The sequence below is a fragment of the Psittacula echo genome (assembly GCF_963264785.1).
Source record: "Psittacula echo genome assembly, chromosome: 1".
NCBI lineage: Eukaryota > Metazoa > Chordata > Aves > Psittaciformes > Psittacidae > Psittacula > Psittacula echo.
This window is the reverse complement of record NC_137735.1, coordinates 142,324,257-142,396,345: the sequence shown is the minus strand read 5'-3', so window position 1 is coordinate 142,396,345 and position 72,089 is coordinate 142,324,257. Positions and strand designations below refer to the sequence as shown.

The following is a 72,089-nucleotide window of genomic DNA, read 5'->3' as shown; positions in this document are numbered from 1 at the left end:
GCCAGCCATGCTAAGCCAGTTCCTAAATCAGTTGCATTTTTAGTGGCCACATTCTGATCTGTTTTATACTTACGTAGATCCAGATAAAATCCTTGGAACAGAAGGGAATTCCTGTAGAGTTACATCACAGTAAGGCAGAAACAAAATATACCTCTTTGTTTAAATTCCTCTTGGTCTCAAGAGTACAAATGAGTTGGGAAGACCCTTTTTTAGGCTTATGAAATCAATGGAAAAAGTAATCCAGAAAGACAAAGGTTTCTTAGAACTCTTGTGTAGCCACCAAAACCACAAATAAGGTACTAGTAGATTATAACTTTTGGAGTTATATTCTTTTGGGAGAAGAAATCAAACTCCAACAGAGCAAAAGGGAAAATAGGAATCATCTAGTTTTCACTATGCCTAATAGGATTTCTTTGTATTTATTTTCACTTGGAAACAAGTTGTGCTTTTGACTTTATAACATGTAAAATATATTGTAAACTCATCTGTGTGAGAGCCAGCATTTCCCCACATTCTGCATAATAACAAGCATGATGGACTGAGAGCTACCCACTGGAGGTGGTGCTTTGCATCATACAATTAATAAAATATCACTCTTTCTCTATATACAACACAGTACCAGCTTTCACTGTTTGTTTAATGATATTTTTAGTGAGACAGAAGACTAATTAACAGAATGCAAAGCCACCTGGCATAATGTTTTTAAGGATAGAAGAATGGGGGGAATGGAGGTCATTGCTGCTGGAATGGGACAACCTATTTCACAGTGGCAAGGTAGAAGAGGGAGAACTAGAAACCAACAGCTTCATCTTTGGCTCCCATGCTGCACACAGCAATGCTGCCTATGAATTGCCAGTGACTAGAAGTCCCCAGTGAGGTCTGATTGTGAAGAGAGAGGTGTCACCATTTTTTCAAAGGCATAAAATGAACAAGCTAAATCTAAACTAGCAGAAAGGCTCACCACAACGGGAGGAGGAAAGTATCTGCAGGGTTTCAGAGGCGTCCTTTGCCATGGTGAATGCAAGTTGTGAGAGCACAGTCATCAGAGGATTCTCCATCTCCATGGCCTGCTTAGTCCTGAAGAGGATCCAAAGTCCCTGACTATTATGCAGAGCTGTCAGATCTCAGCTTTCCTGTACAAACCAGCCAGGTTACTGTAGTTTCTAGTATGGCTAGCTATGCTAGGGAAAACAAGGTATGTAATCCATGGGACAGGAAAACTTTTGCTGTGTCTTCCCCTGTCCCACTTGTCTTGGTTGCCCAGGACTGAAGTATCTTATCATGAACAGAACCAAATGCAATCCTAAGCCATGGGACTCAACCACAAAGATTCAGTTTTCACAGCTTGGTTTCATCTCCAGTCCTCTTTCTGTTCCCAAAATACAGACATAATCAGCTCTGGAGTGGTCACGTCTGCTCAGCTTAGCTGTCTGTTCCCCCACATCAGAGTGATCCATCCTTGCTGCCTCAGAAAGATAACGGTCCCACTCTCATAATACCCCCAGAAACAAGTCCAGGTACCATCTGGGAGGGTGCTGGGTGGCTCAGCCAAACACATGCCATGGACTGGGCTAACAAACACTGTGGGCAGTCACAGGAAGGCACCCTCACGGTGACTGTGGTCATTTCGTTGGTATACACATGGCCTTTCAGAAGGCAGTGAAGGCAGGAGAGATTACAGGACCCCGCAGTAACTGCACTGACTTGGGCTCACCCTCTACTAGCTGTAATGGGCAGCTCCTCCTCTGTCTTAGCACCTCAGTGCAGACCAAACTGCACTAACAAAAGTCCTGAATAACCATGCTCTGAGGAGCCTTGGCTACCATGAGTATTGCTTTTCCCCAGATCAGTCTTGGTCACAATATTTAAGATGATGTAGGTGAAAGACAAAACATTCCTGTTCCAGAGAATCCAGCAAGGGAGTGACCTTCCAGAGGAGACAGGGCAATTTTCCGAAAGACACCCTGCACAACATCCTGTCTGAAAAACAGCGATGCAGTCACAACACAACCCCTACCCGGTCCCCACAGAACAGCCAAGTGACCCTGTCAAGTCTGCTTTTGGACACAAAAGCTGCTCAGGTTTGAAGCAGTGTACACACTTTGGATAGACTGATAAACAAAGAGTTTTGAAAAGAAACAGTTTAAATAAATTCAACTAAGGAGAAGACACACAGCATATACTTCTTGATCCCTGTTACCAATTTTCTTGTTTTATTCATTCAGGGCTCAGCAGGGATGCTAACCAATTCCCTTAATATTGCCAGCAGTCTCAGGAGTTCAGCATTGCTAGCAAATGCCAATACGCTTCCAGCGTATCTGTGATATTTGAAACAGAGCTTTGGTTACGCACATTTATTTATGGAGCACTTTCACTCCAGACTCCCAAAACACTGACCACAACCCTTGTTCTGGTACTAACAGGAATACTGGTCCCTGGATTGAAACCTCTGGCAGCAGCAGCTCTTAATACAGCAGTTCTGTACTACAGTGTGAGACAAGCAAGGAATAATAATAATGTATCCAACTAAATCACATGCAAATGTCAGTTAGGCAAAATATAGCTACCCAAATGGATTTTGGACAGAGAACTTATGTTAACACCTCAGCTCTTGGCCAAAGTGCCAAAGCACTTCTGAAGGTTAAGAGTGGCCAAGAACTTGGTTTTACAGCTCACCCAAAAGCCCATAATGTTTGCATTAACTAATGGATTATATAATAATTACCATTTTAGCGATGTGTTGCAGCTCTGCATATTACAAGATTTCTTTTTTATTGGTTATGGCGCCTGCCTTAAAATGGTCTGTCACTCACTGCTGCTGATTTTCCCTGTTCTGGGCAGGTTTAGCCCATTTCAAGTATTTCAGGCACTGACTGCGTCTCTCTCTGATAAGAAGCATTTCTGCAAGAGTCGGTCATTCTGACAATGAAATCAAGACAGACAGATCAGGCAATTTCTCAGAGCAGAGCTGTTAGACGTAAGGAAATGCGGACTCGGCACCCTGGTCTGCAGAAGTTCACTGCAATACAAGGGCAGGCTGCATGACCTGCTCGAAGCAGATTTTGGCGAGTCACTCCTTTTTCCGTTAGGCAAGTACAGGTGAAGGGAAGAAATGTGAGCTGAAGAATTTATGATATTCCCTCGAGCAGCAGGGCGGGTAATGACAAAGCCTCGGTACAAGACTGACACCATCTGGCTGCTACCGAGTTTGCAGGCTGGTTAAAAACTGCCTTCATATTCAAAACCACTGCATTTCGACCTCCAGTTCCAAGTGGGGGGATCCCCTGTGAGCAACCAGCACCGTCTGTGTGCATCCTATGGAAGCTGACAGAGCGGAGGGCTCCATAGTGGCAGGAAGACTCCTTCCATCGCTGCTCTCAGGGCCAGTGCAGCTATTTCTATTACTACAGATCTATGATGTTCCCAACTAAGAGCTGTAACCTAGCGTGAGGAGTTTACAGTAAATACTGATCTGGATTCTTTCATATCAGCAGGATGAACCTCTAGCTTTTGTATTATCTTCTCAGGAATATGCAAGTAAATAAGGTGAGGGGCAAGAATGTTCTCTGAGAAAACAACATAAATCAGCCAAGACTTAAGCCAATGTACTTGAACACTGCACTGAAGTCAAATTTCTTGCATTCTTAAACTGAAATGCCTGGATAAGCACCTCCAAACAACAGTTTGCAATAGACATTTAATTAAATGTGGCCTATTTACCCAGATTGTGTACTGAGTTTGGATTCACAACCTATGAACTTCATTTTACTTTGATCAGGAAAAAAAAATAAGGGAACCAAAATTACAGTTCTGCTGAATACTGGATGACAAGAAATAACTTCTCACTCCTCTAACTACTTTTCCCCAGATGCTTGAAGCTTACTTATTTGCATTTCCTTGGAGCAGGATTGCTCCTTCTTTGCACTTTCCCAGAAGGAGTAAAGCTGACTGCTTTCTCAAACTCAGTGAGTCAGAATGAGTCAGACCACAGGGATGAGAGAGGGGCCCCGGCACAAAACTCTCTGCAGAGGGTTTGAGGAAGAAGAGAGTTTCAAGCCTCACACTCCATTTGTGGAGCTTTTTCCAAGATGCCACAACCATATCCCTTTCCCCCAAGAAAGAAATCCCTAAGCAAAGAAATTGGATTTGGTCCTTGATGACTGATAAGGTGAATATCTGCGTTTTTGGGGAAGGAGTGGAATTATGTAATAAACAATAAAGAATATGACCCAAAGAAATCGACATTACAATTACACAGAGACACACTTGAAAGATATTACAAGCAGATGGAGAAATAGGATTTTCAAAAGCATGAGGTTTCCTTAATAAGAACTCCATCTGGGATTTAAAGTTTGCAGCTTTTTCTAGTTTCCATAGAAAACTATTTGCATATCTTAACATAATTCAGATTATTACTGTGTGTCTAAAAGATTTACTAAAGGAGTGTTCAAACGCTACCCAGAAAAGGAATTTTCATTCTTCACATTGTGTATTAGATTCAAATTTGAGTGTTCCAATCAAAAAGATATAAATTTTTTCCTTCCTTGTAATCCTGAAAACTGAGTACAAGAGTAAAGAATTATGAAATCCCAAATACACTTCCCTTCCTAGTAAATGAACTTGTTTCCCAAATACATCTTGGAAAAGAGCCATCACCAGAACTACAGACCAGAGCTATGTGAATATCTTTTTGTATGGTTTGTTGCCAAAAAATGATCAAATAATGAAATGAAAAACACTTTGACCTAAAATGAACTTTTCTCATTTCTTTGGAAAAACAGACAAATGAGTGCAAATCACTTGGGAAAAGAAATTAAATGTCTTTTTTTTTTTTTTTTTAGGCCTTATGGCTATTTTATTATATTTAACCTATTACAAATATTTGCATTTGTTAGCACGTGATATTTTTGCTGAAAATAAAATAACTAGTTCTAATCAGGTTACTAGATTAAATACAAATGCTTCTCTCTGTGTTCTTTGTTCTGTGTCCAGGCCTGAAGGAACTTAGCATCTAGAACCATGCCCCATTAGCGACATTGCAGCAGCTCTGTGGAATGAAGTCAAATGCTGCTATAGGGAGTTGTTACTCTGTACGGCTTGCTGGAGAGCACTGGACTGGGCTGGGCTGGACTCTGCTAGGGAGGCACCTCTTTTCTGTATGGTAGTTACTTGCTGTATTTATGTGCAATTTTCTAGCTTCTATCATAATGGGCTAGTGAGAATTTATTAAAAATTCACACAAGCATTTCCATGGCTTCACACTCTGTTCTTATCACAGATGGACCCAAACTGCAAAATCTGGATCCTGAATTAAATGTTCTTTTGCATTGGTACGTCAGATGCAAGGTCTTGCCTTCACTAAGGGAGGGGGGAAATAATGAAAAAAAATTAAAGAAGGTGTGCTCTTATTTTGAATTAATTAACTAAAGGTAAAATCCTAGCAAAGGCATAGAAAAAAAATAGTATTCATTTAGCTTTTCTGTGACCTTCAGCTCAAGGTTTAATTTAGTTGAAGGCTATAAACTTCAGTGGAATATTATTATGCATTAATTGCTCTGAGTTATACGTGTCTTTTTTCTTTAGTGAGGAAAATACCCAAGTGTCTGAGCAAAGCCGAGTTCCAACCTCAAAAAAAAAAAAAACCCAGAAATATGAAATATTAACCCAGAAATATTAAAGGACTGGGTACTAAAACACTTCTCATTTGGTTGTGCTGCCAGCACACTGCACATTTTCAGAGGCAATACCAAGGCAGGATCCCAGGATGACAGATATCACTCAGAACTCTTGTACTGGGGGGAGAAAGAAGGAATTCTGCAGAAGACACTAGTATTTTGCTGCTCTGCATGCAATAGTATGAGAGCAACTCATTTTGCATATGCTGGTTTGCGACCAAGGCCACTACTAACATCATTTTGTCACATTTATTTTTGGCTGGTTGGTGTGTTACCACATAAGGATGGTAAAATGAAGACCAGTCAAAATGTAGCATAAATGAGATAATAATGATGAAAACACTTTAAGTTTGACATGTACCTAAGAGTTTTTCTGTGCCAAACAATGTGTGGAATAAGATGAACATATTTTGCAATGCTGTCAGATCCCACAACATCTCCCAGGGACAGTACTAAGAAAGGATGCTCACTCCCAGGATTCCTACAATTACCTCAGCATCCTTCCATGGAAGGTTTTACATTTGGTATTCTGTTAGGAAGAAATGTATTTTAAAACAGAGTTGGAAATAAAAAGGATGATTATGACACTATTGTGCAGAAAAAGAATGACACAGAAGACTTCACTTTCTGTGTTACACTCAGCATCTTAACAGATTCCTCAATGGGACTGCTACAGCTGGCTGCTCTGTTTCGGTTTACCTTCAACTATATTAAAATATCCTTCTGTCTCATTCTGAACCATGCAAAAGGTTAAATACATATGCCATGAACAGTTAAAATTCAGTGGATCACAAAAATTGCAGCCATGGACAAAACCTTTGGATTGCAGTGTCAGCCTTACGATAGTACTTCGTGGCACAAAAGGTATCTATTTCCATTTCATAAGCATCTTTTATTTGTTCTGCTTCTTGTATGCCTTTTGAAGTCCAGAAAACCTTTCAGCACAGCGTGCTGCATCACCAGACAATTTTTCCTTTAGAATTTTCTTTGGATATTCCCTGAAGATTGTCATCATGAAATTTGTACTGTTTCATGATCTATGCTTTTTCCCTGTGCCAGACAGATACATACTAATATACTGGGACATATGCTGTCAGTATCATGTCTAAACCAAGCACAAACACACAATCTATTAAATGCCTACAAAGTTTACCATATTAGATCATTTACATGTTTAAGTGACTCCTCTCCTCCAAATTCATTTAAAGCCTAAAGAGATGGCATAAATCCAGAAGCAATCAGAAGGAAACCAAGACCAAGAGATCGATAGGAAATTTTAAATTTAGAGCCTTTGAATCCGAATTGCTGACAAAGATTTCAGGGTCAAAAAGAAAATAGTAAGCTAGTTAATGGCTTTCCTAAGTAAACATCCAAGATATTTTTTATGATGCAATGAAGCTTTTTTATGTATGTCATCTTCACCCTTTTCCAACTCCTATCTGTCAGTGGAAATATAATGTTTTCTATACCAACTGATTAAAGTTCTCAAAAGAAAGAAAAATGCAAAGGAATGCACTATAGCTATCACTTTTTAATAGCACAGTTGACTAAATATTGACCATTTGGCAGTGAGCACTGTGAGGATAAACTTCATGTCAGAACATCTTCTTTTCCTTGTTTTTATTTTTAAGCAGTGACTAACTACAGAAGCGGCACCACATTTCTGCTACCATAATTAACGTGGTGACAGCTTTTCCGTTATAAATTTCTGTTTTCAGGGATTTATAACTCATCTGTGGAAGACTGTTCCAGGCAAAAACTTTTTGAAGTGTAAAGATGAAAGATCATATTAAGCTTCATGTTTAAAAGAAAACTGTACCTTTTTTCTTCAGCACAGCAAGCCAGAAGTTCAAAACACCAGTGAAAGGATAAATGGGTCTGGCCTGCTTTAGTTTGGCTTCACACTGGAAGAAGTGATGGACTTTATACTTTTCATAGTAGACATTAATACCAGAAGAACATTAAACTGCTTTTGAGGCAGCATGGAGGCTGGCATTCACTATCTCTATTTAAATTATTTCCATTCCTTGCAAGACAAGATTGCCTCCTAAGAGTTTCAGAAATAACAATTTTCATTTAAATTTTGGGTAAACACTGATTTCAGAAGAATTTTGGTTTTGCCCTTAACAACTTTTACACATCACAATTTTGGTTTCATCAAGGGAATGTTTGGGTAATAGAGATAAATAAAGTGAAGGTTTATTTAAATGTTGAATAAAAAAATACTAAATCAAGAAGATTCAAAAATTTTAACATGGCCTAAAGTATATTACCTATATCTTGCTGTACTAAACAAACCAACCCTTCTAAAGCACACCTATATGTCTTTCTTTGCATTGAGGTCTGCTCTTTGCAAGGCTGGAGCCGAAATACTGGGTTATTTATAAAAACAAGAACAGTCATGGGTGAAACCCAGAGACACAAACTATCGAAAAGAAATCTAAATGATTTGGCACCAAAGCAACACTGGGTCTATGCCATTTAATCATCAATATTTTTGTAAGTTGTTTCTTCTTTTGTTTTTAAGTATGTGTAGTAGTTTTAATGTTACAGGATACACATAAAATAATAAGTTATAAATCATTAAACCTGATGATATTGTTCCACTTAGCATTTATGTTTTATTTGTGTGATGGAAGTTTTTGCAGTCTGTCTCTAATTATAGGAAGCATATTTTTTTCCTGTAGTTCATTTGACTTAATTCACCACTTCTCAACATATGCCATATTTAGGATGTGATATAACTCATAATGTGTATACAGCCACACAAGTGCTTCCATTTTAGGGCCAACTAAGGAATGTACCTCCTGTAAGCATGAGTTTAAATCTCCTTCCGCTAAATATCAGCCTCAACACACAGTCGCAGGCCATCCTGAGCAAGGACCTGGTGAATTTTTCATCAATGGCTTTGTGGAATGATGCTCAACACATTTTTGTCTTTTTAATTTTATATCAGAAAACTTGGCATTACACATGTTAACTTCAGATGGCTTTAATCTCCTGAAGAAAAAATGCCAGTAGAATGCAAGGTGAGACAGAGTTCATGCTCAGCCCTGTGCATGGTGGGTGAATGGTGCCCAGGATGCACAGGCACCCACATCCAGCCCTCCAGCCCAGCACTGCATCAGTGGGACCTGTGCCGTAGGGGCAGATCATGCCCAAGAGTGGCTTTGGGTGACGGGGAATGATAGCTAGTAAGCCAGGAACTTAACCTTTCTCTTCAGGGTATCCGCTCAGGCACTTCAAAGTCATGTTGCTGGACGTATTGCAGGGATGCTCTAACAGACGCATATCAAGTCAGTTCAGTTCTCGGTAGGTCTACCTGTCCTGGTCCAGGGCTCACCATGCAAGAGTTAGCCTGGTTCATGCAAGAGAGCAGGAACTGCCAGGCAGGCTGGCAATTCGTTGCCTTGTTTCCGCAGGGCTGTCCCTGACTAAGTTGTGTTCACAACAGCCTTGTCTGCTGTGCACAACACGTGAGGTATGTATCTTCTTCACCACTGAGGTGGAAGAACAAGCCCCAAGAAGACCACCCGAACAGAGGTTAAAGTGTTGCTGCTTGTAGGATATAGCTTCAGTAGGTTTCAGGAGACAGCCCTAGTGACAGAGGACAGAGTTCCTTCAAGGCATTTCCAATGGGCATCTTCTTGGGTTTGCAGAAGCAGCTTGGGAATCTCACACGTTAATCTTTAGCTTCCGTGAGTACAAACTGCTTCTGCGTCTCTTGCTCTAGACTGTCTCACTTTAGCTCTTCTTAGTTATATATTTGGCTATCGGTAGTATTCATTTTAACAACTTATCTCTTCCAAAATTAAAATATATAAAAAAAAAGAAAAAAACAAAAAACAAAAAACAAAAAACAAAAAAAAAAAAAAAAAAAAAAAAAAAAAACAAAAAAAAAAAAAAAAAACACCTAACATGAGATTTTATTTTGGCTGTTTATTTCTACCTGGCTGATTCATTTATTAACTTTATGAAAATTCTGCTTCCCAGATGTACTTCATAAGCACAAAATAGATCCACTCTCCAGATGCACATAATCCAAATCCTATCATATCACTTCCCTTTCAAAGACATAAGTATTTTTGGGGAATCAGAAGCAGTGATCAGAACAAATCTGAACCGCTCACTTGAATGATAACAGTGATGAGTATATACAAAGTTTGTAACTTCTGTTGTTCTGTAGAAAAAGATAGATTATTCAGTTTGTACTGTCACACATTACAGGATATTACATTTTATTGACTGTATTGGGTTTGTATGATGAGGTTTTGGTAGTGGGGGGGGGTACAGAGCTACCTCAGTGAGAAGCTGCTGAAAGCTTCCCCCATGTCAATGTAGCCAACGCCACTAGCTCCAAGATGGACCTGCCGCTGGCCAAGGCATAGCCTATCAGCAGTGGTGAACCTGAGATAACATAGTTAAGAAGGGAAAGAAGTCAATGCCCAGGAGCAATTTCTGCCAGAGACAGGAGTAAGAATATGTGAGAGAAACACCTCTGCAGACACCCAGGTCAGTGCAGAAGGAGGGGAGGAGGTGCTCCAGGCACCAGAGCAGAGATTCCCCTGCAGCCCATGGTGCAGCCCATGGTGAGACAGCTGTGCCCCTGCAGCCCATGGAGGCCCATGGTGGAGCAGGTTCCACCTGAAGCTGAGGGAGAACCCCACACAGGAGCAGGGAGATGCCCAAAGGAGGCTGTGACCCTGTGGGAAGCCTGTGTTGGAGCAGGCTCCTGGCAGGAGCTGTGGCTCCATGGAGAGAGGAGCCCGCACTGGAGCAGGTTTGCTGCAGGAGCTGGGACCCCGCGGGGGACCCACACTGGAGCAGTCTGTTCCTGAGGGACTGCACCCATGGAAGGGACCCACACTGGAGCAGTTCATGAAGAACTGCAGCCTGTGAGAAGGACTCACATTGGAGAAGTTCATGGAGGATTGAATCTTGTGAAAGGTACCCCACACTGGAACAGGGGAAGAGAGTGAGGAGGAAGGAGCGGCAGACAATGTGTGATGTCCGCAACCCCCATTCCCCATCGCCCTGTGCCTCTCGAAGGGAGGAGGCAGAGAAATCAGGAGTAAAGTTAAGCCCATGAATAAGGAGAGGTGAGGGAAAGTGTTTTAGGATTCCATTTTCTTTATCGTTATCCTACTCTGATTTGATTGGCAATAAATGAAACTAATTTCCCCAAGTTGAGTCTGTTTTGCCCACGACAGTAACTAGGGAATGGTCTCTCCTGTCCTTATCTTGACCCATGAGCCTTTCATTATATTTTTTCTCTCCCCAGTCTACCTGAGGACACGGGTGACAGAGCCTTTTTGGTGGGTACCTGGCCAGGATCAACCCACCACATTGACATGCTCTTCTTCAATGTTTAAATATCTAAACTTAGGACAAAAGAAGTGCTCAAAGCCTCTGGGTTAAGCTGTTTATCATATAAAGTTTTCTACTCTTTCCTTCTCCCAAACGCTGCTCCTGTAGCCAAGCAAGGAGATAATTGTTGCAGCCTGCACTCTCCTGCTCCACCTTTAAATGAGGAGGAGGGAAGTGGGAATGCACAGCTAGATGTAATACCACCTCCAAACACAGAATCTGGATCCAAATCTGAGCTCATCTTTTAAATACTTAAACCAAAATAGTCTGAAGTTCAGTTAGTGACTATATTTACAATAAGGGAAATCAAAGTCTCACCAGCATCCAAGGCTCTTGATATAATACTGAAATCATTTCTGTTGCTAACCTTGCTATTATTATCTTCATTTCCTGTGTATACAATAGTGACTTCAAAAACAAGTTCAAATATAAATAGCAGGCTCTTATCCCAGGAGCCAGGGTACTCTCACAGAACACAGCTGAAGTCAATACAAGAACTTCCACGAAGTATATTTTGTTCTTTCCATTGTCTTTGTCATCTAAAATACATGTACCTTTTTTAGTGTGGGGCATGTGAGTCATTTTCAGGAGAAAGTGGTCATAAAAGGCCACTGATTAGCTGTGGAAAATCCTCCACTGGTATGTACCTTCCCACAACTGAAATAATCCTACCTTTGCTGCCTGTCTTCCCTCAGCTGCCTGGCCTTTGGGTGTTAGGATCTGAAACATGTCAAAAGGGATGTAACATACCAGGATAATCTCTGTTTTTTTCTTTAACAGGTACTGATTAAAGAATTCTGCTGTGTCTTACACTGGGATTGGGTATCCCGAAATCAGAGACCTGTCAACACTCTCCAGCACAACAGTGTAATGCCATGAGGTGCTGTCCTGGATTCAGCACCAGCATGAGGTGCTGGTTCTGGGTTGCTGGCTGGGCTTAAACCATGACAGATGCCCACGTTAGTTAACTCAGCTATACTGCTACAGTACACATGCTAACATAGGTAATCACTGTCTAATACTGAGTTTCCATGCATGAATTTGGGACCTGGATACTTTTGGGTTTTCTTATGGCTAGGTGTTAACACCATCTTCTCTTTGCCTTGTCTTCAGAATGTTCTTGAAGAAAGAGATGTATGAAAAGTCAGTAGGAAGGCTCTCACTTCTGGTGACTGAAGGCTGGGTGCTGTGGGAGCAAGAGGCCAGTGAAGCTTTATGTTATGTTTGCCTTATTTCAGAAATGTGTTTGCATTTATGCAAACAAAGATTTGCTCCCACTTGATTAGTGCTGTACTATTTTTGTTGTGTCACCTCACAGTGTAACCACTAACTCTTACTGGCTTGGTAGAAAGATAAAAGATGAACCAAAGTTCTCATTAAAGTCATCTAGATCAACTCTGTGACCAAGGGCAATGAAGACATTACACTAATTTAACTAAAACCCTTTGAACTGATTTAGAATCATAGAATAATAGAATGGTTAGGGTTGGAAAAGAACTTAAGATCATCTAGTTCCAACCCCCCCCTGCCATGGGCAGGGACACCCCACACTAAACCATGTCACCCAAGGATCTGTCCAGACTGGCCTTGAACACTGCCAGGGATGGAGCATTTGCAACTTCTTTGGGCAACCCATTCCAGTGCCTCACCACCCTCTCAGTAAAGAATTTCTTCCTTATATCCAATCTAAACTTCCCCTGTTTAAGTTTGAACCCATTACCCCTTGTCCTATCACTACAGTCCCTAATGAAGTCCCTCCCCAGCATCCCTATAGCCCCCCTTCAGATACTGGAAGGCTGCTATGAGGTCTCCACGCAGCCTTCTTTTCTTCAGGCTGAACAGCCCCAACTTTCTCAGCCTATTTAGTTAAAATCTATGTAATTCTCATGTGCTGCTTGAAGAAATTTATTTGATGTATATTAATTTTAGTCACTGGGATAGATTGATAAGTTTTTACAAAAAAAACAAGTCCCAGATTATATAAATCAATTTATAAGTAAATAGACTGAAAAACTTTCTCTTTTCACACTGGGACTGAGACTGACAAATGATGTATTTTTCTCTTATAGCTGTATTGACTCAAAAGATTATAGTCATGCAACCCTGATCAGTGTAAAGCAAACAAACAGCTTATATACTTACAGTGCCAAAGAACAGAAGTATGGTGAGGTCATTACTAAAATATTTGTTATAAATTACTGCCCAACGTTCTCAGAAATCCAGAAATCTCTTATCAAACCAGAAGATTTTTTTTGCGTTATGCCAGGGATTAACTCAAACACTTCAAAGCAAAAACTGAGAGAGTAGGAAAATGTCTGGAAAAGTAAATCTGTTTGACTCCTGCTGAGTTTCTGGAGTGTCAACTATTATTACAGCTATGCTTTGTAATGTGTGTCTTGTAGGGGCCACTGTGTTACACTTTTAAAGGAAGACGTGGCTCCTGACCCAGCAAGTTTCCATCTGGTTTTAGGGTTTGGAGCATTTTTGATATTTAAATCTCAATCATCCAGGAGATTTTTCCTTAAGCATAAAGCCATGGGATTCTCTTACTCGCTTCTGTGGTATTGTGTGTTTACAGACTTCTCTGAGGACAGACCAGAAGAAATTTCTTACATACACAGATGACTATTTCATCCATCAGATTAGAGGATTAATCCCTGATTTTTCCTAACCTATACCTCCCTCTTTAACAGATCTTGCATCACTTTCCACACATAAAATTAAATGAAGACTGAGAGAAAGAAATCAGTTCATCAGTGCTGAATTGTTGCAGCTACTTTGATGAAATTTAGTAAGTGTTTAATATCTTGGGAACACAAATTCAGTTTCAAATAGAAGGAAAGGTATGTCATGGGACTTTGAAAGGGAAAAAGGGGTATGTGTCATGAGCCTCTTAAAGCATCTTCTGAGACACACATCTGCCCACACTCTTTTGATTTTGTTATGCTGGACCTACAAGCTTCAGGCTTCAGCTGTTTTCTCTAGCTCTGCACAAACTTGCAATCCTCTGCCTTCGTGTTGTCCCTCAAGATATGAGTCCCACCAGACAGTATGGAAACCGTGACTGCTTGTTCCCCGTCGTGAATGCCTACTCTCCCACAGTCCCTGGCATTCTGACACACCTTTTCAGGAGCTTACCAGGCTGAAAATGTTTTGACAAACATTTATCACATCAACCGCCACAGGTCAGCAGAAGCACAAACATCTCCTGGGTGGCCCCAGGCAGTACACGCACTCTTCTGTACTTTCTCCACCTGTAAAATGTGGATAATACCTTTATTCCTAATTTTGTATCTTCCTTTCCTAAGGTTTCTTAGTAGAACATGTAAATATAAGGAAACACCCACACAGAAATAAAAAGTCCTATTAGCTTTAAAATACTCTGGGTTTGCCTGCCCTTTAGAAGAGCTCTGCCCAAAGCTAAGACTCACCCTCGGTACCAAAGGTCTGCGTATGGTTTTTTTTGTATGTATAATACTTAGCATAGTGCATCCCCACTCTTGGCTCAGGATCTTTCAAAGGTGCCCTAATACCACTATTAGATGGTGTTTAACACTTCATTTGCTTTCAGAACGTATATTAACAGAGACCTGTACAAAGTTGCACCCCTTGAAACAACGAGCGCTGCTCATGCACTCAGCCAGTGAGGCTCTCTCATGGAGATCCATGTCTGAAGAGCACAGCATTAGCAAAGGCAGTGTAAAACAAACAAGAAGTTAAGCCTTCCCCCAGTGCAGAGGTAAGATACAGGGGTTTGATTTCTTTTTTATTTTTGTCTCAGGTTATTGTAGATATTAAATGCTGACGTGGGATCAAAAATCAGTTTGAGAAATTTAGGAAAGAAAAATCTATTAAGTGCTCATAAAGACAAAGACACGATGGCTACCCTGGGGAAACCTGGGTGGATGGAAGACTATTCTGAATGTTATCACTGAAAAATTTTCCTGTTCCTATACGTTTTCTTTCTATGACAATAACAAGATGAAGGGATTCTGTTTGAGATGAGATGAAGACATTCAAGTGCCCTTACAGAAGGGTCAGTATGAGTAGAGACCAGCTGAATGATCCATGGAATCTTACAGCAGTCTACAGCAAAGAAGGCTAGTACAGTCTTTGGGTCATCAGTGGAAGAGTGATTCAGGTGCCTAAGCTATGCTGTGAGGGACAGAAAGGAGGGGCTCTGCAGTTCTCTTCACTGCCATGAAGCTGACCTTGACCTCACTGGAAGGTAACTGGGCACAGAGTACAACCAAAGGGGGCTCCTGGGGCAGGAGACAAGGCAGAAGGAAGCAGACAACGGCTATGTCTTGTGCTTTCTCACTTCTCTGCCACCTCAGCTGTCAAGGTGGTTTCCCATGCTGTTTATTCTCCTGTTAAGGTGTTGTCCTCACAAACAGAATTACAGAGGCATGAGAATGAGCACGCCTGCATGTGTGCACACAGGCGCACACCTGCAAGTGTTTAGGGATCTCACATCTGTACACCATCAGGAGTCAGTGCATGGCTTTGGTACCATTCCAGAAACCCACAGAACCAGGGCGGTGGACAAGCTGGGACCCCATTAGAGCATATGTGGGTATTTGTTTATCATTCTCCCACGATAGCTGCATGCTCATAGCCTGTCTGCATTTATATATTTATTTTGCTGGTGTTGCTCATGGAGGTCTTAAATCATCCTAAATGAAGCATTTGAATAAGAACGCCTGAGAACTGTCAGTGTGCAATCCCACTCCACATTCCTTTCTAAGCTTTTCATCCAGCCTTCACAGTACAGATGCTTGCAGTCTGGTGTGTTATAACTTGCTTTTATTTTCAAATAGTGCATTTGTCAACATTTCAGAGCCATCCAGCCTCCATCAGGACACAATGACAGCTGATCACAGGTTTTAAATAGCTGCCTGATATTTGGAAATACAGCTTTCTAAGTGTCCATGATTAAGTCCATGATTCATTCAAAGTTGAAAGAAGGAAGGCTGTTTCTCTCCTCTGGTGTACCATGGTTATGAAGATGATCTATTTTTAAAAATCTCTGACTAGCCAAATTGTAAGGCAAGAGAGAGCAGCTAGTGTGCTAATGAGGGTCCACTGCAGAGCCATATAGGGAGGTCAGGTACCAACATACAGCCAGTGAGTCATGGAGATATCCTTCGCCACTGTTCACCATGAGCTGTGGCTGAATTGTCTACAAAACCTTCAAAGAGCATTGGCTACAAAACAAAACAGAGCCCAGCAAATCTCTCTTTGGCCCAGAGGTAAGTGGAGCTGTGCAGACCTGATGCAGCAAGATCTGAGGCAAGCAGAGCACTCAGGGCATGCTAGCAGTGCACTAGGACACTCAGTGCAGAGCTGCTGTGTAGCTGATCCTCACAGCCAGGAGCGCACTAGGGCAGTAATGGTCATGCAGCTCTGAACCCAAGCTAGAGGCAAAGCAGTGTTCACAGCAGTATACTGTTGGCAGGACCAAGCCAATATCTCTATGTAGTGCAGCTGTAGACACAGCTTTCACTCAGGGCTAGATTAGGGCTCTCGAGCATGTACAATTGCAGAATTTAGTCTTGCCTCACTGGGGGCAGGCTAAAGCTCAAGAATCAGAAATTAAATGTTGACTTTGTTGATATCTAACTTACCGCTTCACCTATTCACTGGTCACTACCGGATCTACTATACAACTACTTGCTTTATTTCCACAGTGTTTTTCCAGCACTTAAACACAGTTTTTATAGACAGGGGGAAAAGTACATACTGCAATCCAATTTCCTAGTAAGCTTTGACAACTGAGGTAAAATTCCTGAAGTAAATTTAGTGGTTTTTTGTATTAAATTATTTGCAAACTGTGAAGTATAATTAAGTTTTATAATGGACAATTTAAGAAACAAAATACAAAGAAACAGCATAGGATGCTGCCTGAGACAATGAATACCAATCAAATGTATCCTGTAACTCAGCAATTCAAGATGATTGATCTGACATATTTTAACAGAAGTATTGTAACTGGTTCCAAGTGTGGTGGTAAGGGAAAATATTGTTTATATAAACTTTCCTACACCAACAACCCTGTTTATGTAAATGTTGGCCAATGAAAAGTGCTTCATAACACTTCAGTTTTACACTTTTTATGTAGCACCATTTTGAATAAGTGGCAGGATGACCCATTATCATGTTGTTGTAGCAGGCTTCAGTGACCACCAACCATGAAAAAAGTGTTTTAAATTTTATTTAACCAGTCACTGACAGTTTGGAGATAGGAGCTTTCTAGTCATCATACACATCTCTTAATCCCTAGATTTCAATATCCTGCACTCGTTTGGTACTGTATCTCTCACCCAACTTAAATATCTTTCTAATGTCCTCTGAAAGTGCCTAAAGTGCCTAAAGTGCCAAGAAAAACTTGTCATGCTGCTATAATCGTAGATAATAAGTGACAGGTGACTATAACTCAAGACACTGCCAAAATTCTTCATCAAAATTTCCTATTCTGGCAAGTATATTACCTGGTATAAAGAGAAACTCCAGCACACCCTGCACTGTCCCCTGAACTAAGGAAAGACCATTCATTTAGAGCATTTGACATGATGTTTTATGGATTATTTGCCCACCACAGAAGGACAGTAACTGTTTGATTGACTGACTGATTTGCTTACTTTCATGCCTCAAACATTCTGTTCTTTGCTAGTCTAGAGTTGTAAAGATTGACCTGGATTTCTGCAGCTTTGAAATCTGACTTTAAAGAACTAAGAATTAAAACTTAGACCTGAAGAATATCTCTCCTGTCCCAGTGAAGAAGAGAAACAAACCTGAAGAAAAACAAATAGGAAACTCAACGAGTTCATATTATAACCCTGACACCCCCCACTTTCTTAACAGAGCCCCATGGAATAGAAGACGACTAACACCATAAACATGGTTTGGTGTGAAAACAACCTTAAACGTCACGTGCTATAATTGCTGAGATCTCTTCAAATCTTTTCAAGATTACCATCTGGTTCGAAGGACTTTGATATATGCTAAAATGTGGGCAAGCCCAAGAAAAATCCTTCTACCTGGAAATGAAAACTTCTTTAAGTTCATGCAGCCCTACAGAGTATCCAGCTTTACACGCTAAAAATCACCCAGGTGATGCTCGCCTGCCCACCCCACTGCCCTGTGGCAGTGCCAATCACCCGCATGTCCTTGGCACACGAATGAAGCTCCTCGCATGCTTTCAGAGTGGCTGGGGGTACAAAGAGAGACAGGAACTGTGGCAACAGCCTTGGTAGTGAGATCCTGAAGGCCAGGAAACCACTAGAAAGCTATAGCAGCCTCAAAGCCAGATCCTTCCTTTTCTTGCAGAGGCATGCGGCTCTCAATTAAACGTATATCCACTGCATAAAAGAAAGATTACATGTCTCTTCAGACAACTGCAAAGATCGTTGTTGTCATTTTTCACTTACAGAAACTGGGAACGATGACACGAATTCCCCATTATGCTGTTCCTCACTTTGACACAGCCCAAACTCTGTGCAAACACACTGCACAACACAGCTCCTTCTTGGCTCTCATTTCCTATTTGTCCTGTGCCGCTGCCACCACCAGCAATAGTTCTGTCTTCCAGCACTCTCAGCACTTGCTTTTGTGCCAGGCAATTTTCTAACCTATTGACCTCATCCCATTCGTATGCCTTAAAACTTCTTCTCCCCACCCCCTGCTGCTTTCCATGGGAAAAGGGATTACTGGCAATAATTTAGCAGCAATCTCAGCACTGACTGAGAGAAACAATTTACCAGTCGAGGTGACTATTGATTAACATTGCTTCAGTCTACACTTTGCCCTGACTGCCTCATACAACATAAAACCTTTGCAATGTTGTATTGAATTTACCTCAGTAAAGGTCATTGGATCAAACACAGAGACCAACATGGAAGCAGGAAGCAGAATCAAAGTTTTCTTATTGCCAAGGATGCACCTAGAAATAGTAGTCCACAGAATTAGACTCTTTTCTGCTTTCTGTGCTCCTGTCAGTCTCTTACTTGCCTGTAGGGTAGATGACCATCGCCACAGGCTTGTCAGTAGACTGTCAAAGAGTGCAGTCTCCAGGGAAGGACAATTTGAATCTCATCAGGATAAGAGGAATATTAAACCAGATCTCCTCCTTCTTGATTAACATTTCTAGTCTTCTAGCACTGTCTTCTTTAGCTGTTTGGAAAAGACTGCTTTACTCTGCACTGAACTCAATACCCACAGTATGTGATAGATGGATCTAATTTGCTCCCAAATTGGCTTAGATTTAACATAGATGCCAGAAAGCTCCACTAGCTATGGCAGCCAGTGCCTTGACACACTAGCCACAGAGCCTTGACCACCTCTGCAAGTGCAAGGAGGGCGGTGGTGTGAAGCACAGCACTGTCACCAGAGCATGTCACCAGACATGCTCTGGACAACCTGGCTCAACTTCTGCAGTCCCTATAGTTTCTCTGGACCAACTGGCATCGTTTTACATTAGCCAGGACTGATGCCTGCATTATCAGAGCTATACTGAGGTATAGGCATAGCTATACCTATCTCTATGACTGCTGAGGATGCTATATAGATGCATTCTGTCCTGGACATTTCCTTTCCCTGTAGCAGGAAGGTTAAGCACAGCACGCTGGTCTGAGTCACAACAGTTTGTGTGCTGGAACAAGTTCAGAAACAAGTTCAGATGTTCAAGTTCAGTGCAGCGGTCTTTTTAAAGCAATGCTCTGAACTGCCTCCTGATTCTCTGCTAAAGGAAGACAGAGGCATTCTCTCCTTAGTAGGAATGTTGTAAGGGAAAACATTATATACTGTGAAGCTTGCAGATATTTGGATAATGAAGCATGCAGCTACCTCAGATGCATTGCTAGAAAGCATATAAACCACTCGTGATTTCTTAGGGAATACTGCTTTTTGATTAGTATGCCTATATATGCACACAGTTATACAGGGATGAAAATCCCCACATTTTGTAATAGGCTAAATCTTCCCTTTCTACTTTGTGTCACAAAGTGAATTATTTTTGAAGACACTTTAGTGACTTGTTCCATCCACCCCTAAGTTCTGTCAAGGTAAAAAAAAAATAAAAAATCCTCCATTTTACAAAATTAGAGCTGTAGTTTTTCCATGACAATAAATCAGGAACGCTTGAGAGGAAGAGACAGACTGCCTCCTACAAAATACACAAAGCAGAATAAAAATACATACCTTAAACTTCTTAGCTGGAAACACATTTTTTAAGTTAAAGATTTAATTTCATATAACCAATCATATCAGTTATTACAGACTAAATGGTCTAAACTAAAATGGTAACATCAAACAACTATGTGTTCTCTAAATCTAAAACTGGGTGTGAAATACTCTTTCAGTGTGTGTCTGGTTGGAGCTGCTGATAATGAGCTTTGTTAGAGCTTGGCTGCTCCCAAGTGGTAGGTCTGCTCCACTGAGGCTGGGTGGCTGCTTTTGTTTACAAATGGGGCCCATCCCAAGAAAGTAGCCACTGTACTGAAACCATAATTAGTTACCTGACATTATCCAGGACAATAAAAGGGTGAGTGATAAAGGCTGAAGACTCTTCTCATGTCAAAGACTTTGAGTTATCAGTGATCAAATAATGCAGTAGAAACAAAAGTTACAGCTTAAATGACACCATGAGGCATATTCCATGAGCAGTTCAATGTAGCATACAAAACAGACGCTGTGCTATTCAGTGGTGATACAGAGATGAGAAGTAGCACCACATTTGTTGACAAATTAAATTACATAGATAATATTTAGCTCAAGCTGGAAATTACCATAGTCATCACAAAGTAATGAGGTGAACTCCAGAAACTGTATTCATGCGCACGTTGGGGGGAAAAGAAGGTTTTGAGGTGCTTTTCTGCTTTGTATGTTCTAATGAAAACCAAGTCCATGTCTGTGTCCCATAGACCTGGATCTGGGTAGTCCTGTAGAATATTAAAGTTTTATAGCACATCATGAAAAATCTTTTAGTGGGAGCTGACCATCTGACAGTAATATGAAAAAGGATATTGGGACTGCCTGGGGTGTGTTGGCCTGTGCTACATGCCATTCACACGGTATCAAGAGATGGTACCTGACAAGGAAATATGACCATTAAGGTCAGAAGCAACACATATGTAATAACATGATCAGCAGTACAGAAAAACTACCTAAAAGCTAAAATAGGGTTGAAGTATCATTTACAGGATGGAGAAAACACTGGAGTATCCCCAGGTGTGGACGCAGTAACTAGTTTTATCTAATAACTTCACCAAGAAAATAAAGAAGCAAATATGCAGTGAAATCCCAGTTTCTAGACCATACTAAACTCCGCATGTAGTCAAGTGTCAAACTGAAGGAGAGGAGACACAGAAGAGTGCAGTGCTCTGAGCAAAACCATGAAGTTCCCCTTAAAAAAAATTGCCCTTCAGAATACACTGCATCTGCACTACTACTGTGCCTCACTATGGTGTGCCTACCACATGGCTGTGGAGGAGACGACCTCTCATGCAGGCAAGGCTTTACTCCTTCATGGAAGAGGCCATTACCCATGAGATCATATCAGCAGATGGTCCCATTCGCAAGGGGGAAATCTCAACCTTCACCTTGCTAACAATCACAAATTGCCATATTTCAGAACAAATCTGAGTCTCAAGGGGACCTCGCAGCATGGCTGGATGAAATGTTGCATTACATAAACAACACAGGTTCCAGAAAGGACCACAGGAACATCTCCAACTTCCAAATTGGATTCAGTAACTGATGACAGCTTATTAAGTGTGAGAATACTGAGTGTTGTTCCCTTCATCGTTATTCATAAAGCAATATTTTTTAGTTTCCAAATTTGCAGAGTTGTGAGGCTCTTTTGTCACTGAATCATTTAAGGAAGCAAAAATCTAACTCCTTCATATTTTCAATGAATAATAATTAGATCCTCTGTTTTTCATCTTAGTTGAAGCCTGTGACTCCTGCCCAAAGCCTTCATCATTACTAAATCAGTGTGATACTGATCATCTAGTTATTAGTACAAGCATATTGACGGACATTTGCCAAGCTGAAGTTTTGAAGTCTGTTTATTGGAATTGATGTCACTGAATTTTAGGAGTGGGATTTAGCCCTGAATTAAGACAACTAGGTTTTGGTGTCAAAACCACTTAAAGTATTCAAGGAATACCTCTAGGTGTCTTGTACTACTCTAAAGTACCTAAGTACTCTGAGTGATTCGAGGCATCCTCACGGGGTTGCGTATGACACTGAGTTTGCAAAAGATTTGAAGTTTGTTGGAACAGCAGGTGGGGTGTCTCACAAGCATTTAAAATCACACAGGATCTGCATTTAGATAACTGAATCCAGATGCATGAGTCTAATCTAGGCTGAAACAAACTTGACCTTTGATGCCATAGACTTGAATGACTTTTTGAGCAACTTCTGTAAGATGAACTTTGTTCTAACCATATTTGTCCATGTAATTAATATATTTCCTCGGCATTTTCTAATCACTTTACACTCATTACACATATATTTTTAACTACCAGTGATCTCCTGTTCCCAAATGGCCAGGCAGAGTGCAAGATTACAGCCATTAGATTCCCAGGCATTAAATATACACAGTCGGTATGTGCCTTGAATGTATAGAAGGTGCATGTCCAAGTCTCCAGATCAGGCTGTACACTTCGAAAACTTCACAGCAATGTCATCTTGGCTCCGGGCTGGGCACATGCTTACCCCAGCTGCTGCTCAGCAGCACAGCCTTCCTCCCGCTTAGTGACTGCTCTGTAAGTGTGCAAGATCAGGCTGACCAGTGGCAGCTGGCATTGTACTTACAGAGCAGAAAGGAGATTGCTGCTAGGATTTAAAATACATGTTTTACAGCATGCCAGTGCAAGGTAGGAGTCAATTTTATGAGGTATGGCTGATATGATGTGTCTATCCTTGATGCTTTAGGGAACTAGAAAATAAACAGCACCAAATATGCAAGTTCAAATCATTCTACTCCATACACACATTTTACTAGTGTGATAGTGTGCCTGACATTTATGTCCTCAACTAACCCTGTACCTTTCTCACTCCCAAGCCCTTTGTGATTATCAGGTATAAAAATTGGGCTTTGCAATGTACTGAGAAAACTGTTAGTCGGAGATTTGTTTCTATACGTCTGCACAACTCATTGCAGGTAATTTGGAGAGACATGGTAAGCAAGAGAGCCTCTGTCTTTCCACAGTGATATGACTTGGCTACAGTGTTGCTCATAAACTGACAACATCTACAGAATAAAATTTGTATTTAATTTTATCTTTCTTGAACTTTTGCACTGTAAAATGTATAAACAGGAGTATTTATATGCACTGATTTTTTTATACTTTTTAATTTCAACCTGCTAAAAAAGCTGCTATAAACAAATTCTTGGACTCCTACATTTTCACTGCTACATGACTCCAGTAATACTGTTAAGTGAAGCCTTTCATACCCTTGTCTAAACCAAAGGGTTTACTGGAGCACACTTACAAGGAATTTTTGAATAAAAAGTGTCTTTTCCAGAGAGTCTGAAATCAACTTCACACAGAGATGCTCTAGCAGCTTGGTACTTAACCATAGATGGGAGAGGGATGTTGTATGACATCTGAGGCCACAAAGCCCCTTACAGGCAGCATTGAAAAGCATGTATGATCAAATCCAAACTAATTATATGAACACAAGAATAGCAGGCACTCAACATTACTCTCCATTTACTGGTAAAGCCTGACTATGAAAGAGCTCATTGTATCTATGCGTGCGTACGTGTGCATGTGCAGATACAAACACTGACTGCTGGCCCTTCACAGCAGACCCAAGTCAAACAGCAAGTGAAAATGAGGACATTAAAAACAACCTTCTCTGCAGTCGCTTGGTGCTTTCTTCTAGGCATTTGGATTTCTTTATTATTATTTTATTTTAAATCAATGAGACCAGTTAGACCAAATGAGAGAAAAAACAACCAAAGCAGTTGTTCACAGTCCAACACAAACCTGTAACCAAGCAGCAGATAAAACACCCCCAATAAAAACTTGCAAAGATAAATAAGTGAAAAAAGGGAAATGGTGCATATTGCTTAGTGTGGCTATGAGTAGTATGGGGTCTAGTGTGCATAGCACAGGCTATAAAGTGCTTAATCACCTGCTCAAAGCCAGGGGTTGAAACTTTTCTACTATATCCTGGTTACACAGAAGTTGTTTTTTAGTGTGGTTGGTGAAAGCTTAAAGCTACCACCACACCTGATGATGCCTCTGGGGGCTGTCAGGAAACAGAAAGAGTATCTGGGACTGCCTGGAAGTGCAAGGAGTAGCAGATTTCCAGCTGGATTCAGGAGGCCAGGGTACACATGACTGTGGAGGTTTTGTTCTCTTTTTACATGTTGTGACTCACCTCAATCACCATCAGTGTTCAAAACATCAAGTCACCTCACAGAGACCCTGGGTGACCACAGAAAGCCACAAAAGCCCCATTTCTCTCTGTGGTTGAACCACAGTGTTTGTTTCCTGCCTCCTGACATTTCCTTATATAAATTGGAGCTCAGGGGATTCCCTCTCCTACTGCTTTTAAAAGAGCTGTTTCCAGGCTGTCCTCACTTTCCCCTTCCTGGACTTGCTGCTCTCCAATGACTCTGCACTTTTGACCTGCAATTGCCTGCTTTTTTTTTTAATTATTGTTATTTTTTTAAGAAAAGGGATTTCCAGCTGATTTTCTGGTTTCTGATCATCTGGTTTCTGAGAAGCTACTGAATGATCTTGCAGATTTCTCCAGTACCTTTGGTTCTCTGAATATATCTGAGAGTAGAGATGCACAAACCAGAGAGAATTAGTGTCCCTGCTTATGGGTCCCTTTGCCAAGCTGAGAGGCTCTTTCATACCAGCTTAATCAGCTCCCAGCTGGGAATCTCCAACCTGGTGCCACTGTATGCCGTATGCTCTCATAGTTATGCCAGGCCCTTTGAAAGCTTTGCAGTCATACACCTCCTGCATCCCATGGATCAAACTCAGGCTGATTTTTATAAACAAACAAGTCTCCAGGATGCTCTGGGAGCATGAAGCATGCTCTGGGAGCCTAGATCTTGGCTTTGCTTTTCAACTGAGGCTTTGAGAGTCAATCGCACCATGCTAAGGTAGTTACATAAATTAAAGCTATCAGCACACATCTTCATCTCACAAATGATTGAAAAAAATAAGACAAAGATAATAAGTTTTAGAGCAGGATGGAAGGTTTATCCAAATTAATCAGTCAGTGAAACATTCCTAATTGGCTTCACTGATCTTCAAGCCGGACTACTACTCTTCAAGGTATTTGAGAGCTCTGTAAAGCTCTAAGGGAACAAGCTATCATTAAAGTGCAGTAAAGCAAGCTGCGAGGAATAGGCAAGGTGAGAAGGCTTCTGGCATATTTGGACTATGTGCCAGGGACTTAGCACAGTATTCAGCTGTAATAGGAATTCCCACAAAAGGAGAAGGTGGTAGTATTTAGCCTGAAAAGAAATGGAAAAGGTATTAGTATTGTTGCTACCATATCTCTGAGCTTAGAGATCTTCTCTTTGCCCCAAGTGAAGCAGAGGATTTCGTCAACATGGCTATACTCTTGCACACTGTGACATGTCACTGTAATCAACTTAATGGGACATGGAAACAACAGGGGTCATGAACCAGGTGTCTCAGCTCTATCAGGATGCTTATTGTCCAGGCTTACTTTATCCACTGACTGTTTCTGAATAAGTATCATAACTGAATAAAGGATTGCTTTATTCCAAATATATCCACATAATGCATGCATATTTTAAGCTTTCTTCTTTCCATAGAAACCTAAATAGCAATCATTTAAAGAAGTATCACTGAATGTGTTTCTTGTGCAGCCAAGCGTGCATATACTTCTGTCTTGGTGTTGTGGAAATGGGGGTTGGGGATGTGTATGGATTAAACTTTTGCCTGGTCAGATTTCATTTACAGGTTTCCCTGTGCATCTGGCAGTCCCACATCAAACACATCACTTGGGCACTGTAAGTCTCTAGAATAAAACAGCCGGGGGCAGCGAGGATCTCCTTGTCCTCCTATGGTATGGACAGACATTATCCCCGGGGCAGTAGCCTCCCTCCCCACTCAGCCTCTGCCCAGCGGAGCCGCTGCCAGAAGCACGGTCCCTTGCCCTCCGTGGTCCAACTGGGTGAAAGGCAAAGCCCCAGGCACAACCTGCCTCCTGCCTTACACAGACACAGGCCAGGCCTGGCAACCGAACGCCAAACACGTGTTAGCAACAGAAAGCTGCGCTTCTTTAAAGCCCCTCGGTTCAGGCTCCTCTGCGGAGCCGCAGTCCCCTCTAGCGGCTGCTGACACCCTTCAAACCCCACCGGCGCTTCACAAAGACCAAAGGTCGGGTCCAGGTGGATCGTTGTAACACAGGGACAAGAACAGATACACACTCACATGCATGCTGTATAGAAATAGGTACAGACAGGCACACGCGAGGAATTTGCAGTTAAAGCATAAATTATTTAGGCTTGAAGGATGGGCTTTTTTAGGATCAATTGCACAGTGCTGAATACATTTATACTCATGTATATACTTACAAGTACATACTTACATGTACATATACATTTCTTAGTGACATTCTCTCTTTGTTGGTTTTTAAATCAGCACCCTACTATATGGCTTTTCCTTTTTTTGTTTAGGTACTTGTTGTTCATAGACAGACATGAGCCAGAAAGAGTTCAGCACACATAAACTTCACATTCCCGGAGCTCTTTCACTTAGTGAAGGGAAGTGCCCCAGTAACAGGATGTAGGTTTCTCCAATGGAAAACACCGGGGAACCCCCAGCACCTCTCAGAAAACTCCAGCAGCTTTCCAACCAAAGGCTAAAAATGACCTGATGAGCCAGCAGCACCGTCAGTAAGGGAAAGGGCAATGGGGTGCCTGGACGCGGCCCACACAGTGTATTTTAAGTATGTGTTTCTGCACAGCGTGAAAGCTACGCCAGGGAAACTCATAAGCCTGGATTTCTGTGACTCCCTGGGTGTAGTAGATCCCAGATCTGCAGCACTGAAACGCTTGAGGATAATACATTGCAGCAAGCTTTGTGCACAGGTCTCAGTAAGCGCTGCTCAGGTAGAAACACATAAAGAATGAGATAAGGACACTTGCTTTCCCCCTAGTTGAGAAAAGACAAGAAACAGAAAGATATTTAACTGGGAAACCAAGGTGAAGGATAAGATTTGTGCCTGTGCAGTGCCACTGTGTCAAAATAAGAAGTTTAGAAGGTGGACGGAACCCATCAGTTGATAAAACACACCACTGCTTTCTATTTCTGTTCACTGACTCGCAAATGGGTTTCGTGTCTTTCCTGTCCTGGGAGGCTGCTGTATTTCACATTATTTGTGAGCTATATACTTTTAATAGCACCTAATGAGACAGCTTCTGCAGAACCCTCCTTCAATCTAACATGTGATCCATTGTTCACATGTATAGTATTACATACCAAAAATAGCTCACAGCTACTGCCCACATTCTGAGTATATCACACAAAAGAAGCACAATAGAAGAACCAGACAGAAATAGAAATAATGGGTAATGCCTCAGTATATTAAGTAAAAATGTTTCTATCTAGAAATGGAAAAGTGTGTTTTAAAACAGTTTTATGAGAGGTGACTTGAAAAGTCAAAATGCAAAAAGGATTATTGCAATTCAGACTTCTGTAAATGCACTGGCATTGTCTTTCCTCACATGATCTCATCCTATTTTTAGCAAGATTCATGTTTTATTTAGTACTCTTATGTTGAATGGGACAGAGACAGGTGGGAAAAAATATTTTTCCAAAATGGTTTTAAGCTTTCAAAGAAAAAAAAAAATCTCTTTTTGAGCTGAAAAGAACCCTCACACTTATAATAATGCTAATGGGGAAGGGGGGGGGATTAATATAAAACCTAACCCTTTCAATTTATAGAAGAGAATGAAAGATTTTCACCAGCTCTGAAAGGACCAGCACATTTTGCCAGTTTGTACCACAAGAAGTGGTAAGTGTGAATAAATGGTGAAGGTCAGGAGTATGGTCATACGGAGAAGAGTAGGGTTTTAGTAGTCACCACTTCTCACCCAGCTCTGCGAGGTCTCCCTCTCCCTCTGGGCTGCCTTCGGTCTTTTCCACATCCCTGCCTCCAAGACTTGCTCCTGTTCTTCCCCCTGTGCCAGGCCCACTCCACCTGCCCTGGACCGCTCACACAGCCTGGCTCCCCTCTTTTACCCACCTCCCATCACTTCTCCCTACCCACAGGTCTTGATCCCAGAAGTTCACATTTCTAATTTCTCCTTCGTTGCCCTTGTTCTGGGCGCCTCAGCCCCTTGTCCTCATGTCCTTGCCTAGCCCGTCTCAAAGCTCCTCCTTTCACCAATGCCTTGCTGTCTCTGCAGTCTCTGTTCTCCCTCTCTCCAACCTTATATTGCACCATCCCAGTCCTTGTCCACAGTTTCTTTACTTCCTTCACAATCTATAAGCCCCTAAAATACCCATTATTTCTTTTCTTTACAGTGCCAGTTTTCTTATCAACAAGACCCAGGCAATGCAGTCAATGAATCCAGTCATCATTGGACTGGATTTAAACTTTATCCAAGTTTTCAAAGTCCCAAGGGAAGCCACGGGGAGAATATCAAAGAAAAAGCTCCAAAAGATCCAGTAGAGACCTTGTTTAACTGCTTTAAGATTTTTGGGATAGAGCTTTGTGTGTATTCGAGGAGCATGCCAAAGAAATCCCTGGAAACAGGAGTCACTTCTCTGCTGTCCTGGAGTAGAGCTGTGGAAGAATGAGTCATTTTCCAGATCAAAAGGTCTGGGAATTGTTCTTGTTTACAAGAGACGTGGATTCAAGATCTAAGCTGAAAACATACTGACTACACAGGAGATCAAAGTAAGAACATCAAATGCATCTGACCCAGCTGTAACATGGCCACAAGGGTCTTTATGGTTTTGTCATGTTAAGCCAAGCCATATTTCCATTTAAAAACAAACAGCACCTTATCTGAATAGGATGGGACATCACAGACAAATGCAAGTTTCACCATTTTGCTTTGTCCAAATAATATATGTAGTTTTCAAGTTTTCATTTCTTTATCCAGGTGCTTGAATACATAACATCTGTTGCTTTCATCCTAATTCCCAAATGACCCACTGCCAAGCCATTAAGGATGGAAGTTTTACAGATGCCACGTGCTCCTAGTTCAAGCACGTGTCATTTCACTATTGTTCCTGAGCTGCTCTGTCTCCCCAGGGAAACCTGAACAGAGCTGCAAAGAGACACCAAACAAACACGCTGTGCATAGCTGCACTGGCTACCAACACTGTTGAGTCATCTTCATGTTACAGGAGGACTGAAGGGAAACCAGCTCTGGGGAATCAAATCACAAATTCATTCTTTCCTCTAGTACATCAAGCTCCCGCATCTCTACTACAGGCCAGTGCTACAGTAACAAAGCAGGCTGGACATCTGTGGTTTCCAAGCAGATATTAAAACCAGGTTTTGTAATGTTAATGCTTATTTAAGTATGCACGCTGCAGAATAAATGTTGAGAACATAAATGTTAATCAAAAGATGTCATAAGTGCATGTGAAAGATCAGAAAGTGCAAATGTGTAATATACTTCATGATATCTGAATTGCTAACACTGTTTTTTTAATGATTGGTTAGCAGGTATTGTACAGCAGGCCATTATATACATAATATATAAATCATACAGCCTTCTCAGAAATAATTTTTCCTGCACCTGAAGACCTCACCCCATAAACTAGTGCAAATTTTCCGAAGATTTGCCAGCCAAGGATCTGGCGAATTACAATGAAATTTCGCAAGGATTTAATTAATGAAATTGCAAGGATTTTTCTGTATTAATTTATCTTATTTCATTCCATTAAGTTAATTAAAATAAGAAAACATAAAGGGTCTAAGTAATGAAGGCTTTGTATTTGGAGACATAGTGTCTTCAAATATTAGTGTGATCAGCTGCAGTTTTAGAAGCATACTAGTAGAAACACCTATTGTATATAAGGCAAAGGCTGTGTATGATGTGAAACAATAGAACTTGACATTTCTGAAAACAAGTGTTTGAATTGTCTTGGTAAAGGCAGCAGCAATAATGACAGCTATCTATTCAATACCTGAAAATGTTCTTTATAGTGTTTTAAAGGATGCGAGGAGTAAATTTTCAAAACAGTTCAGTATTGGGAGACCACACAGAATGAATGCATCATCTGCTGGCCAGAGGTACAAATTACTCAGTGAGTATACAGATGAAGTCAACATGAACTGACAGGCAACTCACAGGGCAAAGCATCATTTCACATCGGTATTAAGTTTGTACCTAAGCAGGAGACCACAAGAAATTGAAGCTTTTGTAATGACAGCTTTCATTACCTCCTCAGCTGGAGTGAGAATAAAATGTATTTTGTGCTCTTCAGTGAGAAACCATGACTGTTTTCATCATTATATTCCAGATTAAACACAGCTCAATTAATATAAAGCCTGGAAACAGCACCAAAATTTAATAGAGTTCTACAGCGCAGATAACCTGAGGCCAGGTTTCTAGGAGGTGAGGTTTATTCTCTAGCAGGCTGAAGCTGTAAAAAGATAGTGACTACAAATGCTTGGGTTTGAAGTGAAAAAGAAGGGATATGCCATTTCCCTGTTTAAAAAGTTCTGTGCGGCTGTGCTTGCCACGATTCATCTCCAGGATGTAATTCAGGACTTGATGCGTTCACTGCTCTGCTCTATATTGTGGTACCCTTTTTTTTTAGGGAGGAAGTGGAAACAGGTGGTTTCAGTTACTTTTGTGGGTTATGTTTGATGACTTGCTATATTCTGCAAGAATCCAACAGTCTTCTGTATGCTTTTCATTCTCTTTCCTTTTTCTTCAATGAACAGTCAGCAAGTACAGGATGACACGAATACAGGCAGCATTTTTCCAGTATACTTTAATTACTCTGAAGTCTAAGAAAACTAAGAATCAGCTTTTCTCCTGTATTTCACCAAGTTCTTGTCTCACTGAGCAGGCACCTCATACCATAGTTTTGCCTAGCTGTAAATCCAGGAAAGGACTATATCCTAAGAAAGTAATTTCCTGTTCTGATTGGGTATAAGCAATGAGTCTCTAGCATCTCACAGGTGACTTTTATTACTTGAACTATTCCTAACCCTACCTGTGTAATACAGAGGTCTATTTCTGACTGAAGATGCTCATGCAGGCAACGGTAGGGGCCATTTATGGGTTTTGACTGACACATTGAGCACCAGGGGCCTCAAGAGGAAAGGTTCAGGCTTTAATGAGTGGATAGTCTTGCCACAGTGGGGAGTGCTTAGGAAATAGTAATGTACTTTTCTGTTTCCATCATCTTCAGCCCAACAAGAGGCCAAAGTGATTCCTACAGGAGCTTATAACAGCATATAGGTTGCTTCAAGCTTAGCAGGCTGGGATCTGTTCACAAAAGTTATGTCTCCAATCAGTGAACAAATTTCTCCTGCTGATACACTGTATTAAATCCATTTTGGCGGCTTCTGTTCCAAGGGAATGCCCTGATGGGTAAATCAACACCTACTTAGCCTGGAGCTAAGTGCAACCCAGACAATGGGAACTGCCTAGTACAGCTTCGGAATCTGAAGGCTTTGGTTTTGAATCAGGTTCTTGAACATCCAGATGAAGATTTCTCAAACTCAGCTGCTGCCCACAGACAAAACTGACTTGGGATCTCTGTGCTCCTGCTCTGAAGGGAGCCCACAGCCAGCGTGCGGGTGGATCCATTCCGGACATGAGTACTGATCCAGGGTCAATGCATCTACATTGAGGAGTTCCTGAGCACATTATGTCCAGCATCTCTTGACTCTTTAAAGTAGCCCTGGCAGTAATGCTAGCTCCACATGGACAATTTATCACACAGGGCAGCTTAGATATTGTAGAGTAAGGTATATATGACAATATATTTATGATAATAACACTTGGAAGGTGTTTTGGAGAGACTTGATAGAGGGGCAGAGAATTTCTGAGTAGCCCTAAAAGCTACCACTGCTAGACACCACAAATTTCATATACACAAAGCTGGACACATAGCAAATCTATGCTTTCTTTTGGACGACGTGGAAGATTTGTTATCACAAATATCAAATAATTTAATGGCAACAAATAGGTCTGGTCCTGATTGGTACCTAACGCATCTGATGACTTATCATAAACTGTCCCCCATAATTACATTTTTTGACATCCCCCGTAATTACACTTTTTGACATCTTTGAAGAAACTATAAAATTGGTACAGAAAGCAGACTTTCACAGACAATTATTACCAATGATAATTGAATAGCAAATTATTTCATTAATAGTAATGGAAAATTAGGTTGAGAAATATAATTTACTGAATTGATAGACATACTCAACCAGCATAACAATAGAATCTTACACTGAAAATACACTCCTTGCATAAGAAGCCTCAGCCTAGAGAAATGGCATGAAATTTATTAGTAGCAGCATAACACTAAAACTACTATACAACTGATGGGATTTGGGATTAATTATCATTGCTCTATCCCATAACACTTCTGCAAGCATAAATTCTTACCAATGTGATAGAGTTTATAAAATATGTCTTTCTGTTGACTGAGGAGTGTTTAGTCTGCCAGAAGAACTATTTCCAATAAAGAAGGACACATTTTTCTGTTCTTTTCCATGGTGAAACTGCAATGCAGATCTGCCCTGAAAAATAGATGCTGATTCTAAAGTCTTAGTGCCTTTGTAATCAAGCCTCATTTGTACCCCTTAGTCCGTGATAACCTGCATTCAAAGTCATCCAGTACTCCACAACCAGACTTGATTTCCATTATTGCATACCCATTACAATGACATTTCTTCTAATTCCAGCCAAATAAGTCTCCCCAAGAGACAAAAGACTATAAATTTCTAAAACGGGAGGGACTGCTTTTGTTTGCTGAGTGTTACTTACTCTGTTTTCTCAGCTTCATCAGAGACGAATGACTTTGCATTAAGACGCTGACACATCCAAAACAAGAAAACATCATCAAGATAGCAGCATTTTATTCACTGATGGGTAATAGCCTTTGTGTTCAAAAATATTGTCTTTGTTTTACTTGGACAACTGTTTCATAAATATTTTTATTAGCAATTTTACTCAGCAGACTGCCAGGCTTTCATTAAGGTGTATAAACAAGTTGCCAGCCCTGCTCAATACTGCTTAACTCTCATAGAGAAAGTGTACAGTCATAATAAACAACTCGTAATATCTCTGTGAAGCACCTAATGTGGACTGGCACCTGACCAAGAGATCTTCAGTCAACCCAGCCCAGCACTTTGGAAGCAGAGTGTTTTCCAGAGGCATTTGGCACCTGCAGGCCCAGAGATGCGGTTACCAATAGCATCCAAACTCCTGCTGCCAGTCACGCTCTGTCCTTATCTGCAAGAACGTCGCTTGTGAGGGCTTGGCTTATGAAGATGCTTTGCTTTTTCTTATATATGTTAAGAAGCAAAACCATTTGCTAGTCAATAGTTGATATTTATTCCTTTGTTGAACCCTTGTTCTTGCATTTCTTTGAGTTTTAGATTTTTCTTTGTGAGAAAACTAGAAGAAATACAGTTTTCTCAGTTACTATTCTCTAATACTCTAAACCTAGCATTCAGATAAAATCTATTTTTCTTCAATTTTGAGTATTTATTCCTTTCTGAAAGATCATTTGCTCTAATACAGCAGAGTTCCCAATGACCAGGGTATTTTCCTTGCAACAGACCTCTTTCAAACATTCACAGAGAGGTTTCTGGGTTTTCTCACTCATTTTCAGTGCTCTAAGTTCTCAGTCCTGGTCCAGCTAAAAGCTGTGGGCAAAACTTCCCCCCGATGACAGCAGCGGTCATACCTTACTTGCGGTGATACCCTAGAATGACAGGGCTGGCTGCACAATTCAGGCTAGTTACATGCTGAATACTCCCATCTCTTCTGCAATGTTGAATCCCTGGGGATCATCTGGGATTTTACTGATGAGGAAAAGCAGCAGATAGATGTCAGCAAAAGTGAGGTAAGCTGAGTCTGAGAGTGGAAAAAATGTAAGCATCAAGCAGAGGCCTCTAGACAGCTGTGATCTGAGGAAGGAGAGACTGCAGATAAAAGCAAGGAGGAAGTGGGGAGGAATGCAGCAGGTGGGGAAGGGAGGGGTGGGGAAGGCCAAGGAGTTAGCCAGAAAACATGATCCTCAGCATCACTTAATCAGTATCACCAGTCATCTCCAAAATCTGATAGGTGTTGGAAAGCATTCTTCTACTTCTCTCCTGCAGGCATGACTTTACCAGTTAGCTATATGTTTGTTCAGAGCTGGAGAAGATAATCCAAGTAAAATAACTTCAGCTGCGTTTGCAACTGGAAAAGTTGTCAGGTGTCAGGGATTTTCTCTACAGTATAGATTCTGAAAATCAGTTTGTACTTTAAATAGGAATCACTGTATCTAAGAGTTTTTATCCTGGAAAATATGTTGTGCATCCTGCTAGCAGAAACAAGTATTCTACAGAATCATTCATCATTTGTCCTCAGGACATACATCACTTGCTATGAAAGAATGAGAGGTTAAAGAAGTTTCACAAAGTTCAGTATTTCTTGACACATGTCCTCAAAAGAAAAGTTGCTGAGAAGAAAGAATATTCTGTCCTGCTGCTAATGCCATCCTCTAACAGGCTTTGCTTTTATTAGAACTGGTACTTTTTAGGGAAAAAAAATGAAAAATTCAGAAGTTTCCATTCGGAAAAGAGAAGGATTTGGGAAATTGTGTATTCATCACGTTGCATTTTGTCATTTTCCCGATACATCCATTTTATTATTGCTGTGGGAATGCAGCAGAGTGCTGATTCCCTGAACAAGACACTGTGTAAGTTCCAGTTATGACTGTACAACCAAACCAAAGTTTTCTCCCTGCTTGTATTTTGCTTGAGTTCTTGCCAAAAGTGCAGCTGCCTGTCCTCACAAAATCTATATTAATTCTCAGTTTTGTTTGAACTGGTATGAGATATGCTCCACAGTCCAAAGCTGTAGTTACTTCATCATTTCAGACACTTCTCATCAGGGTATTGAGTGCTTCTCCCACTTCTGTGGTGATATGAATTTCACAAAAGCACTAGAAAACGCAAAATCACTTTGATCCCTGTGTTCACTAGGATCACCAGATGCCACTGTGTTCATCCAAAGCCCGGGCTGCCACTGACCTGTCAGGTTCTCCAAAGCAAATCAAGAAACCATGAGTATACTCTGAGTAATGGTGACTGTGGGTGGCCACTAAGCTCACTAAGTTTCCTCATTAAGGTCAAAGCTTTCAATTCCTGAGCCTGGCCTCTAAAATTCAGTGGGAGGCACTGGAGTTGTTTTACTCTCTATATTAAGAGAAATGTTTTCCTGCCTCTCTCTGGGATAATACTTCCCAAACCAGCCTATTAATTACAGCTCTGTCCAAAAATAAATCTCACTAAAGCAAATGATCCAAAAAACAGATGGTAGTTACAGAGAGGCTAGACCTAGAACTTGTAAATCTCATCCCTGCTTGAACTCCACCAGGCTGTCCTTCCCCATGGATTTGTTTATGGACGTGCTATCTGAACCTCCTGTGCTTTCAAAAAGGTACCTCAAAGGCACCCCTGGAAAAACCCAGAGCAATCTTTGTTGTTATCTTGCCGGATGCAACTGACACCTTGGTGTGCTACCGGTATACACATCTTAATTTGTCATCTGTCCTTGCTGACAGCTGTAAGTCAAAAAGCTTTGGAGACATGTTCCACAGCTCCTCCTGTGGAAGAACCAAGGCAAAATGTCAGTATGATATTAAGATGACTCCTATGAATAGGGTCTGCTTGTCTCATTTCATTAGCATTGTCTTCACCATACATCCAGGGTCATTCTAGTTTTTGGAAGGTTCTATGTTTTGCTCTACATGTCATGACATCTATTTTTTCCTATAGTCCCACTGTTTTTTTTATTAAGTGTAGCTGTGAAGCTCTCCTACAGTTTGGATAATGTGGTAAAAATCTTATGCATACTGCTTAATTATAGAGGACAACAGCATTAGAAGAAGCAATGTTTGCAGTGATAAAGCTCAGCAGGGACTGGTTGCCAAAACTGCTTATTTTTACAAATCCCCATGACCTCCCTCAACTTGCTACTGGGAACTGTAAGGTTTATGAGGATTTCCTGGGACCTTAAATGCAACTGCCAAGCACAGTTTGCAGAACTATGATTTTATTTTCTTTTATCTTTCTTTGTATTTGTAAACATGAGAACTCAGAATAAGAAGTAAAGCACATCCATTCCCTCACTGGCAAACTCAGAAGGCCGTGATCCCATGATAAAATCCCTCTCTACCCCAGAGAATAGTGAAACTTGTCACAGCACGAGTAGTTCCTGGAACAATTTTAAGTTCAGAAATAAACAAATTTCCCATGGAAGTTTATTCAACTGCTATTCAGAGAACATTAGCTCATATAGCTCCTTCTTTCCAGTACTGTGCTTCTAACTCATGTAAACACCATGTTCTTACTTCACATTATGGGAAGCCCAAATATGATTACGATAAAGAATGCAAGCCAGTAGGCAACTTGTGCTACTGCTGATGACGACTTCCCTGGTAAATATCATACTGTTTGAGAATAATAGAAGGTAACTCTTTAGAAGTACTACATATTGTTGTTTATAGAATACTATCAAAACCGGCAGGCTTTAAATTGCTGTTAGCAGACACATAATTCACAGGATTTGGAACACATGCTCTGATGTAGCTAAATTCAACAACCATGGATGTTTCCCATGAAAGTGTGAGATGTAGAACAGGGGTCAGCATCTTTTCAAGTGCAGTGTGTCAGACTACTTTTTCTTCCCCAGACAAGAAGCTAAGTGCTCTGGAAGGAGTTCAGTGGGAGCTAGGAAATATGGCCTCTGAAAAGGATGATGCAGCTGATTTGTTTCAACTCTTTGTGAGGTAGGGACATCTAAGCCCTGAACTCAGAGTCAGGAGAGCCGCCAAATGTCTTGTCAGGGCTCAGTATCCTCTGCTTTTTATACCTGAGTGACATTCAGGATCTACCTCTCCCCAGCCTTTGGCACTCATGCCATATGCTGTTGACCCTTGCCACTGATTGAAACATTCCAGCCATCAGGCATCTATCTCTCTTCAACAGCACAATGTACTGTTGGAACCTTCCGGGCCAGTGATGAATCCTCTCACATGTGTATTAAATCTTAATTGCACCAGTCACAGACAATGAGATTACTCATAACCTTAAGATGAAGGGTATATGTTTTTGTTTTAAGAACATTAAGCACATATCCATGTTGATCTACTTGATTCAGCAAATTGGTTAAAATTCTGCTTAAATCCCACTAACTTTACAGTTAGAGGACTATGTATACATTTGGCTTTGAGTACTCTCTACTTAAGCTTTACATACTTCCCTGCATAAGGATGTACATGTGTCTATTTGCATGGATTTGCTTTCTTCTGAAGAGTGCCCAAACCAGGTGAAATAAAAACCACACGTACAGATTAAAAATACAAACACCAGGATTTTACATTTGAAGCAATATGTATTCCTCATGCCAAACTGAGATGCCATTTCTAATTAATATATATGGCGTTTCCATCACACTGTTTCTATGGTCTTCATAGTAGTGACAAAGAAGAATTAAAGTGATGATGGTTGCAAAAATAAAAGAGCTCTAAGGAGCAGAAGACTGACCTCACCTTTCTTCAGGAAATAAGAATGCAAGCTGTCTGGTCTATGTTTATTCCAGTACATAATTCCCTCCTTGTCTATCTCTTACTCTTTCTAACTTTCAAACTATCAAAAAATTAACAAAAGGGCAAGGACACCAGACTGTGACCTTCTCAAAATTATACATTTTTACTGCCCCAGTATGTTTCTACAAGGTTTTGGAAAGAAAGAGGTAGAATTTAATTGGCTGTAGTGCCAAGTCAAGGGTCTTGTACAAAACACGGCTGTACTGTGCCTAAATGAGTCATGAACTTTCATTAAAACTCATCTGGTCCAGGTGGTGCCAAGTTGCAAACTGATCATAAAAGTGGTTCCATTAGTCTCAGTGCTCTGATGATCCTGGGAGCGCCAGATGTGCCAGCAAGAGTCCTGAAGGGGTTCCAGGTGTTTCTGGCTGTCTCACTGCTCTGCTTCTAACCTGCAGAAAACATACTGCCGTAGGCAATAGGAACAACTGGTGATAGAGCTGGCCTGCAGAAGGAAAGACTGAAAACATATGAGGGAACAAAAACTGTGCTTTAAATGAACTCTATTTGTACAGATGAGCAATTATGTAAATATATATGGAGTTCAGAGAAAGATTATGAGCCTTTGAAAATAAAGGTCCTACTTATAATGAGGTTTACATCATCCTGTCAGTTATAGTTAACTGTGCATTTGTGCCTTGTACTTTACCTATCGCATCACACAAGATATGTAAGTTATGTAAGGAAGACTATTTTTCTTCATGAAGTATGATTTTTCAAAGAAAATATAAAACTCTGTTCCTCTGCTATTTGCTGAATAGGTTAGAAATCCATAACCTAATTTTGTGGTTTTGCTCGTAGCAACTTTATGTATAAATCTACAATCCACAGGGCTACAAACTTCCAGGATTTATAGATGTAATTCATTCTATTGAAGACAGTGGAATCACTGATCTAAATGACAATGAAGTGTAAATACAATAATTCACAGAAAATTGGAATCTATCCAAGCTGGAAGAATGGCCTAACAGGAACTTTATGAAACACAGCGATAACAAACCCAAATTCCTGCACATGGGAAGGAACAGCACCTTGCAGCGATACAGGCTGGGGACTGTCAGCAGGACGGCAGCTCTGTGGAAAAAGCCCTGGGAGTCCTGGTGGACAGCGAGATGAGCATCTGCCCTGGCAGCAGAGTGAGCCACCAGCCTCACGGCTGCACCAGCAGGAGCACAGCCAGGTCAAGGATTCACAGCAGTACATAGAAGGATGGCAAGAGACAGCAGGTATCAGTTGGAACAAGACAGGTTCAGCCTGAACAAACGGATAAACATTATGACTGTGAGGACAGCCACCAAGAGGTTGTGCGGTCTCCATCCTTAAAGGTTTTCAAGAGTGAGTGAGGCAGCTACTCAAATCTCATGGCTGACCCTGCTTCAGCAGATGGCTGGAGGAGACATCTTGAAGTCCCTTCCAACCTGAATTTTCCTGTTTCTAAGATCATGTTATTTTATATGACTCAGAAGATAGCAGTATTTTATGCTTTTGGAAAGAATGCATTGTAGAAGATTTATTCAATTAAGTATATCACCTATTAATCAGCTTTACTTAAGTGCAATGAGTGCCATATAATTAAAGAGATCACTTTTTTTTTCCCTTCTCTTCAACACTGTAGTGCTCTCCTGAAGCAGCCAACGTAACCTCTTCTTGAAAGCCTAAGAGTACCCTCTGCTGGCATAACGTGGCAGTTGCGAAAATCTGCAGCACAACCTACTGAAACAGCATCAGAGATGGACTGCTTTCTCAGCACAGCACAGCTGTGCATCTCTGCATGGGGCAAACAGCTGTGCAGTAACATTTATCATCTACAAAGGGCATGCCTGGAGCAACATCGCACCACACCTGCCGTAGAGCTCTTTCCCAAACAACTGGAATTCCAGAGCTGTCATCCCATTAGGATGCCTGTCTTGTCAAATAGCCTGTCAAACACCATCTGTGTGAAGAGCTTTAACATAAAATAAAACTTATTCTGGGGACATTCTGTTTGTTTTGAACATGAACAGTGTGCAATGAATTGATAACTGAATTATGTACTAAAAGACAGCACAGCTTGTGTCTTAATGACTCATCTTCCTCTCTTGTGAGCTCATGGGAAGAGTTTATCCAGCTTCTACAGCTCGTGCTGCAATGAAACTCCTTGTTGCAGAGTTGACATCAGGTAGGAAAATTTATTTTAATCACTGCATATATTATAATGTATAATATAAAAAAGATACAAAGTTATGAAGTACTTCATTTGAAAGGTCAGTGTTTATGCGTACTATAGCACAAGGTCTCTAACTATCTGTGAAAGTATTTCTTTATAAACATAAGCATTTAGATGTCTAGATGAGACACAATGCTTTATTTCCTAACTCTATTACCAAAGGGAAGCTGCTGCTTCAGTGCAGGCTCTTGCACAAAGATATTAAAGAGTTCTGAGAGACTGCCATTGATGGTGGATATCACATCGCCCCTTTCTGGGGGCTGCTTCATACACCTAATGTCTTCTCACATTCCCTTTTCTTCATTCCCAGTGACCTGTTACCCTACTTGCCAACGCTGAGCAGCCACAACTAACCTTGCTGTTACTTGATGAATAAATGAAACAGTAACTTTCTTACAGTACCTTACAAAGTCACTGAGGGGACCCACTCGTACAGCAAAACTTCTGAATTTCCCCCAGAACAAGTTAAAGTTGATCTTGGTACTGAAACTACCTGTTTAAAACTACAGCAACTATATTGCTGCTGAGAGTTATGATTAGCTATTTCCTTTACCTAAATGCATTTCATATGAAAATGTCAGCTGTTGTTATGCTTTTTTAAAAGGTAGTTTCTGTCCTTCTTTGCTTCAGCGCTTGAAAACATGACACTGCCTCTTTTCAATTTAAAAGCAAACTGAAAACCTGCATATTGTTTCTGTTAAATGTCAGTGACGAATCTCAGTTCCATGACTGTTCCTCTTGCACCTTTTGCAAGGCGAAGATCTCACAAAGGACCATCTTTTGTGTGTGTGCATTACCACAAGCACCATGATCACAGCTGCACATAGGAGAGTTCTTATTCATTGTGCTAGTCATTAAAACAAATTATTAGCAAATGAGCACCTGACAATATGTTCCAGTAGATAAAATAATAGGAAATTATGGAAAAGATACTACCTCAGCAATTCTGTAATTAGATGCTGCATTTCCAAAAGGCACAGAAAGAATAATTCCACAGTGGCAAGGGAAGAATAAGATGACCCACAGTCTCTCTTGTTAGAATCCTGCTTAACTTATTCACACATCTTTTTCTGGTCAGCCTTTTTTAATGCAGAAAAACAAACAAACAAAAACCAAAACAAATGCATAATACGTAGGCTACCTTATACTACAAGAAAAACTATATACTGGAGAGTTCCACTGAGTATGAGTTGATGGTAGTTTCTAAACAGAACTGTGCAAGGCTATGCACTTTTTAGCTGTAATCCCTCTTTTTGCTCCCTTTAACCACCACCACAATGTATTCCTTGCTTTGTTTGCTTGCTTCCATCAGCTTCAAATACTGTACCTGAATGGTCCTTAGCTTATTTATGGCTGTGAAGGTCCTGCCTTACCTATTTTAACTCTAATACTTGCCTTGAAGCTTAGGGACAGCATGTAGAAAGGCTGCATCTAAGCTAAACATATTAGCTTTCCCTCTGAAATGGCACAAGAGAATAAAATTGATTGTAGAATGCTTGCTCTGAAGGACTGGAAGGCATTACATGCAGCAGTAGACTGTAGTGAAAGTCATGTATTCTTCAATTCTGGAGAGTGGTCATATAACTGTGGGCCACTGCATGGAGGTGTTAGCCAAACTTAATTTTCATCACTGTATAAACTAGCTTACATACTTAATGCAAATATACAGAAGAAAGACTAGTCTACCTACATGTGGAAACTTGTTTGACATAATTCTACCTATAGAGGGCAGTTGGCGGGTGCCGTTTTTATTGGCTTGGGGGTTGTTGTTGTGTTTCTATTGTTTAAGTTTTTGTTTGTGTTTATTTTGTTGCTGGTCCCCACCTTGTGTCCCCCCCATACATTCCAGCACAACCAATTGCTTAGAAGGCTCTGGATTTGGGTGTTTGTGGGGGTTTTTGTTTGGGTGGTTTTGTTTTGTTGGTTGGTTTTGTTTTTTTTTTCTTTTGGTGGGGTGGGTTTTGTTTTGCTTTGTTTTCCTTTTTTCACTGTCTAAATGAAAAACGTACTTGACAACACAGCAAGGTATTCACGTCTGAAAAATGTTTAAGGCACATTCCAACAAAATAAACTTTTATTGAATGCAGTATTAGGCATTCTGATTTGTGGGAACAGTGCTTCCCTGCCCAAAGAGATTCCCTTTGACAATTTCTAAAAGCTGTATTTCAGTTACAGAAATATTTCTCAAGAAACACCAAACTTCAGTCTAAATTCTTCTTGAATTACAGTGCAACTAAGCTCTTCCAAATGACAGTTTTCAGGAGGTACTAGAATGAGAAGCCTGCAAGTGGTTTACAATGACTGGGTACAATGTTAATTCAAATTTTATACTAAAACCCACCTAGACTGTTGTTCTTGAAGAATTATATAAAAAGTGGCATTTAAGAATAAAGAAATGCAGCTTAAAGAGAAATTTATCACCATTAAAAAAAAACCTTAATGGCAACCTGCATATTTAATACCATTTCCACAGTATGTCAGCTTGCAGAGGCTTAGTCCAATAATTTAAAACTTTAGATAGGAATGTCTTTTGGTTTTGAATGCAGATCATAAGTCATCATGTCCAATAGGTGAAGGCTGAGTTGTTTCATTTTCTACTTTGTCTCCTGTGAAATTAAGTATCATAATTAGAATACAAGTGTGTTATTAATTATACCATATAGTTTTTGACATTAAGAATTTTTTAAAGAGAAACCCAAATCAACATATTTATCAAGATGAAAGAAGCAATAAAGCCATACAGAAAAGCTACTTTCACCATCTTCCTAGTCTAAGCTTATCATGCTGTTTTTCTAGATGCAACAAAGCTTTTCAAATAAGCTGATATGATATTGTTAGTAGAATTAAAAAGCAGCACAGCTATTTCTATTCTAACCTTATTTTTTTCAGCAACTGACTGCGAACTTTCTCCTTTCCATATAACCTGTCAGAAGAAATTCCAGTATTTGTAAACAAAAAGCAAGTATTACTCAGAATTGTTTTCTATACAGCAAATTTGCTCAGTTAAGATGTTAAAACAGCATTAAAAAAAAAAAAGAAGCAGAGAATTTTTTTTTTTTTTATATTGGTAAAAGCATTAATCTAAGAAAAGAGCTAACCAACTTGTCAACTTTTCACTCTGTATTTGTTCTTACAAAATGTCAGGCCACATTAAAAATCATAGTAACTGCTATCCTAAGTATCTGCACAGGAAGAGTACATAACTGATTTTAAAGGACTAACAACAGTGAGTACTGAGAATTTAAGGTCTGAACTGAATGACCCCAAGTAGCAATACTACATAGATCTTTACAACTTAGTACAGTATGAAAAAACAGTCAACGGTGGGGCAGACAAAAACAAACAAACAAGCTAAGAAATAGAAAGAAAAGAAAGCTAGAAAATTGTCTCTCATCTACTCTCTTACAATCTTTATTACAAAAGAATCCTGTATTTCACTTTGGAATTGCAAAAAAGCCTAGGTGGAATAATGAAACACTAATGAACGTAATTCTGTTCATTATGTGTCATCACAGTGCAAATCACACTTGCACTTCTTGACTAAAGGTATAGTTTAAGTCAAGTTAACCAGTCCTCTGCTACCGAAAGATGGATGTCTTCTCCATATTCACCTTCACATTACTTCTGGCACTTTTGTGATCACAAAATAAACAAATTCAGCTCACTCATTCAATTTTATGAGATTTCAGTTAGTTGAAGCAGCTTGCATGCAACCAGATAAATCCTTAAGTCATTGTAATTGATAATAAAGGAAAAAAGTGGAGAAGAGGAAGACCTCCTTTCTATTATATAGCAGTAATTTCCTACTTCACTTTAAGTAATGAAGACAGACACTTAAAATGATCCACAAATACAACCTTGAGTTAAGCAAAAAAAAAAAAAAAAAAAAAAATCAACACAAGAACAAGATATTAAAAAAATCCACTGTCTTTAAGCAAGAAAACATGCATGCCAGAATATAGCCTACACCACAAACCACCTGACAGAGACCACAGCTGTAGGAAGATGAGAAGTTATGCAGAAGAGTTTACAAGCGACTATACCCTCAGAAAGAAATACAGCTCCAAGTTGTTGATAAAGCATATTTTAAAAAAATCTGTCATTAAAAAGCCACTTGCCTGGTTTTACCACTTGAAGACATGTTCCATCCTTCTCTTCAAACCCTTCTGAACATACACACTTGTAACTACCTGAAGTATTAACACAATCTTGATTCTCTTTCACGCAGACCTTTTCGGGAAGGTTACATTCATCTATATCTAGAGATAGGATAAGGAAAGAAAGAGTCCACTGCTGTTATTTTGTTATAAAAGTTACTTGTGGCTCAATCACATAAAATTCAGTTCAAATACAAGGAACACTGAGGAGCAGAATGCTGTTGCAACAGATTTAACTTCTGTTAAAATAATCTGTTATAGTTCTTCATTATTTAGCTTGAGTTTCAAATTTATCCAAAGATTACTGGGGCTTTTTATGTTTTGCAGGCCCCTATGTGAAGAAATAAGCAACAACACTCAACCTACTGAAGATTTCCCATAGTCATTTCCTATTGATGACATCAAAGTACAACTAAAGGGAAGGAAGCATGTAAATACTATGTCACTACAGCTAACATCTCCTTACGATCATGCATGCTTTTTGCTCTTCCGCACAGAGAAACTCTAATTTCACTCTTTTTACTATCATTTCATATGTTATAATGCACTATGAATTAGTATCATTTGAACTTGGACATAAATGGATTAACAGAAAGCCAACAGAACCCCCATTGTGCTGCTCCTTTTCCGTTACAAAACGAATACAGATGCACACATCTAACAGAGTGGTAGATAACTGACAAGAGACTCATGTATTTGTTTCCTCTAGCCACTATAAAATACTTTGTTCCTTTTTTAGGAATATTCCACCTTTAATCTTTGCCATTCATATTAGCTCAGTAATATAAGGGAAGTTATAAAGAAAGTCTTTATTGTTAATACCAAAACAACTGGGTTCATTTTGATAGGCTTGAAAACTGAAGCAGACAAACACAAATGCAGTTAACAGCTCCTCAGTGTGGCTAACCAAGAGTGAGCTAACCGTGAACTGCTAAATCCACCAACCTGTACATCTTTCATCTTCCTTCGTGTACCCAGATGTGCAGGTCTTACACTTGTCAGAACCTTCCCCTGTGCAACCTATGCAGCTGGCATCACATGCTAAAGATAAAATATTTTAAGCACAGAATTCAGATATCTGAGTTTTAAAGTGCCACCCTTAAAGTCAGTTAGCTTCCCAACACAAGAAGTCATAGAATCACAGAACGGTTAGGATTAGAAAGGGCCTTAAGATTATCTAGTTCCAACCACTTGCCATTAGACCAGGTTGCTCAAAGGCCCATCCAACCTGCCATTACACCACCCTGTCACACCACCCACCCTTGAACACTGCCAGGGATGGGGAATCCACAACTTCTCCGGGCAACCTGTTCCAGTGTCTCACCAATCTCACAGCAAAGTTTTTCTAATATCTAACCTAAATCTGCCCTCTTTCAGTTTAAAGCCATTCCCCCTTGTCCTATCGCTCCATGCACTTGTAAAAAGTACCTCTCCAGATTCCTGGTAGGCCCTCTTTAGGAACTGGAAGGCTGCTCTAAGGCTTTCCTGGGGACTTTTCTTCAGGCTGAATAGCCACAACTCTCTCAGCCTGCCTTCAAAGAAGAGGTGCTCCAGACCCCCGATCATATTTGTAGCCCTCCTCTGGACTCAATCCAACAGGTCAATGTCATTCTTAGTTTAGGGGCCCCAGAGCTGGATGCAGTACTCCAGGTGGGGTCTCACAAAACCAGAGTAGAAATAACCAGAAATCTCTTGCTTGCTTCATCCTCCCCATGCCCAGTCAGGCCCAAACGACATTGTATTAAATGCCTGCTGGTACTATGCCCTTTCTAGCATTATGTCTGGCTTACATTAGGTTACAAGATGATAAGGTGCAACAATAGATTAAAAAGAAACCTTTGCATGAGAAAGATCCGTCTGTGTTCACACAATATTGGTGATCTTTGCAAGGAGAAGCTGCACACTCATCTATATCTAAAAGATAAAAAGAGTCAAGTTACCTAAAATAATAATGACTAAAATAGCTAGATGAATACTTAAATGCTATGCTTTGAGATCTTGTAAGAACTGGCCCACAGAAGCTATAAACCGCGTTGAGAGTATTGTTAACAATGAGTTCAGGATCAGATATGCAACGTGTCAGACATAAAAGTAACATGGTGACATACACTGTTTTGTTCAGCTTAACATTAACAAATCAAAACTGATCCTCAGAAGATGTTTGTGATGACAGTAACCAACATTCAGAAATTCAAGAGCTCAAATTGAATAAGAATTCCAGAACACCTGCCATCCTTGCTATTTTCAAGTCTGTGCTTTGCATGCATTTATGCTTTTTATGCAAGCAGCATAACAAATAAGCAGACAGACTACTCCTCTGGAATACTGTTGATTTCTCTACCCCTATACTGCCAAGCTATGGAACTTTTTAAGTTACACATATGCATACACATACACTGCTTTTTTTTTTTTTTTACATAAAGCAAATTGGAGAAAGCCAAGTTATGGTTAGGACCAGTCAAGCTGAAAATCAGTTCTACCTAGGAAGTTAAAACATGTTAGTCTGGTTATTTCAAAGAAAGGGCACACCAGTACTCACAGATAAAAAATTCACACAGAAACAGATTATTTCTGTCCCCGTGCTATCTCATCATGTTGCTGCAGACACCACTCATGCTCATTACTCAATCTATACTTTATCAGTTGCAATGATAAATTGGAAAGAACAGCTGTACAAAAGACAATACTGGAGCATCTTGAAAATGCTCTTGGAGCATTCAACAGTTACCTAAGCAGGTACTGCAGAAGCTGCAATTCAAATTCTAGTTCTCATTAGCACTTTTTAAAAGAAGCAGTGTTCACATAATTTCTAAGATACTGTTTCCAAACATCATGTTAAGGGTCAAATTCAACCAGTTAAAGGGACTGCGTGACTCTCTCCCTTGTGCATTCCTGCACCATGAGTATTTTTAGTATTTGGAATTCTCCTTAAGTGTTTCATATGTATCTCCTCATAAACCAAGAGAAATAGGCAGGAGATTAATGGAAGCACTGAGCTTGTTGTTCTAGTATTTCTCTGCAACAACAGGAATAGTATGCCCTGGCTTTTAGTGAAATGTCTGAACTCTATTAGGGCTGAGCATTCAAGAACATACAGTAATGTCAAGACAATTGCACAACTACTACAAAATATGTAGATAAGCTGACGGGAATCTTGCAGTAGTTGACAAAATAGTTTAAACTGAGAGCAGGGCACTCTTTATCATTCAAATAAACACAAACCCCATGTCTTGAAAGGAACACCCCACTTGCTGCTATCTGTACTCCACTAAACTAGAAAGATACACAGTGAACAGTTTGGTAAAGACAACTATAATCACCTGGAGATCAATGGCGAGGAAATACTACTTTCTTGCAACATGAGACAAGTTAGGGAGAAAGAGACTATAAACTTATAGAAAATCTAAACTGGCAAAACACTTCCATAAAACTCGATGTGACATCATCTAATTTCAGTAGCAAACATTACTACAAGACCTGTTTGAAGCCTACCAAGCATTACTCACCCACACAAGCTGCTTCTTCATTTTTAATCCAGCCTTCTTTACAGTCTTGGCAGTCCTTGTTACTTGAACCAGTACAAGTTTTACAGGCAGCGTGGCAGGCTGAGATAAAAGAAAACTACAATCTGAGCTTTGTTGAGAGATTCCAAGGCAAGCCTGGGCACACAAATTCTCAAAGAAAACCTTATTTAGGATTCACTGGAAGGTGTGATATTTTTGTAGCTTGACCCTCCCATTCACAAGATTAAATCTTGACTTTATGGTGATACTACTTACAATAATGCAGCTATACCCTACAAAACATCCCTCCAAAAAAACACCAAAAAAAACCCTATGCAGCTAAATCCAGTTATTGCAGTCACATGCACCACTTAAAACAGTGCCATGAAATTCTAGTGACTAGAAGTGACAGGGTCCAATTTCCAAAAATATTTGGAAAGAGGAGATCAAGAATGTAAATTTTGCTCAGCCTCTTGGGACTGGGACAAGATTTTAAACACAAGACTCAGCACTCTCACCTAATGAATTCTCAGACTACTTCACTTGCAACTAGCTATGAGAGCAATTTATGAAGTGATACTAGTCTGAAGAACTTCAGAAAGAAGCATACTTAAATCCAGTTGCATATGCATTTTATATATATTGAATGCATATCTAACACAATATAACATATGCATGTTATATTGTAAAATAAAACAAATCATACAAGAGAATTACTACACAGTGAGATTTAAAAAAAAAAAAACAAACAAAAAAAACCCCCAACAAACAACAACATAGTTCATGTTGAAAACAATCTTATTAGACCCACAGCCAGGGTTTAGCTGCTGCAAAAAATCTTCTTCAAGACGTAAAATCAGATGACTTTGTTTCAACATTAAGCTTAGACACACTTAACTGGAATCAATGTGGTCTACAGTACAGATCAGCTGCTTCCATGCCCATTTACTCCAGTAAAGGTTATCTGAGACAGGAGGAAAACCTAGCTTTCAAAGTAGTCCACTCTGCAGCAATTTCAGCTCAAGATTTTTGTACACTATCTGGGGGGGGTGTGGGGGAGGGGTGTGTGGAGGGGCAGCAAAGCTTGCTCTTCCCTCCCACCTCCCTCATGACATTGATGAATTCTGCTTTGTAAAGCAGGAAAAAAAAAAAAAAAAGAAATATCAAAGGCAGTGTGAAAGGATGACCCAGCAGAACCTTACAATTCCACCCAACTGACTGATACATCATTTGTCATTTATGGTTAAAGCTGAGTGACCAAACTGTAACTATTTTGTTTTCATGTTTGTCAGTTTAAACTGTTTCTAGTTTTCTTTACAAAAACTGAAGACGATAAAAAATCTAAGCACGTGTCAAAGACTTTGTTACCTGTACAAACAGAATGTGTCTCATTTCTCAAGGTACTGTAGTAACCATTAGAACAGTCCAAACAAAAGTCTCCTGTATATTCCTTGTTACAGCTACATGTGCCATCTCCACCTCGGGTACCATCACCATCACAGTGTCCATTCCCATGGCAAGGTCTTTCTGATCCACCACGACAAGCTAAAAATGATCAAAAATACTTTTAAATCAGATGCTAAAGGAAAACTATCTCCAGGAAAGCTCAGTTATAAATTTAATTTTGGGTAAAGACCATGGTTTAGGATTCTATCTATTTTCCTAACTTCCTGGCTAAAGTTGGTATCTTTATTTATTCTGGACTTCTGAGAATGCTCACACTGCAGTTGGAAAAACCTACCAGCAACCATTTAGGTTACTGGGAATCACCACAACTTTTAACGACGTAAGGGGCCAAAGCTGACCTCTCACCACGTGCAAGGTTTTAGAGATTTGTAAATTATACAAGCTTCAGGGGCTAAAATACATCCTTTATATCACTTTTGCATTGAAGACCTTACTTTCATCCAGTTGTCTCCCACCTACTTTTGTCCAATTTCTCCTACTGCCTTTTTAACTAAGCCTCAGTTGTGATTTTTTTAATTTAGTCCCCAGCTGTGTTCTGGCTATATTACCCTTGAAACTGGTCAAGAACTGCTGTCTACATAGCTTCCAAAAGGCCACCTAAAACTAGACTCAATGCCACAGGGAGTGTGGATGTGAGCATCAGATAAGATTAATTCTGCGCATTTAAGTACCCTTGACAGTTTTATATGTTCCTTTATGCTCAGAAGACTTTTTTTCAAGCAGGATGCTCACAATGCAGCTACCTAACTACAAGGCAGCAGGCAGGTACATACTACACAGCAGCTGGTGTCTCACACAGAATATTCTACTTCATATACTTTTCCATGTCATGAAAGATAAAACCCATAAAAAAACCATATCTGCTACTGTATTTTTCAAAAGAAAAATTACCAAGGCAATCTGGTCCATATGTTCCATCAGGGCAGCAAACTTCTATTGTTTCTATACAAAACCACTTAAACAAATCAGGATACTTCTTCTTTCTGTATATGAAAGACATTTATTTATCAGAAAAAGAATAATGATTATTTAAAAGCCAACACACAGAGCTGAACCTGAACAATGCAGTATAGAAACCTATTGCAAGTGACAGATTAGGAACCTTGTTTTTTCCTGTTCTAAAGACAACCTTATTCCAGGAACAAATTTCTAGAAGCCTTTCAACTTGAGATGAAAGCAGTTTTATGACAAAGGAAAACAAAAGAAGTAATAAACCTTGAAGTTTTCCTATGTTAGGTTGCCTCAACACCCCATTGGTAACTAAGTAGACAGTGAATGAGAAGCCAGACTGCTTTGGTGCAACACTTCTGGAACTGAAAATAAAAAGAACACAGTACAGCAGCACACGCTATTAAAAGTCAGCCTGAACGCAATGGTAACTCTTGAAGGACAATTAAGAATTACTCGTACTGCTACGGTTCAGGCACAAGATTTAACATCAGTTGTTCAACTTCTTAGATCATTTATCCACAAAAATATCTCCATTAAAAAAAAAAAAAAAAGGATACTTACAGTTTGAACCACCATTTTTCTATGTGTTCTTCATGCTCTTCTACCATGTTGTTACATTCAAAGTTACTACTGTCGCACAGTTTCTCTATGATCTCTACAAGACGGATTTCGCTACAAGCAAAGAAAGAAAATCATAAGTTTAAATTAAACACAAATTAAATAAGTTTAATTTAAACATTTGACACCACTCAAGATATGGTAGAGAAGCTAGACTTCAGCCTAGAACACTTTATCAGTTTATAGTGTGTTCTGAATTACTTCCAAAACAAAGCAAATATCAGAATAAAGAACTAATGAACATTACAAACTACAAGGATGACCACAAGAACCACTTTGGCTTGCTTGCATTTATTATGCCTGCAGATTATAGGTTTGATAGATTTTCAGCTTTCCATAAAATGCTGAGTGCAGTATTTTTCTCCTAAATTAAACATTAAATTTCATGTATCGTTAATATCTGATCCAAGCCCACAAAGATCACAGTAACTGAGGTTCAGAAACCCCACCCTTACATCTCAATTATGATCAAAAAGTGAATTTGAAATTTGGAAGAAAGATATCCAATCACTTTGCTCAGTAACCAAACCTATTTATGAAAAGGGAACAGTAATTTGCACCTATTCTAGTTTTGTGTTTGGCACTGAAATAGTGACGGCTCTAGGGAGGAAATACTCCTTTAATTCCAAAACAAGAGTATTGCAGTACTCCACGCTTCCATGACTAGTGACCATTATTTAAGATCCTTATTTTACAACTTTAATAAGTAAACAGGAAAAACCCTGTCATGATAAATGACAGCATTAACTTTTTTTTTTTTTAATTGAAACTAGGCAAATAAATGCATTAATAAGGGGTTCAGTTTTTACTGTAACCTTTACATTACAATGCAATGTTACATTTTAATCAGTAAGAACTTAAGGCTCGGACATGTGAAGCTTTAGCTGCAACGTACAACTTTAAGTTCCAGACAAACACCATTGCAGTGTTTGTTATACACAGTGGATATGAAACACAGCCAAAATGGAAGTACTGAGACAGCTTACCTGGACTCATACTTTGACAGTGTCTTTTCTTCCCAAGCAGTGTTTCCACCACCAAAGTTCTTTTTAGCTGTATCTGCTAATCCCTACAAACAAACAGCACCAAAAGAATGCAAGTTACGTGGAGTTTGTTTCTAACAAAAATTAAGGGCAATAGTAAATGCTTGTAAGAAAATTGCAAAAAGTGCCATGCAGAAACCTCAGAAGCTGCTGGTCAAATTGCTTGAAAGAAACAGCTAGTGACAACATGAAATGTGAGAAAGTGTAAGTGATAGCATAACATGACTCAATTTTTATAATGCGTTAACAAGGCCTTGTTACAGTCTTCACTTACATCAAAAACATACAAGTATGAAAGTTTATACCTTTGTCCTTTAAGTTCTCAGGAACTTTATTAATCAACTGAACAGGGCCTCTACTTCAGTTTATATAGCAACTTGGAGCAACTTGACCATGTTGTAAGTTAAACACAGAACCATACAACAGGATAATTAATCATGATCAGCACAACTTCTCCAAGTCACTAGGCCAATGCCTATCAAATCATACTTTGCACTAAATCTCCATAGTTAAAGTGATCTGCAACATCAAATATACGTATAAAGCGTATGACCCATCCCTGGCAGTGTTCAGGGCCAGGCTGGACAGGGCTTAGAGCAACCTGATCTAGTGGGAGGTGTCCCTGCCTGTGACAGGGCGCTGGAACTATATAATCTTTAAGGTCCCTTTCAATCCAAACCATTCTATGATTCTAAGTATCTGTCACAAGCTGAAGCAGCCTCTTGCTGTCTGCATTGAATTTACTGTGCCGGGATGTAGGACTGCTGAAAGTGGCAAAAGACAGAATTTTAGGGGATTTAGGGGCTCCTCATGGAGCCAAGTGTGGTATGGCCAGTACAGCAAATCTTTCTGCACTGAAGCACCAAAACATTTTTGGTAGCAAAGCTCGAGGAGCTATGCAACCTGCTGAACAAAAGGAATACAACTCCTTTGCAGCACGGAGCCGCAGCAGGGAGCCACAGCCGGGAGCAGGAGGTTGCCGTGTGCCCGCTTGGCCAGACGCTGCCAGTAGCGGAACACCCGCGGGAGCGCTGCCGGAGCCCGGTCGAGGGGCAGCAGGAGCTTTGGGTCAGAGAGCCGAGCAGCTCCGGCGCGGCAGACCCACACCGCGCCGGCCTTCCGCAGGGCCGGTCATCCTCCACCACAGACCGGGCACTGCCCCGTGCTGCTGCACCTCAGTCTGCCCGCAGGACCCGCGGCCGGCTCCTCATAGGGAAGTCTCCGCCCGCCGCCCCCCAGCCCCACCGCCCACCTGGTTGAACCTGTCCACGATAGCCCTGCAGGTGGAGCACGCCAGGCGCCGCCGCTCCCCGGCGCACAGGCCGGGCGGCAGCATCAGCAGAGCAGTGCAGAGAGCCACAGCCAACGGCGCCCGAGCCGGGCGAGCCGCGGGGCCGGGCCTCATGTCGAGGGTGCTGGGAGCCCCAGGGAGAGGGAGCAGGGCCGCCCCAGCTGCGGCACCGAGCCCTCCTCAGCGCCGGCGGCGAACAGAGCACTCGCTCCGCCCCGGCCCCCGTAGCAACCGGCCGGCTAGCTCCATTCAGATTTCCGCGTCAGCTCCACGCACGCTCCCGCCGCAGGGGCTCGTTGGTGGAGGCAGGGGAGCGGAGGAACGTGGTCCAATCAGCGCCCGCCACGCTCCGGACCAATCGGAGCTCCCCGCGTGCTCGGAACGCTATGGGGGGGCGAGGTAGGGAGCTGTCTGAGGAAGCGATGCGTACCGGCCTCGCGCGCCGCCGCCATGATGAGAGCGGGCAGGCACGAGCTCCGCTGGGGCTTCAGCTCCACCCGCCATTTTTGCCTGGCTCCCGCCTCGAAGTCCTCTCGCTGCAGGGGCCGCGCTCTGCCCTCACCTAACATGGCCGGCCGGAGGGGTGTCACGTGGCCACGGGGCTGTCTCCCCCCTCCCGCCCCCTCCTGCTGGTGCCCTCTGCGGGGTGGCCACGTGGACGCGCGGGCGGTGAGTGCGGGCCGGGCGGCGGGTGTTGCGCCCGGGCGGGGCGGGGCGGGAAAAGAAGGGGGTGTGCGGTGGGAAGTAGCGGTCGTGTGAGGGGCAGCGGGGAGGGCCCATTAGTTCGCCGCAGCTCTGCTGCAGCCCGGCCGGAGGGCGGCTCCGGAATCCCATCCCCCGCGGAGGCGCTGCCAGGCGGCCCCCACCCGCGTGCACGGTAGCTGCGGCGCGGCGGGAGGGAGAGGGCAGGGAAGGGCGGGCAGACGATTCCTGCGGGGGCGCGCGGCGCCTATCCCGGCCGGGCCTCCGCCGCGGGGTGCTGTGCGGGCGCGGTGCGGTGCCCTCAGGAGCGGTGGGCGGTGTTGTGGTCTCGTCATGAGCCGCCCCAGGGCCGCACCGGAGCGACCTGAGGGGGAGAAACTTCACCCCCATCCCGAGCGCGCCCTGTATAGGGGTGCTGGGGTAGCGGGGGGAAGGAGAGGGCGTGCGTGGGATGTTGGATTGTTTAGGTTTGTTTTTTATAGCGAGAGCATTATGTGTGTTTCTAACCGAAGTGTGATACTTTGTACGTAGCTTCATTGTATATTCCTACCTGGTGATGTCCCAGGCTTCATCTGCCAAAGCTTTTCCTTTTCTTTTTTGATTCCTGGGGAAATGTATATAGGACAAGGGGTATTGGCTTTAAACTGAAAGAGGGTAGGTTTGGATCAGACATTTGGATGAAATAATTGTCTTGAGGGTGCTGAGGCGCTGGCACAGGTTGCCCAGGAAAGCTGTGGCTGCCCCATCCCTGGCAGTGTTCAAAGCCAGGTTGGATGGGGCTTTGAGCAATCTGATCTAGTGGAAGGTGTCCCTGCCTGTGGCAGGGGTCTTGGGATTAGATGAGCTTTAAGGTCCCTTCCAACCCAAACCAATCTATGATATAAGAATAGCAACTGTCATGTTCCGTCTTAGGAAAAAAGCAATCCCAGTAACTGCAAGCTTTAAATCTGACTTAGCTTAAGTTAGCTTTAAAGCAAAGTTGGAAGAGCTATTAAAGCATAGGAAAACAAAACATGAAAATTGAAGATAACACAGCATAGGTTTTACGAAAGCTTGGCCAAACCAAAGAGGGAGGACCTCACGGTGAGATGCTCATGGTGGTTCTGCTCAGATGCGTCCATACAGAGCATGTGATGAAGTGAAATGCAGTCTCTGTAGACATATTCAACGTGCGTTTTGGCTGCCAAACTGTAACATATTTATACTGAAGCATATCTGAAAAATGTGAGCTAACTATGGTGGATTTTCCACGGGAAGAGTCAGAAGTCCATTATTTGAACTGATGACACTTCAACAGAAAAAGAATAAGCCATTTTTAAGTGCTTCAGCTTTTTTTTTTAATGTATGGAAACAGTTTATTTTCACCCAGTTTCATCCCAAGAAGAGATGAAATATTTGTGTTGAAAAATTCTGCTCTTCTATGATTCAGTCTTAATATAGGGCCTGGGGGGGGAGTCAGTGTGGCTATGTTGTACAGGTTTGAGGAAGATTCTTCTGAAGTCGTTGGAATGTTAATGATGGATAAAAGTATTTGTATTTGCTTATGATATTCCTCTTACCTTCATTATTAAAATGTTTTTATTAAATGAAAATCTGTTTCTGTGGGTTTGGCATTTAAAAATAAAAGCTGTAATTGCAAGTATTCCACTTGAACTTTGAGATTTGCCAGAATCAATTTTCAACAGAGCAAGTTATCTCGGGTCTTGACAAGACCACTAAATTTATTAGGTTTTATCTCAGAAACCTGGTTGTTGTCTTCATGCTTTGTTTTTTTTATCTCCTAGCATGTTTCCCTTGAGGGAATCCCAGTATGTATAATGCGTGCAATTATCTTCCAAATCTGTGAATATGCTGGCAAGCTTACTTTCTTCAGGCATACAAAGGGATTGGAGTCAAGAAGATTAAAAGAAAGCCTTGTGATAAACTGTGTATGGGATGTGTAGCTTCACTGTCATTCTGATGATTTAGGAGGCTGAGGACTGATTATTTATGTGGTGATCAGTTAAAGACAGTGGGAGCAGGCTATATTGTAGAGTGGTCAGAGTCTAATTAATGCAGTATTTATAGGTGAAGCTAACATCTCTTTGTTACTCAACTGATAAAGTCAAGAAGGAAAACATAGAGCTTCTTGGCATTTGGGTCCTTTCACAAGGATTCATTGGGTCCTAAAATATCTGAAACATTAAGAAGCTGTGAGTTGGGAGTGAGGAACATCTGTCTTGATGGTGCATTACACACAGACAGAGTAGCACAAGCTACTCGATGCCCATGTTGCTATATGCAGTGGTGCATTGATCCTTCAGTGTCCCTTTTTAACTTGCGTAAGTTTGGCCAGAAATGTGAGGTGCCTTTGTGTTTATTGGAAGAGTTCAGCAAGAGAGCTTTCTAGAGACAAGAATTTGTGCAAGATAAATTGCCCCCTGCAGAGGCTTAATTCCTGCCAAACACTTCTTGAAATGCTCCGGGTGTCAGTCCTGTACCTCTTTTACTACAGCTGTGGAAAAGGATTCTGTGGTAGCATAGCACATTATCCATCCTTGTAAAGAAGTGATACTAAGCACAGGTTAAAAAGACTTCTTCCCACTTCCTGGGGTGTTGTGTTTATTTAGGCTCTTCACATTGCAAAACAAGCCAAAAATCTTAAGGACCTACCACAGAACTCTTTGTCTTTGAGCCCAGGGTTGGAGCTTAAGTTACAGCCTGTAACCAGCAATCATGAGAAAGAGATACAGTCAGAGAGATGGGCAGATACGTGCGATTTTCAAGAAGTACACAAATTTTTTTATTGGTGTTGGCTGTGAAAATAACATTAACTCACTCTGTTTATTTTTGCTAATGAGCAGGACAGACATCAGTTCTAGAAGGCAGTTGCTAAGTGATCCTAGAAATCTGCCAACTATTGTAATCTGTTTGATGGGCATGTTTAGACCAAAACACAAGAGAAAACATGTCTAACCAAAGCCTCAGTTGCACCTTAAAGGTGCTATTTTTAAAGTTTTGTTTCTGTGAGAACAGGAGTAACAGTAACCAAAATTTCTTTTATTAAGTTGTAAACTTACAAAAAGTGGGAACTTTAAAAAGATTACCATAGTTTTGCTGGAAATGGTAATGGAAAAATAATTCCCCTTCTTCCCTCTCCTCCCCGCTTTATAACCTGAAACCAGAAAGAGATGAACTGTTTACCAATGACATTGCTTATTCTTACTTTTTCTGGCATCACCTAGACACATGATAGTAAAATACATCATAAGTAGCACTATAAGAATGACTCAGTAATGCTGTGAAACTAAGCACTAGGGCCTTCATTTCTGGGCAGGAGTGCAAAGAATGGGAGTCAGACCATCTCATGCTGTAGTGAGGCATGGTGCCAAAGGGGATTCATCCTTCAGTAGCCGAGTCCAGATCTAGCCACTGGCAAGCTGGTAAACTCAGAAGATCAGAGTATTCGGTTCTGAGCAATTTCTCATCCTCGTGGTTCCTCTCCCACTAGTTTCTGAGTCCTAGACAAATGAGAGAGTATGTTCTAAAGATCATATGTAAATCCAGTGGGTGATTAAAATAAGAGTACACTACAAAGCTGTCTCACCCACAAAACGCAGACATAGTTGAGGTGGCACTCTCATCAGTCATGGCACTATGGAATGCAAAGGGAAATACTTTCTTAAGTAGGGTCTGTGTTGTCTGAGTTTTTTTTAGGTGAAAACTAAACCCATTACATTTAGAGAAGGTGTTATAAATCCTGAAATGGTGCCTGCATATGGTTTTGGCTGTCTACTCAATGCACTGACAGTATATACTTAAAAAAAAAAAAAAAAAGGATGGATTATTTGATTTATTAGTTTTTGTTTAAACTTTTCTGCTACTGTAGAATGTTTTCCTTGTATTATCAATCTCTCTGTACACTTCTTGCCATCTTATTAATGTATTTTCTTATATTTTTCTTTTTAATAATAGTAGAATATATGTGAAATTCAAACCCAGGATGGGTCAGAGGAGGAGCTCAAGTGGGCGGCCATTCCCATTGCTGCTGCTAATTATTGTTGTGGCCTTTGTTCATTTAACTGTCTGTCCCTTTACAAAAGTGGAGGAAAGCTTTAACCTACAAGCTATTCATGATGTGGTGTACCACCAGCTGGACTTGGATAAGGTAAATTGGAAAGTTTTCTTTCTTGGATGCTGTTAAAGATTGTGATTCCTCGCTATATGAGCAGGATAAATGCAATGTGAATATGATTAATTCCCATTTTCCTTTGTCTCTGATGTGTCTATCTTACGTAGATTTTCCTTTTTGCAGTATGACCATCATGAATTTCCTGGAGTTGTCCCAAGAACATTTCTTGGACCAATTTTTATTGCTGCTCTTTCCAGCCCAGCTATATATATACTCTCTGTGTTAAGAATGTCAAAGTTTTACTCCCAGCTGATAGGTATGAGATCTTTAAATCCTCAGAATAGAGATGTTTTTGCTACTGGACTAATGGGTGATGTTTGTGACACTGTTGTAACATTCAGTGTTTGGATCAATGTTTAAAATAGTATATTCTTTTCCTTATTGAGGGATTTTGGAAACTGTAGGTAGTTGGAGCTAGCATGGTAGTTACACCACCTCTTTGGGGTAACTAACAGCGTGAAGTCTGTGGTAACAAATGTCAGACAGTGTAGAAAAAGCAAGTGTCTTCAGCGAATACACTGCCATGTGTACTTCCATGTACGCTTCAGAAAATATTGTTTGACTTGGGCATAGAAGCATTGACCTTTGTGCAAAAGTGTTAGACAAGTTAAAGATGGATTAAAGTAGGTAAACTAATGGGGAAGCTTTGGGTTGTTGGTTTGGGTTGTTTTTTTTTTTCTTCAAAGTGGGTTATACTGTGTTATCTTCAGTATTATTCTTCATAACATCTTCCTGTTCTGTTATGCCATATGGTTGTTCAACAGTGATCCATCAATTACTACTCTTATTTCCCATTTTTATTCTTCTAATAGTCCGAGGAAGCTTGGGGCTCAGTGTGATTTACACGTTATGGAAGTTGCAGAAAGAAGTTAGAAAGCAGTTTGGAGCAACTACATCAACGGTCTTTTGTCTCATCACTGTTACTCAGTTTCATTTGATGTTTTACTGCACACGAACGCTCCCTAATGTGTTCGCACTTCCTTTTGGTAAGTATTCACCTAGGAATAATTATAAAATGTAAAAATCCTCAAATATGTCAGTGTGTTAAAGCACAGAAAATGTGTGGTCAGACCAAATGGGTTTATGTGCTTGATTAAATTGTATAAGAAGACTAGAATTAATGAAGCAGTTGTGATTTCTTGGTTGGGTTTTTTGTTTTGTTTTGTTTTTTTTTTTATCTATATGTGCTTTCAGTGACTGTTGAATCCAGTTTTATTGAATCTGAGTATGTGTGGAGTTTGTCAGATGGCTTTGATTAACTAGAGGTTTGAGTACGCATACCTGATGCATAAAACAGAGCTGTTGAAAAGGCAGTATAAAAAACCACCCAACCGTGTGAACTTAGTTTACACAGGAAACAGCTTTCTCCTGAGACTGCGGAACAAACTCCACTGCAACATCTCACCTTCCTCTTCTGAAGTTATCTACAAATATAGGTTTTGAAAAAAAATCAAAGTCAAAATCTTACTCTACACATACAGTTTTTCCCCAGAGTGGACAAGAGGGAAGATTAACCACGTAACAGATATTAGCTGAGTCACTTAATGATTCAACACAAGTTGTTCAACTAATAAAATAATGAGATTGGTGTAAGAACCTGTATAGATCAGAACTGAAAAACAAAAAGTGATTGAATTGTCAGATAAACACTGTGTAGTAATAAACTTCTCAAATAATTTCTGTTGGTATTAGTTAAAAATAAAGTTGTTTCATGGTTTTGTATTATTAGTATTTCACATGTTTTCCTTACAATCATGACCGCTTTACTAGGTAGTCAGTGTTATAATGTGATTTTTAACTGTGAAAAAATCTGTAGAGATGTGTCTTCAGCTAACCATGCAAATGGCTTTATAGTTCTTTCTCCGCAGGAGGTAGTCTGTAGTCTTGTTTTTGTATTTGAGATGGGTTGTTGTTATCATGAATACAGGATATACTCAGCCAAGAGAATAAACTGCTCAGCTAAACTGAGCAATAATAATTATGAATCATAGTTTGAAAGGCTTTTAGTACTCTTCTAAAGTTTGCTTTTGCTTTTTCCTTTTTCCCTCCCTGCCCATCCCCAAAAAAAACTATTAAACATACTGTCTAGGAAGAGTTCCTTCGTGTTCCTCCTGTGGTTATACTTTAAGCCTCAGCAGCAGAAAGGTGTGTGTTATTCTAAATTACATTTCTCTAACAGACGAAGAATTTCTGGACTAGAAACAGTAGGAAAACCAAGAGAGGGTTGGTGGGAAGTTAGATGAACGAGATGCTAGTGTTGAGGAAAGCGTTGCTCTATAGAAAAAGAACAGTTTGCCATGTTGGACAGTGTGTTTTATTTCCTTCTGCAGTGCTCCTGGCATTGACGTTTTGGATACAGCAAAAGCAAAGGCCATTCATTTGGTACTCGGCTTTGGCAATTATAGTCTTCAGATCAGAGCTCTGCATATTCCTGGGCCTCATGCTCCTGGTGACGTTATTAACTAAAAGAATCTCCATTTTCAAAGTTCTTTCCCATGCTGTTCCTGCAGGAATTTTTTGTCTGGGTAAGTGTTTGCTTGGAAAAAACAAATGACGTGTTAAATTCAGCAAAAGTCTGGAGATTTGACTGACTTCTCTGGTGACCTGGCCCTTGGGGCTTTTTTTTTCCCCTTTTTTCCTTTTTTTTTTTTTTTCCCCTCTCTATGTCAGTGCTATGACATGGTTATTTATTTCTTTGGAAATTTCCGTGTGAGGAAATAGGTGTGACAGAGCAGTAGAAAGACACTGTGACCCTTGTCTTTAGATGCTTACAATTCAATGTCCTGATCTTAGAAAGGCTTAGATGTGCAAATGGACTTTTGTAAAATTAGTACATGGCTGTAGCTACACATGCATTATCAGTTGTAGTATCTATTGCCATGACAATAAGCTGAATCCCAGGATACAACAGTGTGGCAGACAGGGATATCAAGAGAGAGGGTTGTGGGCAGTCACAGTTCAGCTCTGTTTCTTTATTACCTTAATTTTAATAGCTAAAGTGATTATCCATTCTAGAGAGTTTGAGAAATCGCCATGTCTTTGCTCATCCATGGAAGGCTTGTGCATATACACGTAGAATCATAGAATAGTTTGGGTTGGAAGGGTTCCTCTGCAAGCCTACCTAATTAAAAATGCTGTTGTCAGATGCCTGATAGTGACCTCTGGTAGTATGCTGTCCCTTCCACAGCATGGACAGTAGAGACAGTAGAAAATCATGACGTGTGTTTGGAGGCATCTCATAGCGTGTTTGGAGGTCCAATGGGAATTAGTCACTGGTACTCCCATTCCCTCTCTGGGCTAACTTCATAAATACCAGAGCAGTTTTCACAGAGCTGGGTGAAGGAAATGGGGTTGATGGATTTGCTGCTCTTCCTGTCTTTTTGCCTTTCATCCCTTATTGTCTTTCTGCCCTCCTATCTAATAAATAGTAGCAAACTTCTAGAGATTAAGTTTTCTTAATTTACCAGCTTGACAATAAACATCTATTTAGTATCCTTTGAAGTTAACCTGGGTTTCTTACCATTCACTGCATTTAATGTTCTAATATTCTTTCAAAATGAACTTCAATGAGACCACTGCTTTTCACTCCTGGGGTTGGAGTGGGGCAACTCTCAGTTTCCTATCTAACATGCTTCTGCTAAGACTTCTATTAAGTGCCTCCCTCCCCTGTATTTCCAGTGCAAGATAGATTGAACCTTCTCTGTGGCTTTGGGTGAGGCTTACAATGCATGTTTCAGTTTACGTTGATCTCATCAGTAAATGTGCAATTTGGGTGTGTTAGTTTGCTTTTCCCTAGGTTTTAATTCATGCAGATTTGTATTTCTTTAATTCTTTTAGGGCTAACAGTTGCTGTGGATTCTCTATTTTGGAGGCAACTTGTGTGGCCTGAGGGGAAAGTGCTCTGGTATAACACAGTTTTAAACAAAAGTTCCAACTGGGGAGTATCCTTTGAAACATCCAGGAAAAAAAGATACATTGAACAATACCAGCCAAAGCAGAGACTTCATGTGACCTATTCCTGAGGCTCAGTTATGATGTTAAATTCTGTTTTTCATTTAGTATGTCAGTATTTGAAGCTTATGAGACAATGTCTGTTTCTTAAATCTATAAATTTTAACTTTCATCTCTTAACTGTTCCTTCTTGCTTTGTTGTGTTCCACCAATGTAAAGCTAGATTTCTTCCCTTGGTTTTTCATGTTGCTCGTCATTAGAGCCTTTTGATGTGCCTGTTTTGGGTGATGTGAATATAGTTAGGCAACTGATTTTATTTCTCAAAGGATAAGGCAAGAAACCAAATGCCTGGAAGAATGTGATATACAAAAAGCATACTGCATATTTACAAAATATGTGTGTACTACGGTAAAGAATAGTTACTTCACTTGTTAGCAGTGAAAACATCCTTAACTCTGACCTTGAAGACCTCTCCCTTCTTGTGGTATTTCTATTCAGCCCTGCCTCGTGCTTTGGGATGCAGCATTATATTTGTACCTTTAGGTGTAGCAGAAAAGAGAACTCGGATATTACTCTTGCCAGCACTGGGCTTTATTTTCTTGTATTCATTTCTCCCACACAAAGAGCTACGTTTTATCATATATACTTTCCCTGTCTTCAACATAGTGGCTGCTAAAATGTGCTCACGAATGTAAGTTCAAAATTCTATGGGTTTTTTTGTTAATTTTGTTGTTGTTTTGGGGTTTTCCTCCCTATAAAAGTGCAAAAGAAAAGGAAAACTTATTACTGGTTTTACGCACTTCTTTCCATCTTGGAATCTGAATTATCTTGAGATCTTCATATGCTTTAGAAAGGAGGTCTGTATTATTGTACCCATTTGACTAATGAGGCAAATGGAGACAAATAATTTGATAGGACGATTTGGCAAGTTTGAGATAGAGTTAAGAATAGAGCCCTGATTTTACTGTTATGCTGTTTCCGTTCAGTTTATTTTATCCAGCAGAGAAAGACACGTTCAAGTGTACTACTGTGGTGTTAACATAACTTACCGTAGGAGGTAGTTTAATAAATAGGTGGGGCTCATGAACCATGAGTTTGTGTTAAATAGTTAAGCTTGGGTATATTGAGTAAACAAATTGAACTCTGAACTTCTTTGAAAGAGACTACATTCATAGCTAAAGGTTTTAAACACACACTTAGCTTTATTTATGAGCTTGTATTAGCTTTATTAATGAGATTATTCTAATTTAAATGTCACTACAAGCTAGTCTTTTAGGAATGGATCATAAAGGCACTCCATACACGATTGTAATAACATTTGCATTAATTTTCATTAGCAGTGGAGTTTTCATACGAGTTCCATCACGGTAGCCAGTGACCAGTATGAAAGAAAAGTAACAGTTTATTCTTACTCATTCTTTCCTTCCTCGACAGTCTGAATAACTACCGGAAGTCCTGGCTGTACAAACTTGGATCTTTCTTTGTTGTTATGCATCTCCTAGTTAATGCTGCTTATTCAGGAACATCTTTATATGTTTCACATTTCAATTACCCTGGAGGTGTGGCCATTCAGAAGTTGCATGAGTTGGTGCCTTCAACAGCAGGTATGTAAAGCTGGCTTGAGGTATGTCCACCTAATTTTAATTGCAGGGCTTTTTTGCTAGCGTATTTTTCTTTTCTTTTGATTGTGTATTACTTCTTCTCACTATTTACATGCATCTTTTCTGTTACTGTTTTGTTAATTTATTGATCAGTGTTCTTAAAACAATTTTGAAACTGTATTTTGTTTTCTTTATTTACGTAGATGTCTCAGTCCATATTGATGTGGCTGCAGCACAAACAGGAGTTTCTCGGTTTCTAGAAATCAATTCGGATTGGAGGTATGTTGTGAAGAAGGCATTTTGATGTGAAGATAGGAGCCTGCTTTTTTCTTTTTCTGTATGCACAGGGGCAAGGATCACAGATACAGGGCTTGATACAGCATATTTATTAAGCCAGGTCAAGAATAGAATCATAGAATCATAGAATAGTTAGGGTTGGAAAGGACCTTAAGATCATCTAGTTCCAACCCCCCTGCCATGGGCAGGGACACCCCACACTAAACCATGCCACCCAAGGCCTCATCCAACCTGGCCTTGAACACCGCCAAGGATGGAGAATTCACAACTCCCCTGGGCAACCCATTCCAGTGCCTCACCACCCTCTCAGTAAAGAATTTCTTCCTTATATCCAATCTAAACTTCCCCTGTTTAAGTTTCAACCCGTTACCCCTTGTCCTGTCACTACAGTCCCTGATGAAGAGTCCCTCCCCAGCATTCCTTGTAGGCCCCCCCTTCAGATACTGGAAGGCTGCTATGAGGTCTCCATGCAGCCTTCGCTTCTCCAGGCTGAACAGCCCCAACTTTCTCAGCCTGTCTCCATACGGGAGGTGCTCCAGTCCCCTGATCATCCTCGTGGCCCTCCTCTGGACTTGTTCCAACAGTTCCATGTCCTTTTTATGTTGAGGACACCAGAACTGCACACAATACTCCAAGTGAGGTCTCATGAGAGCAGAGTAGAGGGGCAGGATCACCTCCTTCGACCTGCTGGTCACGCTGCTTTTGATGCAGCCCCAGGATACAGTTGGCTTTCTGGGCTGCGAGCGCACACTGAAGCCGGCTCATGTTCATTTTTTCAGCGACCAACACCCCCAAGTCCTTCTCTGCAGGGCTGCTCTGAATCTCTTCTCTGCCCAACCTGTAGCTGTGCCTGGGATTGCTCCGACCCAGGTGTAGGACCTTGCACCTGGCATGGTTAAACTTCATAAGGTTGGCATCAGCCCACCTCACAAGCGTGTCAAGGTCCCTCTGGATGGCATCCCTTCCCTCCAGCGTATCAACCGAACCACACAGCTTGGTGTCATTGTCAAACTTGCTGAGGGCGCACTCAATCCCACTGTCCATGTCACCGACAAAGATGTTGAACAAGACTGGTCCCAACACCCATCCCTGAGGGACACCACTCGTTACCGGTCTCCAGCCGGACATCGAGCCATTGACCACAACTCTTTGCATGCGGCCATCCAGCCAGTTCTTTATCCACTGAGTGGTCCACCCATCAAATTGATGTCTCTCCAGTTTAGAGACAAGGATGTCATGTGGGACAGTGTCGAACGCTTTGCACAAGTCCAGGTAGATGACGTCAACTGCTCTACCCCTGTCCATCAGTTTCATAGCCCCATCATAGAAGGCCACCAAATTGGCCAGGCAGGATTTCCCCTTAGTGAAGCCATGCTGGCTGTCACCATGCACCTTGTTGTTTTTCATGTGCCTTAGCATGCCTTCCAGGAGAATCTGCTCCAAGATTTTGCCAGGCACAGAGGTGAGACTGACTGGTCTGTAATTCCCCGGGTCATCCATTTTCCCCTTCTTTAAAATGGGGGTTATATTTCCCTTTTTCCAGTCATCGGGAGCTTCACCTGACTGCCATGATTTTTCAAATACGATGGACAGTGGCTTAGCAACTCCATTCGCCAGCTCCTTCAGGACCCGCAGATGGATTTTATCAGGTCCCATGGACTTGTGTACGTTTAGGTTTTTAAGATGGTCTCGAACCAGATCCTGTCCTACAGTGGGCCTAGGGTCTTCATTCTCACAGTCCCTGCGTTCGCCTTCCAAGACTTGGGTGGTGCAGTCAGAGCCTTTGCCAGTGAAGACCAAGGCAAAGAAGTCATTAAGAACCTCAGCTTTCTCCAAATCCAGGGTAGCCAGTTCTCCAGATATCTTCCGAAGGGGGCCTACGTTGTCCCTAGTCTGTCTTTTACTTGCTACATACCTATAGAATCCCTTCCTATTATCCTTAACATCCCTAGCCAAGTTCAATTCTAATTGGCCCTTAGCTTTCCTCACCTGGTCCCTAGCTTCCTGGACAACATCCCTGTATTCTTCCCAGGCCGCCTGTCCCTGCTTCCACCTTCTGTAAGCCTCTTTTTTCCTTCGAATTTTCCTCAGCAGCTCCTTATCCATCCAAGGAGGTCTCCTGGCCCTCCTGCTGCACTTCCTTCTAGTTGGGATGCAACACTCCTGAGCTTCTAGCAGGTGATCCTTGAATAACAACCAACAGTCTTGGGACCCCCCTGCCCTCTAGGGCTGTGTCCCATGGAACCTTACTAAGCAGGTTCCTGAAGAGGCCAAAGTCTGCTCTCTTGAAGTCCAGGGCAGTGAGCTTGCTGCACGCTCTTCCCACTGTCCCGAGGATCTCGAATTTGACCATCTCATGATTGCTGCAACCAACGCTGCCCTGGAGTGTCACATTTCCAACCAGCCCTTCCCTGTTGGTGAGCACAAGTTCAAGCATGGCACCTCTCCTTGTCGGCTCCTCTATTACTTGCAGAAGGAAGTTGTCTTCCACACAATTGAGGAACATCCTGGATTGCTTGTGCCGGGCCGTACCTTCACTCCAACAGATGTCAGGGTGGTTGAAGTCCCCCATGAGAACAAGGGCCTGTCTGCTATAGAGCACTTCGTCCACAGATTCTTCTTGATCAGGCGGTCTGTAACAGATCCCCACAGTAATGTCTCCCATCACTGTTCTCCCTTTAACCCTGACCCACAAACTCTCTGTCGACTGCTCACCCGTCCCCAGACAGAGTTCCATACTCTCCAGCCTCTCCCTAACATAAATAGCAACTCCCCCTCCCCGCCTGCCAGGCCTGTCTTTTCTAAAGTGCCTGTAACCTTCCATTCTAACGCTCCAGTCGTAGGAGCCATCCCACCATGTTTCTGTGATGCCTACTATATCATACTCCCATAGTCATGCACACATCTCTTAATTCCTCTTGTTTGTTCCCCATGCTATGGGCGTTTGTATAGAGGCATCTGAGCTGAGCTCCAAATGAAGCCGGCTCATTGGGTGGAGCGGCTGGAATACCTCTGCATTGCTCCGAGCATTTATTGTAGGTGCTAATAATGTGAGTCTTCAGAGAATTTTGATGTATGTAGTGCTGCCACTTCAGAAATAGAACACAGCAGCATTGTTTAATTGAGTAAGTTGGTTCTGGTTTGTCTGAGTAGCATAGAATCTTTTAAAGATGTCAGAAACAGTGCAACAAATCATAAGCTTACTTAAACACCAGTGTCTTTAGTGTAGCTACATTTGATATCTCACTACATCTTGTAAGAGAGCTGTAGGTGAACATTTTCCTGCTCTTGGCAGAACAGTATATAATTACGGGGGTTTGCTTTTGAATGATGCGTAGCAGTGTGAGGCTTATGTGTGTATTAATGTCTACTTTTATGTGGAACATCCTTCACATAGATGGCATTGAAGCTGCTGTGGTTGGGCTGTCGGTCATGTCCTTTAGTTCTGAGAGAAAGCAGTTGAGTGCTTTGTTACCATGACCAGCAGTGAGCTACAAACACGAATATTGAAATGAATAGGAGGAGAGATGTTTGTGGGATGGCTTTGGTTGCTTTGCAGGATGCAGACCAAAAAAAGGCACCTTTCTGTTTCTTAGGCCTTCCTCTTCAGCTGAAGTGCAGGTTTCCCATTCAAAATGTCATCTTAATGGAAATGATTCAGCAGAAAGTGACACAAAGCCTCACTTCATACTTGCATAAAACAAAAGCAATACAAGCAGATTTTGGTTTAAAAAGTAATCTGAGCATGGAGTTGTTTGGTTTTTAAGTCCATCTACAGCCTTCAGGATCAGATGAGCAAACATAATTTTTTTTTACATTTAGATATAAAAGTATTTTGAAAGTCAAGAGGGAGAAGGTAAAAACATGCTTCTGGGGGAATTACAAAAATCACTGCGCTTGCTGTGGCTTATTTTATTTTTATGCTCTCTGATAACATTGTGATGGTACAGTTTGAAGCTGAATTACCGTCACAGTTAGCAATCCAATGTTTATTTCAAACTGGTTTTTGCATGTTCAATCTAGAGAAAGTCTTAAGCCATAAGCACTCAGGAGAAGATATTAAACTAAAAGTGATAGAACACAGTATAGTTGTTATTAGTGATAGCTAAAATGTTCAAATCTTTGTTTTTTGAACACACTTAAGTACACATGCTACTCTAACTAGAACTCTACCCTCTAAATACAGTGCTTAATTTCAATGAGCTTTTTTGAGGTGGTGGGGTTTGGATTGTTCTGGGCTTGCAAGGCTGTAGTGTGGTGGGATTGGGAAGAAGTGGCATCCCTGTCACTGATGGATGATGTTTCATAGTGTTGCTACTACAGAGCAGTTTTTCTCTCTTTTATCTTTACTCTTCATAGTAAAGCCACAAGGGAGGCCTGGTTCATGGTAGAGCTTCACATTAAAAAAAATTGGGCAAAATCCACAGCTGAGCATCATACACAGGACTGTCACTTTGACAGCACAGTAGTGCAAAGTTTAGTGGCACCAGCTGTCCGTTTCCCTTTATCCAAGGAAGTGATGAAAACTAACTTGCTGTCTTCATAGACTCTGTACAACAGGTGAAAACAGATTTAAGGATGGAGTTGCTATGAAGGCTGATGATTCATCAGCATAACTATGATCCATAAATAAAAGTGTCTTAAAGTTAACAGCTTTCAGTGGCATGCTCAGATTAGATCTATCTGCCTCAAGAAAAATGCAGGTGATCCATTATTTTTCTTCAAAGGGTGACTGAAAGAAGCTTGATGCAGATTCTGACACAAGACAGGTGTTAAAATCTCATCTTCAATTAGTGCCGTCTCTTTGAACCAGGAATAAATGTGCTGTGTAAGCTTCAAGTATTTAATAAAATTCAGACATGCTTGCAGCCAGATGAAAGGCCCTTTATGTGCTGATGAAGAAAATGCAAAAGTAGTAGTTGGTAGAGTTGTTACAAAGTATGCCATTCCTTCTGCCAGTTGGATGCACATACTGTCCTAAGTTGTACTGTGATCTTTCTGGAAATACCAGATGAAATTGCCATGCAATTTTTTATCATTATTATTATTATTTTGAGGGGAAGAAAGCACTTGTTGAGTGTGCAAAGTCTAATTCTGCATTATATGATGTATTTATTGACACCCCTGGATTCTGTCAGCCTGGGGTCTCTTCTCTCTCGTTAACAAAATTTAGTTAACAATCCACACAAAGCCTCTAGTTTGCTGTAAAGTCCTTGCTTTAAATATCTTAAGTATTAATGACTGCTATGTCAGGCAGTGTTGTGAAAATATAAACTGAGATGGTTTCCAGTTTTTCACAGAGAATTGTGGCACTTGAGGCCATGCCTGCAAAGACAGACATGGTGAAGGTGCAGCTTGGATTTGCTCCTAGCTTCATTTAAGAGTATGAAAGTTTGGGATTGCATTTCCCTTCCAGTGTCTATGCCTGTAAGAAAAGCCACAGCCTTGAGTAAGTTGCTTGTGAAATCTGTGAGAGGAATAAGGTGCCTAAGAACAGGAGTGGAAGGCTGGTAGAAGACAGTTCACAGAGAAGGGCAACAGAAGGGTTTGAACGCTCTTCACCTGGGTTACAGAGCATTGACTTCTTTATAGTTAGATACCTGGGACTGTCTTGTCATAAACAAACTAAAGGAAGTAACCTTCATCTTAACCTCTGTCTTCTGGACTGTTAACAGCATTAGTGTAGAGCATTCTTCTGGAATCCAGAGCAAAGATTTGAATCTAGCTCTCCCACTTTTGGAAGCACACTTAACAGTGGTCTACAGAGTGTTTTGGGGTGGATTGATCTTATTCTTCCCCTTTGAAATTGTTGGATTGAGGACTTGATCAGGCTGCCATATCCAAATTAAGCATCCTAACCCTTGGGCTATAAATTGCACCCGACTATCTTCAGTGAACGAATAAATAACTGTTGTGAAGTACAAGTGTCTTCATGAGACAGCAAGAGAGATCTGTCTCAATTTCTAGAAAATTAGAGAGGTTCATACAGCTCTGTGAGGCAATGAACCAGTTCTGGGCTTAGATCAGATGGAGAATGGCTGAATCTAGATCTTTCGCATCCCTGCCAAATGCTTAAGTTACTTGTTTTCTCATCCTGTAAATTTCCTTTGCAGGTAGATTGAATGTAACTCCTTCCAAGAAATAACTATAACTGTAGGTGTTAAACAGTTTTGGAACTCATTAGTTACTTTATTTATATTTTAGATAAATAATTTAGATATATTTAGGTACCTAAACAGTTTTATGAAGGTGACCCAAAGTGACCTACCAAAACATATAGATCATGGAAGTGAACCTGTAAATAGCAAGTGCCAAGTTAATGCTGTAATTGCCATGCTGTTTTTTTTTTTTTCCTACAGTGTTCAAGGAGGTCTTTTCTATATGATTCTCTGAGGTTTCTACTTTAATGTATGACTACCAGGCGCGGAAGGTTTCTGCTGAAGTGCCTTATTTTATTTTGTTCTATTTTATTTTGTTTTATTTTATACAAAACAAAACCCTTACCCACAGTTACTCTACACAAATTGCAGTTTGACTAAAAAATGAGTCCAGTTTTCTACAGTCTTAGGCCTTGGTATCCTTTCTTCACAGAACTCGGATAGAGGACTAGTGAGAAATTTACTAGGAGTCCTGATTCATATCACAGTAGCAGCAGAAAGGCTTGCATGGAATGATTTGCTCCCTAAACTTTACTATTTCCCCCTCCAGTACAAGTTAATTGAATCAAGAGATATAGCTGAGAATGTTAAATTTGCTTTTGTGTTTCATCTTGGATGATGCTACATGCCTTGTAGTAATTGAGATGTTTAATATGTAAAGAGAGAAATGTAAATAAGCCATCTCTATTCTTTACAGGTATGACAAAAGAGAAGATGTGAAACCAGGAGACCAGCTGATGTTTTCTTACACACACATACTAATGGAAACAAACCCTCTTCAAATATCACATTACAAGACAACCCACAGGCCACTGGCAAATATACCTGGCATCAGTAAAATTGGGTTGAACTTTACTGCACTACCTCCTTTTACTTTAAACTTGAAACCAAAATTAGTACTGTTGGAAAAACTTCCTCTGTCATCTTGACTGTGAATTTTAAGCAAGTCTTTTGATGTAATTTTGCTGATGACCGAATAATCTAAGATGCAGCAAATTGTCATTCCAGCACTGCAGTTCAGCTTCTGTGGAAAGGCACAGAAAAACCTTTGTACCAGTTGGTATTTAGCTCCGTCCTGTTTCTTACATGAACATTACAGTGCATTCCTAGTCAGTATATACTCGAATACTGAGTTGTATTGTTAGATATGTTTGAGAGATGCTACCTACAAGGTTAGTAGTATTAAGTAAAACCTGTCTACTTGGTTTGGGTAGCTGCCTGTTTCATAACGTAGCACAGGTATGTCCTAATTGTCCTAGATAAGATACATAATGGCACAGGTTTGTGCTACGGCAATAATTTGATATGTAATCTATGTGTGCAAAGATATATTACTTGATGTATCTGCAGGATTGTAACCCCCTCATTGTCAGATAGCATAATTAAGTTTCACACAGGCAATCAACATAGGAAAGCCATATTCATTGTAGCTTCATCACAATACCTAATTGTGCTCCATAGGCTACCAAACTAATTAAAGTGAAAGATTGACTTAAAACACAGTTGGACCTTTTAACAAGCACTGTCTTGTAACAGGTTTGAGGATGGTTATCTTTATTCCAAGAGCTCATAAATAAGCAGCAACTTGGTTTTCACAGGAAAAAGAACTAAAACTGAAGCTTCCCTCTTTTGCTGCAATGATATCCTAATTTGCAGTGCAAGAATTTACCTATGAAAATACTCACTTGAATACACTTTTAAAAGATAAGTACTCTTTTCCTTTTTTTTTTTTATTAAGTAGTCCCTTTGGAAAGGCATAATCTCACATGCTGTGTGTTGCATTCTGTAAACTAGAATAAAATAGCATGCTCTGTAGTATCTTCTGTATTAGATGTTTTTGTTAAGAATGTTTGCTAAGGGGTAAACTAAGGATAAAAATTTGGAATTTTGGTTAGGGCTGGTTGTAATGTGACAGGAGCTCCATTTGTGTAAAAATCAGTATTGCTGAAATAAACATGGGCAGGAAATTATTTTCCTTGCTGGCTGAAAACTTAATAAAAAAAAATTATTGAATAAAGTGGGTTCATTCAGGAACTACCTTTACCCGTTTGTACATTTAATTTCTTAGGACCATGTGTTCCTTTTATCCTCTAGATGATGTAGCAGAGGATG

At 40.7% G+C, this 72,089-nt stretch overlaps 2 protein-coding genes across 2 annotated transcripts; one reads left to right on the top strand and one right to left on the bottom strand.

The window, feature by feature from the left end:
- Positions 1 to 41,623: 41,623 nt before the first annotated feature.
- On the bottom strand, positions 41,624 to 53,211 carry CRELD2 (cysteine rich with EGF like domains 2; the record flags this gene model as incomplete). Its single annotated transcript, XM_080638940.1, has 10 exons — positions 41,624 to 42,673; positions 44,186 to 44,326; positions 45,170 to 45,265; positions 46,061 to 46,138; positions 47,731 to 47,829; positions 49,096 to 49,272; positions 50,086 to 50,177; positions 50,707 to 50,817; positions 51,750 to 51,832; positions 53,059 to 53,211. 10 exons carry the CDS (start codon positions 53,209 to 53,211, stop codon positions 42,615 to 42,617), a joined length of 1,089 nt encoding a protein of 362 aa, XP_080495066.1. The 3' UTR covers positions 41,624 to 42,614.
- A 479-nt stretch (positions 53,212 to 53,690) lies between these two features.
- Positions 53,691 to 71,387, top strand: ALG12 (ALG12 alpha-1,6-mannosyltransferase). Its single transcript, XM_080632197.1, has 10 exons — positions 53,691 to 53,766; positions 57,754 to 57,946; positions 58,094 to 58,226; positions 58,783 to 58,956; positions 60,301 to 60,495; positions 61,808 to 61,911; positions 62,389 to 62,612; positions 63,356 to 63,525; positions 63,726 to 63,801; positions 70,675 to 71,387. Exons 2-10 carry the CDS (start codon positions 57,782 to 57,784, stop codon positions 70,904 to 70,906), a joined length of 1,473 nt encoding a protein of 490 aa, XP_080488323.1. The 5' UTR covers positions 53,691 to 53,766; positions 57,754 to 57,781; the 3' UTR covers positions 70,907 to 71,387.
- Positions 71,388 to 72,089: the final 702 nt, after the last annotated feature.

Excerpts from the sequence above, each read along its gene's own strand:
- ALG12 (XM_080632197.1), top strand. The coding sequence starts at position 57,782 with ATGGGTCAGAGGAGGAGCTCAAGTGGGCGGCCATTCCCATTGCTGCTG. Across the intron at positions 58,957-60,300 it reads TGTGTTCGCACTTCCTTTTG|TGCTCCTGGCATTGACGTTT; the intron begins GTAAGTATTCAC and ends TTCCTTCTGCAG. Across the intron at positions 61,912-62,388 it reads ACAAAAGTTCCAACTGGGGA|ACCTCTCCCTTCTTGTGGTA; the intron begins GTATCCTTTGAA and ends CTGACCTTGAAG.